The 72089-nt window shown below is 37.2% G+C and overlaps 1 protein-coding gene across 5 annotated transcripts; it reads right to left on the reverse strand.

The window, feature by feature from the left end:
* Positions 1–7976: 7976 nt before the first annotated feature.
* On the reverse strand, positions 7977–60221 carry phactr4a (phosphatase and actin regulator 4a). 5 transcript variants are annotated; one of them, XM_030147075.1, is made up of 15 exons: positions 59856–60221; positions 53385–53485; positions 48334–48378; positions 33967–34137; positions 32911–32991; positions 30873–32336; positions 27954–28343; positions 20920–21487; positions 20303–20538; positions 19158–19320; positions 18779–18834; positions 14048–14109; positions 13763–13900; positions 10386–10462; positions 7977–10187 (listed from the first exon to the last, which is right to left on the reverse strand). In XM_030147075.1, the coding sequence occupies exons 3-15, from the start codon at positions 48344–48346 to the stop codon at positions 10172–10174; spliced, it is 3435 nt and encodes a 1144-aa protein (XP_030002935.1). In that variant the 5' UTR covers positions 48347–48378; positions 53385–53485; positions 59856–60221; the 3' UTR covers positions 7977–10171. The 5 variants fall into 5 exon arrangements, with proteins under 5 accessions (XP_030002935.1, XP_030002936.1, XP_030002934.1 ...); XM_030147076.1 differs by lacking the exon at positions 59856–60221 and adding an exon at positions 58921–59083; XM_030147074.1 differs by lacking the exons at positions 48334–48378; positions 53385–53485; positions 59856–60221 and adding an exon at positions 47858–47989.
* Between the last annotated feature and the right edge of the window lie 11868 nt (positions 60222–72089).

Consider the following 72089-nt stretch of genomic DNA (forward strand, 5'->3'; position numbering starts at 1 on the left):
GCAGCATCTTTAAAAAATATTTTTTGTTAGTATTTTTTTTTTTTATCAATTACTAGAAATTTCAGGCGACCTCATTTGAATTCCAGGTGACCCCACATGGGGTCACAACCCCAAGGTTGAAAAACACTGGCTTAGGTCAGTATACAGGTGGGACCTGACTTTAACACTGAAGCAACACCAAAAAAAACTCACCCATATTTAACCCAACAAAGCAAAAATAATAATGAATGACTTTTTTTTTTTTTTAATTAAAATCTTTATTGAGTTTTAAGGACAACAATTATAACAATAGCCAAAAAAACAAAACAAAAAAGAACAAACAAACAAGAGAACAAATGAGTACAAAAGAAAACAATGTGCTCTGGTAGCAACAGTCAGTCTATTGATTTTGTGTAAATACAGCCCATTTATTCCACTTTTTATTATTTATTTATTTATTAGGGACAGCACATGTTAATGAACATCTACAACAACTGCAGCTGTAAATATGTCAGATTGTAGCAGCAGTGCTGATTTCCATCTGTAGTCCCTAGGCAGGTGACAAGAAAGACAACTGATAATAGGCCAATCATCCTAAAAACACACAGAACAACACAGTGATGGTCACAGGCTTGGTTTCCTTCATCCAATGTTGAAGTTACGATCTGAAGGAGGCATGTGACTGTGAGTCTCTTATGTTGAGTGGTAAACTGTTCCAGTATTCAGCCCCAGTATCCAGTTGTGGTTCTTGACGTCTCAGTCTGTGTGTTAATTTGGTTTGGAATGGTTCCCCTCCCCCAGTTCCTTGTCATAGGGTTTTTTGGCAGCTATTGAGAGTATTTTAACCAAATATCTGTTCTTTTTAAGAATGGTAGTGTCCTGAAAGTTACAAAGATATAAAACAACAGGAATTACCCCATACATGGTACAGTACGTCCCCAGTCATCTTCCAAAACACAGTAACATATGGACATGCCTAAAATACATATGAGTGGTCTATATCAGGGGTGTCAAACTCATTTTCTTTCAGAGGCCACATTCAGCCCAATTTAATCTGAAGTGGGCCGGACCAGTAAAATAATAGCATAATAGCCAATAAATAATTACAACTCCAAATTGTTTTAGTATAAATAATAACATTCAGTTATGCCAATATTTACATTTACAAACTATTCAAACAAAAAGGATGTGAATAACCTGAAAAAAGGAAATTTGTTAAGAAATCTAAGCACAATTTTATCGATATTATGCCTCGACTTATCATTTATATTTATATTTAGAATGAAAAAAGGTAAACGACACGCACATCCAAAAATAGGAGGTGTGCAGGATCCTAAAAAAACTAACCATAAAAAAATAAAGGAAGGTCCGCACAACCTGTGAGCTCCCACACCATTTATTCTGCTGCGTGACGTTTCAGGCCGAGGCCCTTCATCAGACTGAGGACAGACAAACTTATACAGGTGTTTTATATGCAGCATCTAATCACAACACGTGACCTGCGATATATGTCATTTTGGAGTGACAGAAAAAAGTCTGGTAACACTTCATTTGAAGGTCTAGTTTATAATGCATTAAGCGCACATTCACAAGACATTATAATGCATTTATAATGCATTATAAAAGTCATTACAACAGTTTATGATCATGTACAACAACTTATACCAAGGTTAATAAAGTATTATAAGTGTAGGCATAATGTATTATAAATTCAGCTTTCATTATGTTTTATACATCCATACCAAAGTGACAACAGTGTTTGTAGGAAGAATCTCCAGTCCTGGGTTACAGAACACATTCTAACCATCAGAACTCTAGCCAGTTATAAAGACACAGAGAACTGCTGTGACATGTAGTTTCTGAAACGGAATAATGCCTTAGAAACATCAAGTTACAGGATGACTTTAAGAGCTTTTAGTAAAGTGACAACACTGTATAAGGTTATTAGCAATTGTATGATATTATAACACAAGTATAATGACTTACGAGCAGTATCTGCTGGCTCTAAGTAAAGTGTAAATCAAAAATTATGCGTCCAAGTGTTCTGAATAACTCTTTATTTCGCAAAAACAAAACATTAAAAGAACAGAGTCAGTAAATAGAAGTGTTACACGTTGCGTTATACATAAATAAAAAAAATAATGTGGCAGCTCTAAATCTTTAATTCAATCACATGCTTTTTTTTTTTTTTTTTTTAATAAATATGAAATCCCTAAAATAGATGGGTATAGGGACCAGTGACAAAACCTAACAAAAGTTCTCCACCTAAAAAAATAAATTCCTTCACATTCCTTTGGTATGGATGTATAAAACATTATGAAAGCTGAATTTATAATACATTATGCCTACACTTATAATACTTTATTAACCTTGGTATAAGTTGTTTTACATGATCATAAACTGTTGTAATGACTTTTATAATGCATTATAAATGCATTATAATGTCTTATGAATGTGCGCTTGATGCATTATAAACTAGACCTTCAAATAAAGTGTTACCGAAACTCTTTTAAAACTTTTCAAACATATGATCAGTTATAAATGATCAAGAGTCAGACATTTCAAGTGTCCACAAATACAAATTACACAAGTGTTTTATATGCAGTGTCCGACCACAATAGCACGTGATATGCAATATACGCCATCTTAGAAGAGCAGAAAATAACTTATTTAACCTTATCATACATACAATCAATCATAAATCCTCAAATGTTTCGAATGTCTACAAATACACATAATTTTTACTGATTGGACTGCTTTGCACTCATATTTATAAACAGGTGTTAATCAAATTTCCACAGATTTCCACAAATTTCTATATTTATATACATGTGCATTACGGATCAGATCTACAAAGGCACAAAACATTTAGTAACAGGCAGAATACTGTTAAAATTACACTTAATTTTCTTTAGACATTTCAGGTTGTTCATATTTGTTCAGGTTATTCACATTTTATTGTTAAAGGATAGTTTGTAAATGTAAATATTTTCATAATTTAATGTTTTTTGCATTAAATCAAAGAGGGAAAAATTGGTGTTGTCATTATTTATAGGTTATTATGATATTATTTTGGAGTTCGATGCCCTAACTTGCATTTTGCAAATTCCTCCTGCGGGCCAGATCAGAACTTTTGGCGGGCAGGTTTTGGCCCCTGGGCCGCATGTTTGACACCTGTGGTCTACATCGACTTCACCATGTTCATGCCAACTCCTTTGGTGCATCTTCAGCTGTTTGCTTTTTAATTTTGGAGAAATAAAAAACCTTAACGGATTCTTCCAGGCGACGAATGCCTTTACATTAGCACTGCAGTGTGACGTTGCGGTTCCACTGTGCAGCCGCCTGCCACCAAAACTCCAAAAATGCATCAATTAGTCCTCAGAAGACAAATTGGACATAAAAATTTCATGGGCCCAGTGCAGCAGAGTCATAAATATTCAATGCTCATATTCAGGATAAAGTTGACTTGGGCTCGACAATTTCTTTTTTCTTCAGCAAAGACATAATTCACCAACAAACACAAGAACAGAGTCGCTGTCAAGGTTTGGAACTCATTCCAAATTACATATTCATGCAAAGCTGCTTCATGAGAGCAGAAGCACTTTTTTGATTTTGTTTTGCTGTGTTTTGTAATTTTGTTTTAGGTTGATTTGATGAACATTTGAAGAACATAATAAAGCAGCGTACACACAGATATTCTTCTTCTGTGGTTGTTGATACGCTGCAGGGCCAAGATGTCAGCAGCTTTAATTACTTCTGTGCAAAGCGTTTGACGATCTTAACAAATTAGAGGGGAACTCCTCTGATAATCTGTTGATAAGTATCCACAGGCGAAGGGTTAATGTAATGATGACATTTTAAAGGAGCCTCCACATCAAACCCACGGCTCGACTTAGTGCGCTTCAGTGGCCTCTGAATTTAAAGCACTGATAAATCTCATCACAGGTTACGTCCACAGTTCAATCATTCGAGCCGCAGCCTTCAAACTGAAGCCGAGCGATTCCAGTGGAGGACCTGTGAGATGAAGTGTGGAGCTGATGTAAAAGAAATTGAATCAAATGGGACCCCGTGGATTTGTGTTCCATCATTACTGCAGGTTTGACATTATTACTAATGATTACTGACAGTGGGAATCCAATATGTGCAGCTTGGTTTGATTTCTCATCCAGATCCTCAGCTCAGACTGAGACCGAGCTGTCGATGGCACCACGAAAACATAAATATGCAAACATTTCACTTTGTACTTAATCTGGCATATTTGTGTTATTTTAGTGGCAACATGTACACTGCACAAAATTAGAAATGTAACGCTTTTGTTACACTGGAAAAAATCTAAATCTTACCAAGTGTATTTTTCTCATTTCTAGTCCAAATATCTCATCCCACTTAAAATAAGACATAATCACCTAAAGAGTAACTTTTCAGTGAGATATAAGAACTGATTTTTAGACAACAGATCTGGAAAATCTAATTTCAACAAATGTTACCAAGATAATTTTCACTTCTTCCATTGGCAGATTTTTTTTTTTTTTTTTGCTTGAATTGAGCAAAAATAAATAAATAAATTAAAAAAAAATTTGAATCAAGAAAAAAATCTTGAATTAAGAAAAGAAAAAAAATTGAATGAAGCAAAAAAAAAATCTGAGTTAGTAGGCAAAAAGAAAAAATCTTGAATTTCACCAATCTTACCAAGATAATCTTTACTTGTTCCATTGGCAGATTTTTTTTTTAATTAATTCAAGATATTTTTTGCTTGATTCAAGATCTTGTTTACTTAATTCAAGCAAAAAAAAAAGCACATTTTTTTGCCTAATTCAAGATTTTTTTGCTTAATTCAAGCGGAAAAAGCAGATTTTTTTTTTTTTTTTTGCTTAATTCAAGCAAAAAAAGATGATTTTTTTTTTCCTAACTCAAGATTGTTTTTTGCTTGATTCAAGATTTTTTTTTTGCTTAATTCAAGAATTTTTTTTTTTTTTTTGGCTTAAGCAAAAAAAGCTTTTTTTTTTTTTTTTTTTTTTTGCTTAATTCAAGAATTTTTCTCTTGATTCAATTTTTTTTTTTTTTTTTTTTTTTTTTTTGCTTAATTATCGCAAAAGAAAATCTGCCAATGGAACAAGTAAAAATTATCTTGGTAAGATTTCTTGAAAAACGATTTTCAAGATCTATTGTCTAAAAATAAGTTCTTATATCTCAATGAAAAAGTTACTCTTTAGGTGATTATGTCTCATTCTAAGTGTGATGAGATATTTTGACTAGAAATGAGAAAAATACACTCGGTAAGATTTAGATTTTTGCAGGATTTTTGCTCAAATTCAACACTAGATCTTCATCAGCACAGTAATCAAGGGTACCAACATGAGAATGTGGTGGAAAAAAGTTTTTGGACACCCAAAGCATCTACTGATGTGAAGTGTCCATCAGGCAAGTGACTATTTCTGGTAATTTCCTCAGACATTAAATATGGGATCGATTCCGTGCCTCAGTGAGGTCCAGAAGCATGTTGGTTTTTATAACAGTATACATTTTATTTATTTATTTATTATTTATTTTATAATTCTATTTATTATTTTTCCTTCATTTTATCCACTGTCATTGATCCAACTCCATGGGTTTTACTGGTGAATTGATGTTGTAGAAGATGACGGTGTTTCCACGGTAACTACGGAGCCTCTGAACATTCAAACGGGCCATATCTGATGACCATGAAAAGATGACAAACTGTATTTTACACCAATTATTTACATGTATTAATAGAATTAGTGGATCAACGGATATTTAACAGTTTAGGTCAGTAGATGTTTTTTTGGTTTTTTGACGGTGGATGACTTTTTTTCTACTACTGAATATATACCTGTTTGTAATGGTGGGGGAAACTGGAGAGAAGTGCAGGGAGAACAGGTAAACACAACCTTGAACCTTCTTGCTGAAGCACAAATGCTAACACCACCACACCTCCCTGGTCATCTCCCTCCAATAAATTAAGAGAATAAATGAAGAGAATTTGACTCTCCATCCAGCTGGTCTGTCAGGAGCAGACCACGTGTATCGACACGAGTTCAGGACGTCCATATTCGGTGCCTCCACGGGGACGGCTGATGAAAGGCTGGGTTTGCAAAACCGAAGAGTCTGTGCAGTACTTGTCAGAATCTGTCTGAGGGAGGCTCATCTGCATGCTCGTCGTCCTCCCATCAACATCCCACAGACATTGAGGATGGAGTGGATGAAAATTCCACAGACCATAATAGTCAACCTCAGAAAGTCTGTGTGAAGGAGATGGGATGCACTAAATGAAACCGGTTAGTTTTCTGTAGATCTGTGATGTCCAATATTCAGTGCCTCCTAAATCAGGAGTGTCAAAGTCAGTCCAGTTCAGTGGCCACATACAGGACAGTTTGGTTACTTCTAAACTGTAACAGATTACAGATTACTTGTTACAGTTCTGTAGATTATAAAAGCCAAGTGGCCTCTGTGTGTGTGTGTGTGTGTGTGTGTGTGTTTGGGGATTCACACAAATTCAGAAAGAGCTGACTGCTGCAGTTGGCATACTTACGTACAACTGCGGAAAAAATTCTTAGACCATCAAAAGTCATCAAAAACAATAGTTATGTAATCACGTACTAACTCCTGTGTGTATCATGTGACTAAAACAGACAGAAAAGAAAACATGGAATGCCTAAAAGCGCTGTTTTTGCCATAGATATTGATGTAGGAATAAACTTATATACTTACTACAGCTTCAAAAAAACACAAAATGTGTCAGTGGACGGATGTGACATGGTTGTTACAGATCCCATCATACTGATGCTCGGCAGCCATGTCACCGTTTACACTAATGATCCCTGTGCAAAAACTAGGATCAGAATTATTTATTGTATAGTTTATCATCATACTAAAGAGGAAATAACAATATAGAATTATTTCTTTATAAAAATGCTTATTATTAGAAAACTGTTGATTTCAAAAGGGACGTGTGACATTCTTAATGTATGTATTGGCGTAACATAAGCAGGATGGATCAGCACCATACTCCATATTGAACCTGTAAAAATAACACATGTGATATGTAGGATAGAATCTGGTAAGAAAAACTGGGGAATCTAAAAGAATAGAATATTTGCTTTTCAGGTAAATTCAGTTCAAATATAATTTGGCCATTTATGACATGAAAATATAGCATTAATTGTGATGAAATTGGACATTTTTGAGCTGAAAACATAGTTCATATGACCATCAACATGTTGCAACAGAACTGAAATCCCGTCAATTTGCATAACTTGCATTTACCAACACAAAGTTCCTTTGGGGATTCACTTCTATTGATTTATTTTTATGCACAAAGACATAAATAAGACCTCTAAGCAAATTTTAGCTGAGTTATGTTAATACGAAAGAGACAGGAAATAACATGTGAACCCTGATTTTTTTGGTTGTAAAATAAAACTGAAAGAAGAAAAACTAGAGTTGAGAAGGCTTATCCAACTGTATGTTCTAAAAGTGAGGGGAAAACAATTTAACAAAATAATAATGCATCACAAGTCCTAATTAGCTTGTTTTGATCATGGTTTGACATTCAGTCGGTGTCTGCAGCAGCCGTTCGTGTTGACCATGTCGTCCAACGCACTGTGTTCTGTTAATTAGCACCACAGGGGAAGTAAAAAGGACAAACACTACAAGAGCTCAAGAGAAATGTTAGGTACACTTAGCCCGGAGCCAATTATTCCTACCATTAAACCGTACAGGTCGCAAATTCAGTGAAGAAAAAAAAAAAAAAAAAAGATTCTCATCAAGGGGGTTCTATATATGTAGGCATCAGGACGACAGGGACACGGTTTATATAACACTGCCCCCATCTGGTCACTTTAAGAGGCTTTACAAATCATCATTCACTTCGAGTCCCTGTTAAATATTAAAATCACTTTGTCCTGCAGATGGAAGAGCAGACTGGCTGCAAATCAAACACTTTTACACACAAAGATAACACCGTTTAGAAATGTAAATCACAGGTTATTAGGTTTAATTCTGAGCGGATTGTTCATTTATACAGTGTCGTTTGCAGAAAAATCTGTATCAAAAAAAAAAAAAAAAAAAAAAGGAAATATTTTGTACCATTACTACATCTTGGAAATATAATTTGACAAATACTTTACAATTAAAATATGTCAGCATTACAGTAGATGTACAATATAAAGTCAATCAAATCTACACAATTTGCAGCCAACTAATTGACCTGCAGTTATATAAAGTACCATAAAAGAGGCAGGAAAATAAAAGTATGTACAGTTTTCCAGCTTCAATTATTCATTTAACATACTGGAGAATTAGAGGTTCAATTTTTCTATACACCCAGTTAAGGAACATAAGGTGCCTTATTACAAAAAAAAAAAAAAAATTATAATAATAATAATCTAGTGATATGTGCTCCATGAGAATCAGTTCAAAGATCATCAACATACAGTAAAATGCACATGTTTAGGATAATCAGTGCTCCTATATGGACTTCATTTACTGCCAAAACTTACACAAAACATCTTGATTAACTCAGAGAACGAACACAACGAGCTCCTTAGATACTACCGAAAAAATATCTGGCATCGTGCGGTATCGTCTCACCGGCGTAATTCATCCTCCACAGCAGCGGGTGGCGATGTGCGTCAACTTAAAAGCACTGAATTACACGGGATATTTCTGAGAAAATCAACAACAACAAAAAAAATATGTTGGAAATCTTTACGGGAAATTCGTTTTATACTCCAAGACATGCTCAAAATCCTTCTATGGCACTGACTGGAAGCCGTCTAAATGTCTTGGGTCCAGATTTCACCAATGCGTCAGTGGATACAAATGCAAATACAGCCTCTTGTACATTAGATTTATTATTATTATGATGATATTATTTTAACAGCTAGCTTCACGTAGTGTACATAGGTTCAGAATATCAAAGAAGGAAGCTGAAAAATAAATCCTTTTGTCTTTTTGTTGAACCATTTTAACACGACGAGCTGCTTACATACTACCGAAAAAATATCTGGCATCGTGTGGTTACCGTCTCACCAGTGTAATTCATCCTCCACAGCAGCAGGTGGCGATGTGCGTCAATTTGAAAGCACTGAATTACTTGGATATTTAAGAGAAAATCAACAAAGAAGAACTGTCGGAAAATCTTCACAGGAAATACTTTTTATCCTCCAAGACATACTCAAAATCCTTCTATGGCACCGACTGGAAGCCTTCTAAACGTCTTGGGTCCAGATTTCACCGATGTGTCAGTGGATACAATGCAAATACAGCCTCTTGTACATTAGATTTATTATTATTATGGTATTATTTTAACAGCTAGCTTCACGTAGTGTCCATAGGTGCAGAATATCCTAGAAGGAAGCTGAAAAATAAATCTTTTAAGTGTTATAGATACATTCTGTATTTGCAAATTAGTTAGTGGACTGCGAGGCGTTTGTAAAATACGTTTTTTGTTAAGTTTTGGCAGGAAATTTCCTCCATACTCTATACACAGAGCTTTACTGCTGATTCAGAGACTTTCAGATAAAAATACACTCTGCTGTACCAACCTTTTTCACATTAAGTCTTAAATCGAAGTGTGTATTAGTAAGGCCGGTGCCACCTAGCACCTTTGTGAAGACGTGTAAGTACCGAACGTGCGCGCATAAACAGGTTTCTGGTACAAAAGTCGGGTTTACAGATGAGCGTAGTGGTACCGTTGACGGTGCTAACTGTTGGATTCTTCCTGTCCTGTGAGGAAGCCAGTGGTTAAAGTGAAGGCAGGTAAAGGCATGGGTGATAGCGCACACCCCCCCCCCCCCGCCCCATTAGGGACACGGTCTGGTTCATGCTTCAGTTCAAGCTAAGTGTTTCTCAGTTGCACTGCCCTCCAGTGTGGTGGTGGGTGGCGGCGGATGGGGGGTTCCTCCGTCTTTTAGTGTTGGCACAGGGCACCTCCGACACCGAATTCACCTGGATTTCTGAAAACAAAAACAAAAACAAAAAACACCGGCGGCTGAACTGTTTCCGAGGCTTCGTCAGCCTTCAGCGGCGTCAGCGTCTTTAGCTGGATTTTAGTGATCAGGCAGTCGATGAAACGGTCCAGTGGGCCACGTATTCGGTTCACGGCGGGAAGAGGAGCTCGTCCCTCATCCGTTTGCGTTGTTAATCACGGTTTAAGTGCTTTTCTCGACAGCTAAGGCCGATGGAACCTGGAGGAACGAGAAGGGAAAAGGTCAGGAGGTCTAAAGCGTCTTTGGGGTGAAAACAGGATATATCGGCTTCTTCAAAAAGAGAAAACACAACGAATAAAGAATTGATGCGCATGCTGAATGAACTCTGAGAACAGTCAAGGAGCAGAACACTGAATGTGAAATATTGATGCGGCCGTATACGGTGCGGAGCCTGACCGGGTATAGATCCTGCTTTCTTCGTGCACCTCCATCTCTGAACTCTTGAATTCGTTGAGCTCTTTGCGAATGGCAGCCTGAAACGAGACATGAAAGGAAAATGGCGCTTCAGCAGGACTGGCTTTATCCGTTTACAGCGAAGCACAAAAGAAGAAAGGGAAGCGTGTGATCAAAGCTACATGTGTGGATGATGTCTGACTGGGAATGTTCAGGACAAACTCGGCGCAGCATCTGTTCACTCTGGAGGACAAATTAAACACCGCCTTCGCTTTGTACCAACTGTGACTCGTGATCAGGGACATTAATGTGTATGACAGACAAAAAACTAGCTGTGACACCAACGAAGAATGAGCTCCTCAACATAAAGACTCAAATGAAATAAGACAATCCCTCTTGATTTGCACTGTGGTTACTTCACTGTATATGATATGAGAAAAAACAGACACGTTATATTAGAAAATCTAAAAGTCTTCCACAAGAGGACTCAAATATCTATGAGGAAAGAATTAGTATGAGCACAGAGTACCTGCAGGTTAGAGGACACCACATTTAGGACTTTTTAAGGCATTTTTCAAGGTGTCGATCAAATTTAAGACCTTACCTTCACATAAATTCCAGGACAACAATATAGTAATTGCCTTGATCCAGTCTGAGCCATGTTTCAATCAGGGTGTTTGCTCTTTATCTGAATAAAAATGCCAGATCTTTTCAAAACTGCAATTTTAACTTTATGTACTATTATACTTGTGTGTCTACTTTTTTGGCGTAGGTTCTACCTGTTGTGTGTAGTAAAAAAGTTCATTTTAATAAATATATGAATGAATGAATGCATAATTGGTTGTGAATTATGTTTTTCTTTCAAAACATATGAAAATCACAAAAGCGCACGGATATCACACAAACAAGTTTGTTTCCAGTACCGTCCAGTTAGTAAAATCATATCAAGTTCTTTATATGGTTATAAGTGTTTTAAGTTATACTTCCACCCACTCCTATTCAGATATGCAAATGAAGTCATATTTTGCTTTCATGTATATACACTCACAGTCAATGAAAACTTTGAGACCATATTTTTCGACATAATTTTTATTTTGAAACCCTAAACTGGAATTTTTTCATATGAATCATTTGTTTAGGATATTGGCATACAGAAACAAAAATCTAAAGTTTCAAGAATAATTTCAAAACAAAAAACTTAACAAAAGAAAATGGCACCTGGCAAACACAAAGTCACAACAGTAGCGGTCCTGGTCTGCAGTTGTCACTCTCTCTCCCTGGACACGGTCTATCATCACCAGAGCCTGTGGTGTTGTGGTGTTCAACCAGGTTTGTGATTGTGGGTTGGGAACAGCCCATACATATGCCTGGCTATATCACTGTAGCTCAAACCGGCCTCCACCATACCCAGCGCCCGGAGACGTTCACGTGATAGACGTGGCATGATGCCGTTCACTGGACTAACAATGGTGGCCTTTTTTGGGCCTTTATATAGGCCTTCAAAACCAGTCCTCAAATTGTGCAGATACCCACTGAGTATTGCTCAATGTGTATTTGATCCACTTTTGTAAAGAGACCAACCCATGTGCAATGACCCGTGACAACATGACAACTCATCATTATCTCAATTACCCGAGCACTAAGTCATCAATAAATCCACAATGAATAATTACAACCCCTCTACAAGTAGAAATATGCAGACATTTCTCCCTCAAAGTTTCTATTGACTGTCAGTATACTGTACATACACAAGTTTTTCATATTTTCCTGTAATCTGTTTGATTTCTAAGGACCGGAGTCTGATTACTTTGTTTTGTTACATATTTGAAATAAACTGAAACTAACTAACATGTTTCCTCATGTATTTCTTATCTTACAAGATGATGTGTCTTTGATCACACTCTAAAATTCGACTACAAGAAAAACTTTTTTTCCATACTTTACTCAGACTTCCCCACAAAATCCCAGACTTTTCAAGGTCTGGAAGACAGCGTTTCAAAATTCCATACTTTTCAAGATTTTCATGACCTACATAAGCGTAAGCACCTTGTTCAATCCATCTAACGTTACATTTACATTTCTCCATGACTTATGTTTCTTCTACTGACATTGAAGCTGCTGAAGCTCATACCTGAACCTCTACCCATGAATGACTGTCAGAGGCTCCACTCATTCCCATCTGTTATGATAAAATGCTTAATGCTAGTACAAATTCAACCAAATCTTTACAAAGATTTCCAAAGTAAATATAGGAATATCATTTATTTAGTTTGAGTGACAGATTTAAGGATTAATTCCTGATGTTATGGATAATCAAGCCCTTAATTAGGACTTTTTAATGATGGTTTCTCTGAAAGCTTTAATATCTACACTAGAAATGAAATACTGATGTTTTTAACTAGTGTAAATGCTGGATTTTACAAAGAAACAGCCCTGAAAACAGGATGAAGGACTCACGTTTATTTCAGACTTTTATTAGTGATTCTTTAGAGTCTGACAGCGTTAGAAGTGTTTAGTTCATCCACTTTAAACTTCAAGAGTTTGACACTGAGGTGGTTTTGATGATGAAGTTCACATCAGTGTGTTAATGTGCACAAATCTGACTCTTCCTACTGGTAATCTGTGTTTTACCCAGATGCTGTACTGATGCAACGATGCAAAATATGTTGATATTATGATTAGTGCGTAAATATTCTTGGTTCATCAGGAAAATTGAGGGATAATTTAGACCCTTCAGTTATTGATGGTAATGGGAAACACGACCACTCAGTAGGAAATCGTGCTCTATCATGATTTCATTTCTTTATTTATCAAAAAAGCTGTAGAATGATGTGACTTGTGCATAAGAAAATCACGGTGATGCTGCTGAATTCATATATTGTAAAGCTCTATGTCATGGTGTACAAGAATAAATAAACTTTGCACAATATGAGGTCTTTAGTAAACTTTTATAAGTCACATTTCAGGTCATGCACTCCATCATCCTACATTTTACAGGGGAAAAAAAAAAACAATTTAAGGCTCAAACTGAATAGAAACCTAGTTGACACATCTATGCAGTTGTGACCCTACACTAAAGCCGAACTGACCTGTATAACAGTAATAAATACTAACATGTCAAAACTGTGACACTCTGAAACATAGGATTTGCTTCAGTGGATCAGATAATTCATTGTGTGAAACTTCACAGGGTTAGACGGTGCTTGCATTGCATTTCTGGGATTCTTCCTGGAAACTGAACCTGCTTGGAATGCAAATCCTCTGTGGGTTGACCGTAGTGAAAGACAGTCTTAGGTTGTGTTTCGCTAAGATGCTCTAAGCCATAGGAGCCCCTCTGCTGCGAAGACAGGTGTGTGCAGTGTGTGTGTGTTTAGCTTTACCTTGTCAGCAGGAGTGAGCTTGGTCCACGGTTTATCTGCTCTGCGGTCGTAGTCGTGGGCGTGGGTGCACTCGACGTACTCGTGGAAGCGCAGGATTTTCCTGGCCTGGAGTTCGGCTACTGTGGGTCTCTGGGATAGCTGAAGACGCAGAAAAACAACCAATGAGGAAATCCTGATTCAGGAGTGATTCATGCTGTTACTGATGATAATCCGGACGTAGGTGTTTGTGCTGAGAGTAATGACTCTCCAGCAGAGTGTGTAAAGGCCGCGTAGTTGCATCCTGACCTTTCTCGTGAGCCTCCGTTTGATCTCGCATCGCTCTAATCGTCGGTCGGCTTCATTCTTGGCTGCGGAGAGAAAACACATTCCATGAGAGGGAGAAACACTGCGACCAGTCACAGGCCCGTTTCACCTGAGCCGCTGTCGACCCACTGTCGCAACACCGGGCTTTAATCAGTGCGTGTCTCTCGCACAATGTGCTGCATTATTGTAGCACGGCTGAAGGGTGGCGTCTGGGGCCGAGTCACCCGAGGACGACCAAAGGAAAAAAAAAAAAAAACCCGGATCAAAAAGTGTTGACAGATTCTGAGATGTTTTATGTTGATATGTGGTTCTGGAATCCGACTTGGCAACATATTGATGGCAAAGTCATGTTCCACCAAAGCAGGCTGGTTATCTGTACACTCAGTCACCACATGGGGGCTTTGGTTTGTACAAATAGGATCAGATGAAGTAACAAACACATGCTGCAGACTTTACAGGTTACAGGTGAGACTTGCATAGATTCATTTAAATATAATTTTGCAACTGCTACACTAGACAAATAGAGTAAAAATAAAGAAAAGAACCACTTTCACGGCTCATATATAGTCGTGGAAAAAAAATACTAGTCCATCAAAAGTCATCAAAAACAATGGTTATAATATTTAAATAACATTTTTACTGAAAAAATTCCTTGTAAATGTGAAGCCCTGTATTTAGGAACTATTTCATATGAGGACTGGATTCTGAAAGATAAAAAAACTGTTGTTAATGCTTTTGGCAGCGAGTAAAAAGACTATCACTAGAAAATGGTTAAAGCCTGAAGCACCCACAACGGAAGAATGGATCAACATCGTACAGGACATTTACATTCTGGAGAAGTTGACATGTTGTTTTAAGGGTCAAAAGGAATCTTTTTTCACTATTTCGTCAAAATGGACAAACTATGTTAAATTTGTAATGGATGTGAAATGAATACATCGGTGATGTGAATACATTTATATGATATACATTTCTGTTTAAGGTTAATGTAAATAATCACACCTTAATGCGTCTTATCTTGTTGATGAAGTAGTTGAGTAAGCCCTCTCCCCCAGCCCACTTTTCTTTCTTTCTTTATTTTATTTGTTCTATATTCAACTAAAATCTTGGATTAGCATCTTCTTTCAAATTGAAATGTACCCATAAGGGAAGTTTTGTAATAACTGTAAATAATTTAAAAAAAAACAAACAAACAATGGTTATGCAATCAAATACTAACTCCTATGTGTATCATGTGACTAAAACAGACAGAAAAGAAAACATGGAATGCCTAAAAGCACTGTTTTTGTCAGTACAATGCTATTGATGTAAGAGATTTAAGTGATTTTGGTTATTACCAAGAAAAACATGGAAAATGTCTAGATATCAGCTCTTAAATTAAACTCTTATGACCTACTTTTGTTGTTATCATTATATTTGTCCAAACAAATGTAACTTTAGTTGTACCGGGCATTAAAATGAACAAGAAATTGAAGAAAACAAGGGGTGGTCTAATAATCTAAAGTTACTGTGAATTTAGAGCCGTGCAATAAAACCTCATATCACCACATCAGTCATTTCATATTTATATTAAGTAATACTAATATAGTATATACAGATGTTAGTAACCTGAGGGGATGAATAGTTTCTATATATAATGTCTTCATGGAAAGGCCCATTTCATGTTACAGTTTAATGACGTGTTTTTCTGCAACGTTTTTTCTATTCACTGTGATTCCAAACATGTACATTGTCCACAAAGAAAACAGTAACCGACAGATTCACGGATGGAGGTAATTCATCTGAAAATAATTCCAGGAGGCCTGTTTAATTAATAGGTGTTAAAGGTTTAAGGTTGACCCACATACTCATTTGGATGATTCTATACAGGATCCTTGTGCATATATTCAATTAAGCATGGCAATAAAAAAATTAAAAAAAACTCTTATTATATAGACCACTTTTCAATTAAAAGCTCTGTTAATAATCCAGAATTCAACCCATACAGAGCAAATACTGGAAAGAGGTTTTAAATATGTGTAGGCTCTTTATACTGAAATAGAAGATAAAGTGTCTATATTTGTGTAACTCAACTGCTGACACAGGAAATGGCTCTAGCGTCTTGACAGTTCGGTTTATGAGAATTACTATGATTATTTATGATTTCCTGTCACCTGTGTCCTGACGAGCCCAAGAGATCGAACTAAACTAAACAAGAAGGAAATCATAAAACTAAGTGTTAAAAAAAAGTGCGTAGTCAGAGCTTAATGACCACGCATTCTCTCCCTCATGACTCTTGGTCACAATGTCAGCACAAAAGTAAAGCCCTGTGTGTTTTCCCTGTGATTCTAATAATCAGTGAACTACAGGTGGAGTGGGTAAAGACATACATTCAGCTGCAAATCGATGAGAATCACTATCTAGAGACAACGCCATGTATGTAGGTGTGGCATGGGTGTGTTAAGAGATATTGTATATTTAGTTCTAGTAAAACATCTATGATTGTTTAGTCATTTCAATAAACACCAGACAGTAGTCGCTTTTCCATTGACCCTCACATTGCGCGACTATAACTTGCACATAAAAATTTACCAAATGGAAAAACGACAATTTTGCCAAAACTCTTTGTTTTTTGATTAAATGTTTATGTGCTGGCATGAGGTGGTTTTTTGGGCATAGTGCAATTGGTATATCATGCAAAACTGCAATGGAAAGACCTTTTTCCACAACTAGAGTCAGGTGAATTAAAAAAACGGATGTTGAAGGACTTTACAACAAGCGAAGAAGAAGAAGAAACATGTCGCGCTATGTGTGGACACACCAGGAAACCCAATCATTTTTTAATTTAGTATGAGATAGAGGGGTAATATACAATAATAATAAATATATCTGTTAATCAACACCATATTTACATTTGTTGCCATGTTTATGAAATGACTTCTTGTGTCATCTCACAATAAAAAATAAACAAATAATCACATTTGTGATTTAATGGAAAAACAGACATTACGCACTTCTGTTTGTTCGACAATTACTAAATATCTGTAAAGTTTTGTGCAGATGTCCAATGGAAAAGCCACTAGTGACCGTTTCATCGTCTCTCATAACAACAGCGGTAAAAACCAAACTCACAGCCTTAAATTACTACATTTGGCTTGGCTTATCAAGGTCACACCATATTAGACATTTCATATTCGATTAATTAATCTGTGTCAAACTCATTTTAGTTCAGGGGCCACATTCAGCCTAGTATGATCTAAAGTGGGCCGGACCAGTAAAATAATACAAATAATAGGATAAGAAGTGATAAATAATGTCAACTCCAAAGCTTTTTTCTCTGTTTTTGAGTGAAAAAAGTCAAATTCCGTAATGAAAATGTTTACATCTACGAACCGTACTTGAACATAACATGAACAAATATGAAGTCTGTGGAATTGTACCAATATTCTGCCTCTTACTAAATGTTGTGTGTATTTGTAGATCCACTGTGATCTGTAAGTTGTGATGCATATGTATAAATGATAAAACTAAGGTGTAAAATTGTTCAAATTGCACTTATTTTTCTGAAGAACTTTCAGGTTATTCACATTTTTTGTAAAAGGCTAGTCTGTAAATGTAAACATTTTTGTGTAATTTTCCTTTTGTTTTTACACAACAAAGAGAAAAATTTGCAGTTTTCATTATTTATAGGTTATTCTGATAGTATTTTACAGGTCTGATCCACTTTAGATTGAACTGACCTAAAATGATTCAAATATCCTTGATTGTTAATATCTTCAGTGTAATTTCTGCATTTCACAAATTCATCCCAGGGGCCAAATTGGACCCTTTGGCGGGCTGGTTTTGTCCCCGGGCCGCATGTTTGACACCTGTGAATTAATCTTTTATTCTTTTTTTATTTGCTGAATTTTACATAACACTGATTAAAATCTGGCTCTCATCAGCTTATGTAAACCTGGTCTTGAACCACGTCCATGTGACAGAAATAGTCCCTCTTTTAGGTCTGAGCTCCACATTTCGTCTCAGTTGGTTTATTCTGCTGTTGACAGTTACCTCAGACTGTATCACATTCACTCTGCTTCAACCTTCATGATAATTTCCTTCCTGCATCCATGTGGAAGCAAAGGAAATATCATCCAAATGACAACAAATAGGGCTACAAACAGTTTAACTTGTGACGCAGTGAAATAAACTTTCATAACATTCATAATATGAATTGATGACTTCTTTCGATTGTCATTTTGCTTGACCTTGTTTGATTTTACATATAATTTTTCCATAGGTGGTTGCAGATGCACTGTTGTAACATGTTTATCGCTGATGTTGGAGCCCTACAAAGCTCACATAATTGTCTCTATTATGGTCAAAGTCAAACAGTCAAACTATCCATCTGTGGTGTGCATATATGAGCTGTAAACTATGTATAACCGTGTATTTGGTTGGATTGGAGTTGTAACATTACTCAAAAATGACAGTATGTTAATAAAGTGACTTCCTCACTAATATGATACAAAATGGTTCCATCTGCAGGGCGTTTAGGGATGATCAATAAGCCCGAGGCGAGAGGAAAAATGCACACGCTGTCAGTGGATGAATGACTAATGCCGACTATCGATTTGAACAGCGATGAGCAAAATGAAGAGTGGGCTCTCTGACCTTGTGCTGCAACTGAATCCAAACACAAAAAAAACACCTGAATGAAGAGGTAGTGAGGGGGATGAAGAAAAGTCTCACCTTGAAGGATGTTCCTCTGCTCCAGTTCCTCTGCTGTCGGCCTCTGACTCAGTCGTCTGATGACACAAAATAAGTCAAGTCAGTGTGATTTACAAAGGCCAATATCACAAATTATCCCTCAAGGGGCCTCATAGGCTGAACAGTATACTATTATACTATTCAGTCTCTGTTTTAAAAGGAACATGTGAAATGTGTGAGTGTGTTTTACCCTGAGGGTGGAGACACTGCCACTCAAATGTATGAAAGTACGAATTACTCTATACATCATCTCTGTAATAAGTCAAACTTCATGACAGTCTGTGTATCGCAGATAAATGTCAGGGTTTTTTTGTAAAGGCATACAGACGGCGTGGAGAGGCTGCCTTCAGGAGCTCTTTACCGTGTCAGTGTTGTTCCGATCTTATTCCTCACAGCCACCCACTGCTCCCTGCTGTGCCAGCTCATGTTGTCGTGGTTCTCCTGAGCCTCCCTCTCCTCTCTCTCTTGTCTTTCCAGCCTCAGCGCCAACGTGTCCTTCCTCTTCACACGGCTGGCCAACCCACCTGTGACACAAGAGAGATGTAAATAAAAAGAACCTGATGGATGAGCTGGATCTTCAATGAGAAGGGGAATGTTATCATAGATCGTATTCAGTACGATGCTAGACAGACTAAAGACTAACACCAGTCACGAGGAGATGAGGATGTTATGTGTTCATTATTGTATGGAAGCATGACAAAAATACAGGCTCTATTCTCTGTTTCCTAAAATCTAAAAAAAAAGATGGGGGACGTAATGTCGTTCATCTGGGCTATGGAAAGTGAAGTTATAACATTACTATTATTGAAGCTACCGTGTTGCTTCTGTGATGAGTCTGATGGAATCTAAGCTGTCATTGATCTGATCTTTGTCCCTGATATCTGTTAACCCCTGAAAAAACCCTCCATCAGGGGTTAGATTTTCTAAAACTTCTGAACAGTCAAGATGAGGTGAAGTCGAGTTTTCTCTTTAATGCTGTTTGACAGAAATAGAATAAGAATAAAAAACATAAAGGCCCAAATTCCTCAAATTAAAAATGATAATGATAAACACTGATAAACAAAACTGATTAAAAAAACTGATGAAAAGGGAGAAATGATGAATGGACAAACTCCTGGTGTCTGTCAATTTCACATTACATACACTTATGTACGCTGTTTATTGTTATTATTATTATTATTGATTTATTATTATTATTTTTACTCATTTTAAGTGTCATTTTCTAATTTCTGCCTCATGTGCATGTGTGTTAGTGCCACAGGTTGGAATTTATCACAATGTAATGCTAGAGGATATTTAATGTGAAGGATCTGACTGAATCTTAACAGTGCAAGCACATAATTTTTTGCTCTGGATGGATGTTTATTAAAATAAAAAGCATACTGAATTACTGAAATGCCCTGCATGTTAAATAAAAACCACTTAAACTTTAGTGTCACTTGAAGCTGGTGAATTTACCCACTCTGCCGTCACATTTCATTTCTCATTATCTAAAGTGCAACGTACTTGGAGGGCCCTCCTCATCTTCATCTTCTTCATCATCATCTCTGTACAGGATGGGTCCATCAGAGTCTGACTCGGACTCCTCACTGTCTCCAGGGCCTCCTTCGGGGATTACACTGACTCGGGGGTCTCCCACCAGCCCCCGGCGGCTACGGGGCTCCAGCTCCAGCTGCCGAGGCGGTCTCGGAGGGTGCAGCTTCCGCAGCTCCTCCTCCATGTCAAAGTCATCATCCTCTGGCCTGAAAAAGAGGGCAGCTGTGAGAACGCTGAAGAAACTCAAAGGCAAGTGTGAGAACAGACTCTTTCTAGACTGTCATGGTGTAGAAAAATAAAATGGTTTTATACCATTAAGAACCTTTAACAAATAATGTTTGTTTCATCCTACCTTTTGCAAAAAGCTCTAACACTTTATGCACTTGTAACCACACTTTGCAACATGAATCTAATTAACATTAAGTTTGTAAACATACTGTGTTTGAATACAAGAAAAAAAACATCAGTCTACATTATCCATGTGTGGTTCTATAGTGGCAAAGAACAGAGCAAAGGAAAGAAATGTGCTGTTGCAGTGGTAGTATTGACTGTGTTGCTAAGTCCTGTACAGTTTGTGGGTCACTTACAGCCTGAGAGGTTCAATGGTGATGGGCAGAGAGTAGCGGGAGCTCCCTCCTGCCTCTGCCATGATATCTGGAGGAGACTCAAAGAGCAGAGAGTGGGCCCTCTGGGAGCCGTCTGGGTTGGGCTGAGTGGGGCCGGGGCTGGCCAGAGCTCTCTGGATCAGGATGTGCAGCGGGATGGCTGGAGGCTGGCTGGGAGGCTCCGTGGTGGGGCTGGGGGGATCGGTTTGCACCGTGGGCACAGGACCAGTGGAGGAGGAGGAGCTGGCTGGCGGGTTCAGTGACTGCACCCTGGGAGGAGACGGTGGAATGTGGGACGGCGGTGAAGGCAGAGGCTCAAAAGAGATCTGTTGCGGTGCTGCTGCACTTGTCTTGTCCTCAGTGGGAACAGCAGGGGGCGCCAGAACAGGTGCAGAGGCTGGGTCATTAGTAGGAGACTCTGGTTGGACCTGGCCAGGAGCAGAGGGGTCCACAGAGTGGCGCTTGGTGACAGGTGTGGTCCTCTTTGGTGGGGTCGGAGGGGAGCGTTTATGTGCTGGGACTACGATGATACCAGGCTGCGAGAGTTCAGCTACAGATGAACAACAATCATAAAGTTAGTACCTTAATAAAGGAAACAGCTCCTTCAGATCCTGTACAGTATGTGAACTGCAGTGGGAACACACTATGCACATTCAATCTGTAGAGTGAAGTTAGAGTATGGAGCTAATTTACAGCCAAAAACCTAACAAAACAAAAGTTTTACAAATGATTCACAGAGGGCACCATCTGCAACAAACACATGCCCAACATATGGTTAATAAATCATGCTTCACAAACAACACCACCACATTTTCAAGTACAAATTGAAATGAAACCAGAAGATAATTATTTGGCAGTGCTGATTTTGGCAGAACCTAGCAAAAAACAGGTGCTCACCTGTTGTTGTAGATGAAAGTTATTAAATGAATAAAGAGTGTACAGATTGTGCCAAAAGTTTTTATTTTTACCCATCCATATTTCTCTACCAACTACAGGGACATGCTGTAGTTCTTACTGAAGCATCATGTATTAAATACAGTATATGTTGTGTATTTGTGCAACAACTACAAATGCCTTCGCAAAACAAAATGCAACACATATTGAATAAATTGCAGACAAATATTTTGTTTGTATGTTAACTTTTGGCAGAAAAGTGGCTCCACATTAGTGTTATCAACCAAACAAAAACAGAAAAAAAAAAAAAAACAAAGTATGGAGGACTACCTGAGTATGAGAGGAAAACTGGTGAACCGCTCATTCACTGAGTGTCACACACAACATGAGCAGGTGTGAATCACTTTGCAACTTATCAAGACATTTGTTTATGTTTTTCCACTTGGACACAGTCTTTAGTAAACATCCACAGGCATGATCACACACACATTCAATACGCTGTTAACATCCATGCAATGTCCTCTTGGCGGTGTTTAGAATAAGTTAGCGGCGATGAAACCAGCTCTTTAGGCTGCGGTATCCATGCAGTGCAGTGTTGATGTTAAAATGGAGGTGAGGCATTTCATGTGCTATCGAGGTGGTGAATCTATACCACCGGTGTGCACACTCTACTCGGATGCACTGAAACCTGGCGCCCCTGCAGGTACCTGAGCAGATCTGGCCAGCCCTGTGGCGCAGATACACAGGAAGAGAGAGGTAGAGGCCCAGCTCGCTCTGGCGTCTCCAGCTGGTCCAGTAACAAGGCTGCCTGACCCTAGAGCCCCTGTTCAATGAGGAAGCTGGCAAAAATGAGTGGACAAGTCAGGGACTGGGACTGTTTACATTCCAATGCTGGAATGAGAGAAAAACAACAGGGTACTGGATGCTTTTTCTTAGCTCTATATTGGCCAGAGGCAAAGCAGTCGTTTTATGTAGAGACATTTGGAGAATGTGAAAATTCTCGTCTCCTCAGCAGATTGTGGTGTTCACTATTGACACATAGTCCCATTATGATGCTCTGGCTCCCTGCTCATTCCATATGGCAGAACAGCCTGCTTTCTGGGAAACAATAAATGTATCCTCCTTTGGAGCATGTTTATAGTGTACTCCACCTCACCAATAACACTACGTTGTGTACAGTTTGTATGAACGCTGACTACAGTTGCTGCAGCTGATCGATAAACTTAGCAACTGATTAACATTTTAACATCACTTTTTCTTTGGGTTAAGGTTGCACTGGAAACTGAAGTGGAATGTCAAAATGTACTTATTAGACTTAATCTGAAAGGTTCTCATGCTAGTGTCTGCATTAGCACATAGCAAAAATAGCACAGATATGACTCAAATGAAACCATAACTCTTACCTTTTGCTTGCATGGATTAAACATTTAGGTGATTATTTTGCCCACTTTCTGCAGATGTTGTTTTTAGGTTTTGTACCATTTGATGAACAAAAATCCCCATAAAAATGTCCCCCTGGGCTTAAGACTGATCAAATGTCAGTCCAATGGTCACAAACAGTCTGCCCAGGCTTCCCATCTTATGCTCCAAAAGGTTGAATAAATCAATGTTTTCTAGGTTACTTTCTTAAAATCTATAACCTTAAATCTCTCATTCCTTTATTGTATTTTGACAACGTTATCAATAATTATATGATTAATTATACCAGTATTCCATTCAATTCTACACATCTAGATTTCAAAATAAAAACATCGAATAATTAACAACCTCCACAGGTGTTCATGTTGCTTCTGTACCTTTTTTAAAAAATAAAACTTAACGCTGAAATCATGCCTACTTGCGCTGGTGGATTCTTTCACTCATTTCTTGGCATCAGAGTAAAAAAGTTCATTTCATACAGGCTAGTAAGGACAAGTCTTCTTTAATGGAAAATGCAGTTGATGACTCATGTTAAAGATTATGAGCTTTTTTTCCCCATGTTCTGTTATAATGTAAAAAAATCAATTGAATAAATAATAATAAAAATAATGAGCATTTACAGTCCTTTTTCTGACTATATGTATATAATATTAGCTTTGTATTCAAGTGATTTTGTCCATTGAAGACTTGGTGTATTAGACTATTATAAATGTGTTTTTGTGTGTATGAAAACACATAGCCTACTGTACACAGACAGGTCATTACCAGTATAATGCCAGTAGGCCAATAAAACACAACTGTACCACACATCACCCACGGGAAGTGAACTGCAGTAACATGTGTAGAAACCTGATCTAACAAATAGTAGTGGAATGTGTCAGCGCCACAGACACTGTGCATTTTTCACTGCGACAGTACTGGGATAGGCTGTAAACAAGAGCAGCTGTGGCATGCTGGGACAAAGGATATGAACTACTAAAAGCCAATCGGTTTCTATCTGGTCTCTAGAGAAGTGCTGGCGAAGCATAAACGCTGCAAAGACAAGCCAGTGCGTGTCCCCTCCCCAGACGCACACAGTGAAACTACACTCTAGCAACATATTGGAAAATACACCACACAAGCCCCAACATCATTGCAATACTCATGAAATCGAAGGATTACAGCCAACACATCATAATGCTTTTAAAGAATGTTTTGTGTAGATGAAGATAAAGTCAAAGGAAAAACAGCAACTAGCAAGAGTGTGTCAATGTCTGTTTCACTAAACAACTATTTTACATTGCAGTGAGTGGTGTATCTCAGCGTGTAACTAGAATCACCGCCCACAGTTATACGCTTTCACCAGCTACTCAAGTGTCAGTTTACATCATGTCTGTCCAGATTCAGATACTATATGTAGCCAAGACATTCACTAGTAGAAGAAGTTCTGACTCTACTGGTACATATGATTCTGGTGAGAAACATACACCTCCAGACTGTCTATGTGGACAGAACACAACTTTAATGGAACATAATGTCACAATGAAAATGACCTTGGATATAAAGTATCGTCTAGGGTTGTCTGACATTTACCAAACTTGCATGACTGTATTCAGTAAAACATCAGGATGGACAATCACATCTCCAACGTCACAAAACTCCTCTGAAAAACTATGTAGAGCACAGTAGTTGCTGCTGCTTCAATCTACTCATTTGTTTTTGTCGTTATGCCACTTTGATGTTTTAACATGTTAGTTCAGATCGGACGAGAAGCCAACTCTAAATGACAAGTGATGAGAAGCGACGGACCGAAGTGCCATATGGTGCCGCCAGCTAAAATTGCTCAGGCAATATAAATCAATTTCATATCAATCAAACACTGACAAAGATGAAAACAAACGGAATTTTATCCATAATTTTTTAATACGCTTTAGTTAGTTTTGAAAGCACACAACACAGTTTGTTACTTATTTTTTTCTTTAATTACAGTTTTTATTTCTTTCAGTTAATGAAAATGTTTTTTCAATTCTAGTTTTCATCAGTTTTTGTTAACGGTAATAACCTTGCTGTGGACAAAATGTGTGAGTGTTTTTGCATGGCTACATCAGCATGGCATGTTGATGTTGTGTTAGCAACTGCAAAAATACGGCAAGAGTAGGGATGTGAGCGTCTTTGTTGAGGGACAAATTGTAATGGTTAACTCTTTCAGTGCCATGGGCCGATTAAATCGGCTTTACGAATACAACCTTTGAAGTGCCACGGGCCAATCAGATCGGCTTTGGAGAACACGCCATATTTGTGTACAAACAAGCCATCCACCCCCATTTCTTTCGCACATTTCGATGACGTTCTTTCTGTGTCCCCCTTTTGAGACCAATCAGACGGGAATTTGAGGTCACGCGACCGAATAATATTTTTATATCTTTTTAATGTTTCTTATTCTCCGGTGTTTCATCAGAGGGAGCCCTCCATGCCGGGGGGCGGCTGTGGACTCCGGGGGCTGTGGCGCCTTCTCTCACTGGGGTCCGCTCCTTTCTGGTGGGTGGGGGTCCCAGTTGGCCCTCTCCCACTAGTTGGGATGCGGGGCTGTGTTGCTGGTGCCTGGTCGCCGGGGTCGGCGGCTGCCTCCTGGTGCGGATGGCTCCCTGAGACAGCGCCTCCTAAATTGATGTTTTACTTTTACTTGTACATTTTTGTTCTGGTCTACCCGTACTCAGTCAGTCTTCTTAAGTATGTGTGAGCTTGTGGGTTTGCATGTATATGTGTGTGTGTGTGTGTGTGCGGGTGAGTGCGTGGGTGTGGGTGGGGGGCGGTACTGATTTTTAAACTGATATGTAAAGTACTTTGTGCTACAGTTTTTAATGTATGAAAAGTGCTATATAAATAAAGATGATTATTATTATTATTATTATTATTATTATTATTATTATTATAAATTATGCAAATTACAATCAATAATGAATCGGCTGCGTCCGGTGCGTTTTGAATCTAATCAGCAATCGGTCGGATGTTACCGAGCGGTTTCCTGCAGGATTCTTCAAATATTATAAAAACGACGCGAAATACTGAAAAACGGCGAAATTCTGTGGCACTTTTAAGGCTTATTAGCCCCTTAACTGTCTGGCACCGAAACAGTTAAATCACTGGGTCAGAGCATCTCCAGATCTTGTTGTTCATTCCCACTGTAAAGTGTTTAGTACCGACCAAATGTATCTAAAAAACAACCAGATCTCAACTGATTGAGCATCTATGAAAGAAGAACATTATTACCACCACTGTGTAGGTTCCCCTTTTTCTACAAAAACAGCTCTGACCCAAGGCCTAGACTCCACCAGACCTCTGGAGGTGTGTTGTGGTATCTGGACCAGGACGTTAGCAGCAGATTCCTGAAGTCCTGGAAGTAGAGACCTCCATGGATTAGATTTATTTGTCCAACACCTCCCACAGATGATCAATCATCCTGAGACTGGGATGTTCTCCTTAGTCCATTTTTGGTCAGTACTAACCTCTGTAGACCAGGAACACCCAACAAGACCTACAGTTGTGGAGATGCTCTGACCCGGTCATCACTGTTATAATATGGACCTGGTCAAAGTCACTCAGTTCCTTATGTTGCTCATTTTGCTGCTTCCAACAAATCAGCTTCAAATACTAAATGTTCCCTTGCTGCCTAATATATCCAACCCAGTGAAAGGTCCCACTGTAATGAAATATTCAATATCATTACCACTTCTCCTGTCAGTATCATAATGTTACGGATGATTGGTGCATTTCTATGTCCAAGCAGCTTATGAACCAATCACAGCAATGTAGTGACAACAAAAACCAAAACACAACAGAGTGTTACTCCTGTTGATTCATCTAACACAAGATCATTATTTTTTCTCTGTATACATCCACAAAACCAACAGCAGCAAATACCCATTTAACACCCCAATGATTCCTGGATTACAGTCTAAAACAGCAGAAAACTGAATTTGATGGAAACACAACAGCAAAAAATATAGAGAAAAAATATGATTATCAATACCAGTGATGAGAAAAATGGAAAGAAATAATAGTTGTATTATTTTTCCATCAACTACTTCATCTGACTCTCTGCACTGACAATATTACAGTACTGTGCCACTAAAATCTTGAACCACATTAAATGTCTTTCTTTCTGTTTGAGCTCAACCATGAACCACATCACAGGGCCATCTGTCACATATACACAGTATACACAATACCATGTCTATCACAAATGACAACCGCAACAGAGCGAGAGAAAACAACTGCAGCTGTGAAATAGGTGTGACTACAAAACCCTGCACACCCAACATACCATGCAAAGACCAGTCTTAACCGACAACTCACGAATAAAACAAAAGCCTCTGATGTCAAATTGATTTAAAAGGCTACAACGATACTGCCAGAAGAAGCCTAGCAGCTTCAATTTTTAATGTGCAAGAAAGACTGCAGCAGGGTTTTTCACATTTATGGCTGTTAAAGTGGTCATTGGTCAAGCTTTAGAGTTAAGGAATGCATACTTTGGCCTTTTTCCAGAAAGGATTTTAAATGCCTTAAGTAGGGAAAATATAAAGTAAAAAAAAAGGGAAAACAGGAGCACTTTAGAGGTTGTAGGGCTAATAAAAGAAAACAAAGACCAAAGGGAATTGTATATATTGAGCAATTAGTTGTGTGTGTGCAGCAAAAGAAGCAGAAGCAGATGCAGACTAACTCACCCAGCACTGCAGGGTTGCTGTTGCGGTTGGTGGGTTTGGGTGGAGGGACAGGAGGCTGCTTGGCGTGGGGTGGGACGGGGGGTGGCGTGTCAGAGTCAGCTGGGGAGGGAGCAGCAGCGGAGGCAGGGCGAGGCGGGTCGTCGCTTATGAGCGAGACCGTCCTTGGTGGCCTGGCCACTGCTATGGCAGCAGAGCCTGAAGATGAGGAAGAGGAAGAGGAGGAGGAAGAGGACGAAGAGCAGGAAGGGGGAGTGGAGCTCCTGCCGGGTTCAGGGGTGGAGGAAGCAGTGAGAAATTTAGGGGGGAGCAGGGCTTGTTTGGCTGGGGGAGGGTCCTGCTGGGAGTCTTTTGGTGGACGAGAGTCGGGGGCGAAGCGGACACCTGCAGACTCTACAAAGTGCACAAACAAACACAAAGACATGAACACAGAGCTCACAAACACAGCTTCTACTGCTCCACTTTACAGCACTTTAAAGTCTCTGGAAATTCAGTCTGAAATAGTAAAAATGCAAAGTGGATCCAAGTCCAGTGTCAAAGATTTAGGGGGATTTAGCATCATCTGTTACATAATGTAATACAGTATTCATAATAATGTTTTCATTAGGGTATAATGTTGCAAAATTAAGAATTCCCATGTTCTAGTTACCTTAGAACAAGTAAATCACAAAAAAACACTTAAGGAAAACCTCATGTTAGTCAACCTTGTGAAAATAAGCAGGTCTTTCCAGAGATTACCCAGGGGGCAACAGTGATCAAGGCTCAGCACTTATTATGGGATGAGAAGTACATGAATCATATGATCTATAGTTTGCAGTAGATGGTGAGAAAGATCAAAGATGCACCTAATGACGTGTCTTTAATGTTCTCTCTTTTCATGTTTAATCAAAACAAAATAAAAACTGATATTTATCCTCTGGCTGTTACGGCTTTAGGGGTTTAAGGTGAGCCTCTCAGGTCCACAGTTCAATCATTTCCCAGAATGCCTCTGGAGCACCATCAGCAGGCTTTAGTTTGCACACGTGTTGTTATTTCATCATCATATGAGGGGTCATTAAGAACTTGGTTTGAAGTGGCGAAAACACAGCACTTCTAACATCTCAGCTTGCAAATACAAGTGCAAACTAAACACAGCTGAAGCTGAAAGCGTTCATACCTTAAATGAATGCATTTAACAATTATAATATTATAGTTATAGTTCACATCAGCAAAACCACTTCTGATTATGAGAAATTTCCAAATAACAGTAGAAAGAAGCAGAGCTCCTTGAAAAATATGAGTAATTCTAATACATCTTGTTCATTTTTGGATAAAAGGTGAAAACAATTTAGAGGTACCACAGGCAGCTTAGAGCAAAGTGGATTTCTGAGCAGTACAATGACTCTAAGCAGAACTCCAGAATGGTACAGTCACTGGTCAAGGCCAAAAGAGTAATCAGTCTGGAGTGGCCATTACAAAGTCCTGACTTTAAACCAACAGGACATTTTTGAATTGACTGAAAAGGCTGACGTGCCTCAGTGTCACAAGTTCAGCTTGAGAGCTATGCTGAAGAAATGCCACCAAATACAGTGTATGTAATAGTCTTACGTGAGTCGACCTTTAACCAGTGGGTCCTGCAGGTTGGTTGAGCAAAGCAGATGTGACTTCATTATAAACTACAAAAGCACTTGGAGAGCACAGACCTCTGCCAAGGCAGATCAGTGCCCCCCCCCCAATCACCACCAAAATTTAATCATTTGTTCCTTGTGCCAGTATCAACATTTCCTGAAATTTTCATCCAAATCCAACGATAACTTTTTGAGTTGTCTTGCACACAGACAGACAAACCAACGCAAGCAAAAACATAACCTCCTTGGCAGAGGTAATAACCTTCAGCAGGGGTGTCCAATCCTGGTCCTCGAGGGCCAGTATCCTGCATGTTTTAGATGTAGCCCTCTTCCAATACACCTGATTCAAATGATAAGCCTATCATCCAGTTCTGTAGAAGGCTGATAAGGGCCGCCAGGTGTGCTACAAGAGGGAAATATCTAAGACATGCAGGACACCAGCCCTGGAGGACCGGAGTTGGACATCCCTGACCTACAGGAACTTAAATTTTACTTCCAACTTCTCTTCCCTTGTATCTGTCATTTTTGTGCAGTGAAGGTTCAGGCCTAAGATATATCTTGCATTTCTCTGTACCCTCACAGACTACAACAGTCTGTTCACCTCAGGACATTGCTTACTGTATATTTTTCTTGTTGGGTGAGGTGGACTGGCTCTCACAGACGGCTGGATGGGTGTGAGAAAAAAATATATCTATACTTGACTTGCTCAACACTTGTATGTAAACTTTAAATACCTCTGAGAAGACAATGAAATTAATAAAAGATGTGATTAAAAAAAATTACTGACTCTTACTGAAATTTAAGATAAAAATCCATCAGCTAAATGAACTACACCAGCTAAGGTGTATGAAAACTTTCATATGCACAGGTATAGATTAACTCCACAAAGGGAAATCCTTCTAATGCATCCCAAGAAAATGACCCCAAACCAAATTATAAATAAAATAAAACAAGCTCTGATCTTGACTGTATATATATTTCATTAGGTAAAACAAGTAGAATAACTTAACATGGGAATAAAGATAGAGGTCGTCTCATAGTTATTCCACATCCTTCCCACAGGAACGTACACCACACTGTGCATAACACATACTAGTGTCGAGTAAACAACTGAATAGGACATTCTGAAATAACACTTGGAGATCTCTAGGCATCCACAGAAACACAGATGAACACTGCGGAGCTGGAATGTAAAATAACTCCTGGATGTTTCTTGAGTTGGTTAAGTTTCTGACTGCTAATGAGATGAAGAACAACTCCAGCTGCTCATATTGGTAACATAACAGTGAACTTGTAAAACTCTGTGGGCTCTTACCTGAGCGTTCTCTGAACTCCGCAGACGGCATATACCTGGGTAGGGTACTCCTGCGGTCGGCCTCTGACGCTGGACGAATCTTTTTGTTATCCTCTGAGGAGCTCTTCTGAAGGACAGGCCTCAGGTCCGACTCAGAAACAGGTCTGACCACTGGCCTGGTGTCCTCCACATACCGCGGCTGGGCTTCCGGCCGGTCTCTCCTTTCCTTTTCGTCCCTCCTGTCCCGGTCGTCTCTGCGATCCCGTTCATTTCTCTTGGCCCAGTCGTCCCACTTGTCTCGGTCCTCTCTCTCTCCTCGGACGTCTTTTCTGTCCCTGTCCTCTCTTTCTCTGTCATCTCTGGTGTCTCTCCGGTCCCTCTCGGGCCGCCGGTCCCTGTCGTCTCTTCTGTCCCTGTCGTCCCTCCTGTCTCTATCGTCTCGCTCTCTCTCGTCCCTGTCTCTTCGTTCCCTGTCCTCCCAATCCTTCCTTTCCCTCTCGTCACGGTCTCTTCTTTCTCTCTCATCTCTACCCCTTCTTTCTCTTTCGTCCCGCTCTCTCCTTTCTCTCTCATCCCGCTCTCTCCTTTCTCTCTCGTCCCTGTCCCTTCTCTCCCTTTCATCTCGGTCTCTCCTTTCTCTATCATCCCTATCTCTTCTTTCTTTCTCATCCCTGTCTCTTCTGTCCTTTTCATCCCTGTCTCTTCTTTCTCTCTCATCCCTGTCTCTTCTGTCTTTCTCATCCCTGTCTCTTCTTTCTTTCTCATCCCTGTCTCTTCTTTCTTTCTCATCCCTGTCTCTTCTTTCTTTCTCATCCCTGTCTCTTCTGTCTTTCTCATCCCTATCTCTTCTGTCTTTCTCATCTCTTCTTTCGTCTCGATCTTTTCTTTCTCTATCATCCCGATCTCTTCTTTCTCTCTCATCCCTATCTCGTCTTTCTCTCTCATCCCTCTCCCTCCTGTCTCTCTCGTCCCTCTCCCTCCTGTCTCTGTTGTCTCTGTCCCCTCTATCATCTCTCCATTCTCGTCTTTCTCTGAAGTCTTCCCTCCGGTCAGGACCCCCATCCCTTTCCCTGTCATCTCTCCAGTCCCTTCTTTCCAGGTCGTCCCTGTCCCTTCTTCCTCTGTCATCCCTGTCTTCTTTGCCATCCCGTCTCTCGTCTCTGCGGTATCTTTCATCTTGTGGAGGTCCTCGGGGTAAAGACGCCCCTCTCTTATCATCCGACGGCAGACGGCTTCGGCGATCTACGTCCACAGTAAGCCGAGTGTGAGAGTCCACATCCAGTGGGGCCCGGTTGTTTCGGGAGGCGTCGGACGGGGCTCTGCTTCGACGCTCATCTACCTGGGGAGGCCTGAGGGTGTTCACCTTAATATCGGACTCCCCCCGGGACACCCGTGCCCCTGCTTCTGACACCCTGTCTACGTCTATTGGCAAAGGGTGCCCATTCTTCACTGGAGGGGCTTTAGAGTGGTTCACATTATTGCTCTCTGGAATCAAAGAAACATAAAGAATATTCTCCCGTTACCAGTAGCTAAGAATGTGATTTCATTTCATATTTCTGTCAAATATCAGTATTGACTCATATTTTTCTTTTTAACTATGTGCAAATGAGATGACATTTACTGGCAGCTGCAGATGTTTATCTGTTGCTGTCTGAAAGGCTCCATATTGGATTATAGCTCACACAGCATCTGACTGTAGCTACAAAGCATTCAGGTCTGTTTCAGTAGGGTCCTGATGACACCGCTACCAAGAAGTGGTTAAAGCATCTTGCTTAAAGTATCCAGTAGCCTATGTTGTGTGTTTAAGTCTGTGCATCACTGACTCTGTGTGGAACAGTCAAGATAATGGATATAAAATGCGAGTTTAACATGCTACAAGTGAAGCTGCTTTCGGCTAGCATGTCAGGCATAACTGAAATAGTAACATTACCACAAACATAACACAAACAATAAAATAAAAGCATTTGTATAACATTATTTTCAACACTGGTACTGGAATTTAACAAACTGTGCATCTCTAACTATAGCCTATTCACATATACTGCTAAATTGTACATACCATTCTCTGGGATTTCCTTTAGAACTCCTCTGGCAATCAGCTCTTGGCGGCTTTTTCTAACAGAAATCTTTCTTTCCAAGGCTGAAAAAAGCAAAAAAAAAAAAGCATTTTAAAATACAGCTCTAAGTGCAAATCTAATGATCCACACAGAAGTTATTTAATTACTGAAGACCATATACTTGAAGATACTGCATTATGACCAGGTAAAGTAAGGCAGAGCAGGGGATATGAACACTTGACCTTGAGGCAAATTGCTAATCACAGGAAGACATATTTCACAGCATGTTTAGACACAAAAGATACTCAAGACTAAGGAGGTTTTGACATTAGGCTTAAATAATGAGGTACCTTTTCACTTTACATCTTTGATATTAGGGTTAAGTGGAAGTCATGTGTTGCCAAGAGAAGATAACTCACAAACTGCAACACTAGATATGGATTTATCACACTTCCTCTAAAGATGGGGTAAGTAATGAAAGACGATTTGTACAGATACAGATGTTAAAATGATTTTCATGGATAGAAACGATATGTGATAAACTTCTGAAATGACAAAAGTTGAGGCAAAATTTTGTCTTCTATCAATAAATGTGCAAAAAACACTTCAGTTCTGTAACATATACTGGTGACTTTTGTCTTGTCAACGGTTTGACTTTTAAAAGTGAAATGTGAAAAAAAAAAATAAAAATAAATAAATTTTTTTTTGCATTACACCCACTTCAACCACCACCAAAAATGCTGCCATCATCGACCATGGCAGTAGCTCTTGTAAGTTTAGTGAGAACTCCTGAACATGTCATAAATTTCAAGTTGAAATCTCATTGTGCTCACGACTTACTGACATATTGACATTTCTTTAACAATTAAGATCAGCAAAGTCTGTGGAAGCCCCTGACTCATTTTTGTGACAATTCATCTGGCAGCTTATGACAAGTTGTCAAAAAAAGTAGGAGGAAGAACAGAAGAAGCAGAAAAGGAACAAAGAAGGAGAAAGACAAGAAAACAACAGGGCAGTGGTGTTGTCTTGACATTAAACAAACTAATGACAAAACATACCTATGGATGTTGCGGTGAATTTCTCACTTGGCTTCTTCTTCCTCCATTTCCAAGGTTTGAAGATCCGTCCCATTTTGGAGAACTTGCCTTTGCGTTTGGCTGGGGGTGTTCCCCCGCTGGAGTTTCCTTCCTCCCCTCCCGTTGTGCCGTGTTGCAAGTCGACCTCATCATCTGCAGGAACATGACAGAGACAGACAATACAACTTATAAAACATGCGTTTCATCTGATTTCTATCCAAATGCATCACATTTTTTAAGCAAATTTTCAGAGATGTGGAAGTAGAAAATACAGATTTATGCAGGCTTCTCTTCACTACTTTTACAAAGTACAGTAACAGTATCATTTATTTGCCTATTTGAGTGGAAATGTCACAGCTAAGACTGAAAAATTAATTATTACAAGCCTCCTGTCCTTCAATGGTAGATTCATCCTTACTTGCTCGTAAAAATGTAAAACATTAAAAGAAATATACTATTCAAGACATACAGTCATTTTGAAGTAGATTTTTTGTTAAATACATGGCACAGTTTCATTGCAGCATGTATCAGTTCTTTAACATTTCTGTCTCCACATTGGTCCAAACATGCCACTTATTCACTGAATATGTTTCCATTGAAATTATTCACGTTTAGCTGCTGTTGACACACAAGTGATGTATTCCCACTTATTTGTCAATTTTTCAGCATTTTTATACAATAGTGTCTAATATGAATAAAAACATAACATTGTACTCATATTCCAGTGTATATTTAGTGACAATAAAATATTTCTCACAATGACTAAAACCTAAATAGTTTTAAGGAGAAACTTTGCTTAAACATTGAAAGTAACCCTCCAAACAAGCATACAACTATAAATAAAAATAAAAAACAATATATGCATACATGTTCTGAGAGTCTGATAACACCTAGAGTTTGTCTTTCTGGACTCACAAGTTTCATGATTAGATATTCATGTCCATACATAGGGCCAAGCCTGAGTTCAAAGCTGCAGCTTTAATTATGTGGCACGAGAAAAGGGCCAGACCTTTAACAATAAGGTTGGTCCAAATTCCACTCATACTGTCGGCTTAGCTGACAGCCAGACAGGAACAGTGTTTCCATTAACCTGCTTTGTATGCAATTTGAAGTTACAAGCTAAAAGTCTAGGTTAGTTGCCTTTGGGTGAGTCATGCACTCCAATATGTCATGTAGTACTGCATTTCATCTCAGGAAAAATGCCATGCTCTATGTGAATGGGCAGGGCATTTATTTTCAAGAAATGACACTGATACTAGACAGCAATAGCAATAGCAATAGCAACATCAGTTAATACAGCTGAAATTGTACAACTGCCTTCACAATTTTATTGGATTGAATGTCACTTCTATTATTACTTCCGCCAAAGAGAGAAAAGTGTTTATAGTTTGATTGTTCAGATTGTTTGTCAGCAGGGTTATGCAAAACCTATTGCACCAATTTTCATGAAATGTAGAAGAACAGACCGATTTAAAAAGCTAAATTTTTCCATTTCAATTTACAGGGTTTGGTTGCATTAATGGATTTGGTGGAGTTATTCACCCTTGGAGAGCAATTTACAGGCTGGTGTGAAACAAGAAACTAATAAGCCCCAAGAGGCCATGATTTGCAATGATTTTACAATGAATAAATGATGTTATCAAGTTCAACATGTAGAGGAATGGTAGCTAAGAAACACACAGAATCAAGAATGCAGCAGACAACATGCTTTAACATGAGCACATACTTGACCAAATTTAAACCAAACAAGACTGGGCAAATTCTTAACATTTACCAAGATATCATTACTAATTTGCATTTTAGCATTTGCTGATATAGCATGCAACCTGTTAGTAATGGCCTGTTTGACTTTGGGAAGGTGTTTTGATCATGTGAAAATATACTGTTCCACCATCTTCTCTCCTTTAGGATATAATTACAGAGGTATTCGTATAGACTATCATAACCACTTAGAATACATAATCACTTTTGCGATGTCTGTGCCTCCAGGAATGTCAGAGTTTTTGTACAGTTCTCTGCAAGCAGGTCTGAATGGATCACATGGCCTCACATTTTGACTTTTCCAGTTCTTCAGTTTTCCTCTCCGTAACACCAGCAGGTCTCTTATGTTTCAATCTCTGTCTTCTATCCATCTGTTTCCTCTGCTCAGCTGCACCAAGCCCTCTGAATATATAAAAACATCATGACTACAATAATTTGCCCACCACAGTACTACTAATGTAGACATAGGTGTGTGTTTATAGAGTATTTTACCACAGCTTCAAAGGCGACTCAGCCAATCGTGACATTTTGTTCTATGACTGTGGTATGTATAGGAGCTTGTAACATCATAAACCAGAAGAATGTGATGAAATTGCAAGAAAAAAAACCAAAAAAAAAAACAGATACTTAAACAGAAACCGTGACTGACAAGTTCCGCACTTGCCTAATTGAACCAGAAATCCAAGGACAGAATAACAAGGCGTGAAATCGTTATTATAATTCTTAGGTCATGACTCGTTTTACAGCAGTTGCACAATGCTGTGGTGAATGGCAGCAGGCCTGTGGTTTTAGTGGAGTGAGGAGGGACTAACAACTGTTTAACATATATATAGGCAGACAGTCAGTTGTTACACTGAACATTATATGACAGTGTCAAGTTTCCGAGCTTGATGGAGAGACTGACAGTTTTATTAACTTTTTTTTTGTTTTTCATTTGTCGTCTGACAATTTTCCTGGCTGTATTGTGAAACTGGAAGTGCAAACATTTACTTTTACTCTAGGAACAGTAGTTGTCGATATTGTTGTGAATAATCTACAATATACTCAACTACTCAATGCAGTTTTGACTTATTTTGTGAGGTTTACATAGTCCTTGCTAAGTGTCACTGAATCCAGATATAATCTATAATATATAAAACATACAACCCTTCTGAGTTACAGTATAGTAAGAACTGGCGAAGGGTTGAAATGCAAAGTCACTTACTGTAATTACACCAAAAAACACTTCTTATATCATGTCAGTGAGGACAATGAATGTAACATTAAAAGTAGTAGGGAAGAAATCAGTTGTGTTTATGACATTTATGCAATGTGTAAAACATAAGTATGCAATTTGATAAAATTTATAAAGCATATCCAAAAAATATTTAGACAACTAAAAGCAAGCTGTATATAAATTTCTCCACTTACTCTTTAGAGGTGAGCTAATGTGTCACTTTAACTTATACGACAGTTTACATTACGAGGAAGGTAATGCTAGTTTGGGGACTGAGGGAAACAGTAGCTCACTACATCCCAGTGTAGATAAAGTCTGTGCATGCCCAGAAAAAAAAAGAAAAAAAGTTCAGTCAGATGCATTTACTATTCTTATATCATAATCTGTTCATGCAGTTTTCTAAATTACTACAGGGTTCCCACTCTTTCTCTGACATTATTTTCCAGGACATTTACCCAGATTGTTTACTACTCAGACATTTGATGTGTAGTCTATGGCTATAATTTATCTATGAAAAATAATTATGACAAATGTATCATAGAATAATACAAACACACACCTACAGATTACAGTGTAGCACTTCATTAGCCTGACAAACTGGAGTTACAATGCTAAATTGGGCAATTCCCCACTCAACTTTCTCTTCTCTCTTACTTTCTCTCGTGCTCTTCCTCTAAAAACATTTGTAGATTTTCAATAACTCACTGAAAAACAATTTCCTTTGTTTCATCTCAGTTTGGGCACACAAGGTCACAAGGCAGAATAATTGTCCAGGATAACTTAACCATTTCCAGGACATTTTACCTTTTTTCTTATTTGCCATATGTTTTCCATAACTGGAAAATTGGTCAATCATTTTCAAGATTTTCCAGGACATGTGGGAACCCTGCATTACCCTCGAAATGTGTCAAGTCCAGGTGATTGTCTGAAACACTTACAAAATGGTTAATTTTTTTGTTTGTTTTAATCACTACAATTATTGAACCTCTGCCTCAAAAATTATGACATTTTCTGTTATGTGGCAACTGTTTGTCAAGTTACAACTATAAAGATTTACCGTGATAATTATCAATAGACTAATAAACATTTTGGTTATTTCACCTAGGCCTAAATAATTCATGTGAACAAAGCTGCATAAAACAGACTTAAGAGCAAAGTGGTTAAACATTGAATTAAACTAAATTGGTGTGAATAACCCTTAACATTGATAACCAACTATACTCTTTATACCTTTTCAAAGATGCAACAGAATTTTTAGTTGGCACCTTTTTTCAACAAGCAGCTAAATTGCACACATTGATTATTCCACTTAAATAGCATATTTTGTGGATAGATTCCATGTCCTTCCACAAAACTGAAACTGGACAAACCTTGTTGTCAGTATGTATACCTATATAAATAAAGTTAAATCACATTTATTCTACATTACACTACTTCAAAAGAGACTGCAGTCAACACATTAGCAACAAAATGGTGAATGAAATTAAAGAATGTAAACACTGATGGAAACAGGTCGAACAAAAAGAAAACACAAGGTCTTTTCCTTTTTACTGCGCCCCAACAGCCTCATGCCACTGTTAGAAAAACTGTACTGTGTCCTACAGGATTCTCAAGCATATGCTGATGGATTAAAAGTCCATTGCTACCGCTCATAACCACCCCAAAAGCCATGTTCAAAGAATGAGATTGTTTCAGGTTGAGGATAAACATTGCTAGTATTATGAATAAGACCAAAAAAATGCGGAACCTTTGGTAAAAAACAAAAAAACAGCCTCACTGTTTACAGAACATAAGTGTTCATGACTAATGGATGAGCCTTTATTCCCCTGTAAAAATATTTGATCAATCAAGAATATGTGATCTGACAACGCACAGTTTGTGACAAATTATCTGTGCCCCACTGTGGTTCAGTTTTATTCATGTGGGATATAAGCCATATGCTGTGGATAATCAACGTTGCATTTTACACCTGTCAGACAGAAGAGCCCACTGAAAGCAGTCCATTACCACCCTTCATTATATTTAATATAACACCACGATAAACGTATATATCAGATATGACGTCTGTGCTGTGATACTGTTTCATGCATCACATTAGGAAAGATGAGTATTCACAGTCTATACAAAAAACAGACTGAACCATCATGATCATAAATTGGTTTGTGGCCTAGTTTTCATTTTGTCCAATGTTTTTTCAGAGCTATAGGTGCCCATATCCGGATAAGAGGGTGTATCTTGGGAAGAGCGGGATCGGAAACTCACCAAGCTAAAAGTACTGGAAACACTGACCACACCGACTAACACTATTATTCTAAACACCACTAAATAATCTCAGCTATGTGACAGATATTAACACATACTTGTGTATTGGACAACAGTAATGTCGACATCTCATAATGCATTAACACACTAATTAGACTATAAAATCTCAGGTTAAACCAATTATCAGCTATGACCAATTATCACATCCGGTTTTTGCATTTCTACGGTTAGCCTATCTGTATTTTCTAAGAAATCATCATGAGTATAACCAATAAATCAAAGAAATGAATAAAGCTTTATTATATATTTTTCAGTAAGTTAAAAGGCATTTCCTCACGTTTGTGTTGGGAGTTATGAAACTTAACACCAAGATTTTAATGTTTACAGTTTGACTAATTGCAAAAAACTGGTATCAACCCAAGAAAAAAACGATCATTAGTACCAATTAATGCCACCAACAGATATTATAGGTAAGACACACCATTAGGCCGGGAGTTATTATAATGCAGCGCTAGTAAACTTTGTGAAACCTTTCCATGTCAGAAACCTTTGAAATTGTCTTGTTAGTGTAATTTCTTAACCACTACCACCAAAAATACAGGTTTTATTCAATAACCCAACTTAACTGTAATATACATAAACAGTTGGAAAATTAGGTAGAGAGGCACTGTTTATTTATTTATTTTTTACTAGGCTGTAAAACCAGGCAACAGCTGTAACACTGTTTAATTTCTTTCTTTTGTTGGCACGCAGAGAAGTTAACCATGACTGTCATGTAACATTAGCAACAGCATGTCACTGGTGTTCAGTAAAGTATGTCTGTCTCTTCCAGCTAAGATATATTCCGTTCTTTTCCATCCCATGTTTACATTATTTAGTCTGCACACTGTATGGGGTGTAGCAGCCTGTGTGGAGCATGTGTGAAATCTCATGCTGAAATGCAGGCATACAAAGGTCAGTGAACTCTGTGCAGTGCACGGGCCCTCACGGCTATTTCTGACACATAACGCCGACACCAGTGGGTGTTAAAATGAGAAGGGTGGGGTGGCAGTGAACTGGGAGAACACTGATGTGGTTCAACTGAGCAGAATTAAAGTGTGATGTGGTGACCTTGTGTTAGAGCATATCGTGACAATTTTGAGGAGGCGGTTTTTCACCCAGCAACAAGACAATAAAAGGCAACGACGTCTGACAGATGAGGATTGAGGTGGTCAAGGCTAAAAGGTTACGCTACTCAGAGTAAATGTCAACACAGAGGCCACGGCCCCACATTTATGAACTGTCTCCGACCAGAACTTTTCCCCACAATCTAGTAGAAAACAATATAAACTTCTACAAAAGTTAAGCCATTCCAATTCAGTGACTAACAAAAGCAGAAACTGTGGTCACCAGAGTGGTACTAAAGCAGTATCCTGTAGCCCTGTGGTATTGCATGTCCATATGACTCATGCCAATCACATGACATGCTGACACCAACTACATAGCATAGCACATGAGATAAAAATACATTTAGCTTGGAGAGCAAATATTTATCAAACAGGATGTTGCTTGGAGGATGTTTGATTTCTTCATCAGTGCAGGATCAAAGTAAGTACTTCCAGAATGCCTAGAGCAAGCACAAAAAGTTACAAGCTAATAAAAATGGTAGAATATATTTAATTGAATTCTTTCCTCCAGTTGATGAGAGTAGCCTAATAGCTAAGGAGAAAGATATCTGACTTCTTTCTCACCTCTGCTGAGAGTTGCACATGCAGAGACGATTGGGTAAACAAAAGTGGTGGCAGGTTTATTTGTTTATTAGGATCCCCATTAGCTACAATACTGCTGCAGTCATTCAGATAAAGATGCTTATGAGCTGAATTGCAAGCAAGCATTTCAATTATCCCAGAATAATCCCAACATTGGAGGAAGCGTGTGAAAGTCCAACTCTGCTTTCAGCTAGAAACAAGTTTTATAGTAAAGCAAATAAAAACATTGTTTTTTTCCAAAGGCGTATTTATGTAGGACTAGAGGTGCCACAACAAGAAAACATCTTGGTTTTTGTCATTTAATAACTGTTAGTAAATGAAACAGTTTGTATCTGGGCTAGCAGAATTCTCACCCCCTTGTTTAGCTGGACAAAAAAAAAAAAAAAACTTTAACCTTGTTGCATTGAAAAATATTCCTCAAGTGAACACAAGTCGCAATAAGGCAAATATTCATGTATTAGCTACTTTAGATGGGTTAGATAGGTTCTAGATTAAGGGCCAAATAACAGTATGAGACAGAGAACAGGACTGACGATAGGGTTGTGGTACATAGATGTCAAACTGAACCAGCTGAAACTGTAAGATTACGATAAACTGTGCAAATACTGCTTGAAAGTGGATCCTTACTTAAACAGCATGAACAGGTTCTGAAAGTTTGCACTATTATTAACATTAACCAGAGACACAAGGACTTTATAGCTCTCTGTATAGCTAACCAATGCTAAATGACTTGAGTGAAGCAGTACATAGGTTCAACAAACAAATCCACAAGGAGAGAAATGGTGTCAGCTAGTGCCTTGTACCCCCAGATCTCGTTTTACTGCAATGCTTCCACAGGGAGATGGAGAGCAGAGTAAAGACAGAGAGAAGTTTGTGTGGTTTGTACATTTCACAATCACCACATTCCATCTGCATGCATTCTTCTACACCTGTCTGTGCCTGCCGCCATCCAGTTTCTTGCTGGTCTAAAAACACCTGCTCATATCCAGCACGTAGAGCAAATATTGTCTTTTCAGTCTTTACAAACAGCAAAAGCTTATTTCTCCGCCTCAGATGAAGTATGTTCGCTCCTGAACCTCTTGCCTTACACTCACCCGTGTTATGTTGGCCTGGTTGCTGGGTCACTGTCTCACTGCTAGCACTGTGTCCCATGCTACGGCTCCTGTCCCAGCTGGCCTGCCGGGCCCTGCCTCTCCTGAGGCCCCAGCAGGAAAGGAAAACCTAAAGCCACTTCGCTTTTCTCCAACCAGACATAGAGCTCCTGTAACTCAAGAACTATCGTAGCTGCTCACTTACGTCGTTTAGTCTGTCTTGTCTCTACAGTCTTGCCCTCCTCCTCCCTAAAGTCCTGTGATTTGGTTCTTCCCTCCCTCTTTAAAACTCAAACACACTCGCTTGTTTCTTAAGTCCCTCCCTTCCTGGAGCTGACTTCATAAATAAGGTACGCCAATAAGGTAATCCAACAGTCTGCAGATGCCTTTCATTCCTGAGAGCAGATTTTTTGGGGGCAAAGTTCATCGTAGTCGAGCTTTGAGGTCTGGCCGGTCCAGCCGTCAAAAGCCTTGAGGGATTTGCGATGCAGTCAGCCCCCCCTCGAGCAGCGTTTCACACAGACTGGCAAAACACTACTCCCTGAAGGGTGAGGGGCGGGTTCTGCACGCCGAGGTAATTTGAGAAGTGGAAGGTGAGCCCAGCCAAGGTGGAGCTCAGTGCCAGAGAAGAGGAAGTGACACCACAGAGGTGTCCAATAACACTCCAGGGATTGTCCTTTTAAACTATGAAACGCAAGCTCAAAGTGATACTGCTTCTATCAGATATTAACATAACAACATAATGTTATAGCAACAACACTGACAGTTCTTCCAGATTTGGTTGAGTGTGTAGCTCAATACTTTTACAACCCAATTTGATATATTAAACCATGACAATAGAAGCGACACAGAAAAGTGACTTACATAAAACTGAGAAAATACTAGGTCAAAACCTTCTAAAAGACTTAATCTCACCAACATCCCAAACATACAAGACAGAACGAGGACAGCCTGTGTCTGAGCATTTCTATCAAAACACTGAGTCATGAGGTAATCAGTGAGTGGGAGTTAAATAGGTCCTCCTTACAAGAAAGAGACTAAGTTACAAAGAAGAACAGCATTTGTACACAGAGTGATCCAAGCCTTATTAAGGACAAAGCAGTTAAATGTCAAGGAATTATCCTCCAATACACAAAATGAAAGCGTAAATAAGAACATTACAACAAAGCAACAGAGTCTGAGCTCAGATTAATCCTAAAATGCACTATTAGTCTATGTTTCTTTTACTGTCTATCAACTCTGTCTTTTTTTGGTGAGAAGTTGAGGAACCAACTATCATGTTGTTTTCGGACAGTCCGGTTATTAAAAGTCTACAGATACACCAGCTTCAATTTTCTTGACCGATTCAAATGTAATATTTTTATCTGCTAATTCTGGTTCTGGACATTCAGTTTTCTTTCTATGTGCACTGCACAGAGCTTTTTGTACATATAAAAACCAAAAAATGAACTGCAATATATTCCACATAAATGAAGATGAAGGTAATGTGATCGATCATGCCGGTCCGTCAAACAGGGATCATGCCAAAACAAAAGGATGACCCATTTTCTGCCATAGGAGGAGTTATGAACAGAAACTTGTTTTCACTTCATTCTGGGTTTGACTGAATTACTGAACTGGCACAGCTTTAGACTACCCTTCTACGCACAACTGTTATGGTGTTTAAACAGCAGATGTGCTCATTTTACTTGGGAAGTCAAAATATGTTCATTGTGTCTTCCTAAGAGACAATGAACCGTATATGAGGTTGTGATAGTCTGCATCACTCCACATATAACATTAACTGTCACATAGTTCATACATGGTTCTGGTTATATCTTCCACTAATGGCCCAGACACCAGTTAGGACGGATCTATCAGCAAACCCAGTGTTTCTATTCACCAACCAATCAATCAGTAGCCTACATTTCCAATAAACACTTGGTGTACACTAATCCATGTCCCACTTGTGGATTTAACAGTAGGAAAGAGTCTGTGCTGCACCCAAAACATACAAAACTTAAGCACACTTCTTGTAATACCACTTCAATACCAACTTCAATTTTGGGCCAAGAACGTCCCTCAATCCACCATGTCCCTACGCAGTAGGGTGATATGATTATGTGTCATGTGATACACCGGTACAGACTGTTCATACAGCTCCAACTACAGAATCTTGTGTGATTTTGCAGTATCACTAAATCAGATGTCAAGCAACGTAATGTATAATACTGGTCTCATCTGTATTGAATCTGGACTTTCCAAAGTACCAGACATTTGTACACCACATTTTGTTTTAACTAAGCTTCATCTTTATTTCAGATAATCAAGCTCCGGGTTTACTTTTCTGTGTTTTCTTCTTAACTCAGTTTTTGTCTATTATAAAGCAGTTGGTTAATTCATTCATTCATCTTCTGAACCATTATAGCCTCAAGAGGGTCGCTGGATGTTGGAGACAGTTCATTGCAGGGCTGATAACCAGTCATTTTAACATTTACACACCTATGGGCAATTTAGCTTAACAAATTAATTTATTAACTAGTTGGTTGGTATGTACAGATATTCCAGAAAAAAAACAATGAAATTTAATTTACAAAAAAACAGTTTACTGTTATAAACCATTAGCATAATATAACACCATATATACTATAACTGACTAAGCAATGTGTGAAGTGATCCAAGTCATTACATGCATTATAAGTTGCTACTAATAAAAAAGGACAAGAATAGGAAAAAAAGAAAATCTACAGAATTGAGAAGGACTTTTCACGAAAAAAACACTGTGCAAGGCATTTAGTACTAAATAGGTGTGAAATAATATTTGGATCAATTAGCAGAAAGACCACTAATTAATGCTCATCTTACAGCACAAATTTCCAGTGGCTTATGCTTCACGTAGAATCATCTTAAGTCAACTGGCTGTTGTCATCGCAAGCAACATTTTGGATGGTTGCTTGTAAATAGTCCAGTGAGATCTGGCAAAACTCTACATACATACAGTCTCAATGTCTGCTTAGACACCAATGGGAATTCACAGAAAACCATCATACAACCGGATACCTGACAATTTTTGTAAAACAAAGTGTGAGTGTTGGACATGCCATTTGGAATTTGTTTCCTGTTGCTCCCTCTGCAGTCCAATTAAAGCTACGACACATTTCTGACATAGGAATGTGTGGAATCTGAGACCACATGTTGAACTTTGGTATAGGGATGACAACTCAACAAACAATGGTGAAACCCACTGGTAAATGACACCGAGGTGTGTCATTCTGTGACTTATGACTCAGAACAACACACTAAAGTCCCTGCATTCTTTCCAAACAGTAGCAGCAGATGGAGACAAACACATATTCAGGTTTCTAAATGGACTACTCTTCATGAGAACATCAAGCTCTGGCTCAACAAGAAAAGTCTCCTTGATGACTCACAAAAAAAAATATTGCTCCAAAGTCATCATGACAATCTAAACACACACAAACACTGGTGTAACCCAACAGGAGGCCCTGGGCTAGAGGACTGCACCCTTTGGGATCAAAGTACAGACATGTGAGGCATTCCAGCCTCCATGTCAGGAACAACGTTTGCAGAATACAGCCGAGGAGGAAGTGTGGGTTGATTTACTTCAGGCCACAGGTCTGGACATGGGTCAGGAGATCAGCACACCTTAATCTGTCCCTGCCATGGCCCAGTTGTGAACAAGCTTCCCCTGGGCCCATGCCATGACCTAAACTGGCAATTCACTGGACCCAAGAGATAAACACAAATTAGTCTCAATGGAGGTGGGGAATCCTTTTATGACACCAAACAAGCTGCTTACATATTGTTAAATGTGAAATAATAACTTGTCTTTTAGCACCAAATTTTTATACCTGAGGATATCATCATCAACATCAATGCTGCCGAGTCAATAATCACTGACACTTAATCATCAACTGATAATGCTGACAATTATCTATCGCCCACTGATTACACCGGTCTACAATCTCTATTTAAAAATAAATATCTATTCAGATAAAAGAGAAACTACTTTTCAGATACGACACATTTTTATATTATTTTTATACAAAAATCTGCCTGTAAAACGGTAAAAAGGACACAAAAATTATGCACTACTACTTTTCTAATATCTTTTTATTCTCTCACAGGTACATTTTGGGAATCGACCTAATTTCACAAAAATGGCCACTGTTGCCAAATCATGTAACGCCAGTGGACACGATGGGTTACTCACAAAACCTGGAAAAGTGGATGTTTTGTAATGTGCAGACTGTTTTCAAGTAGATCTGGGGTTTTTTTTGGTTTTTTTTAACCAGGTAAGATAGGTTAAGAAAACATTCTTATTTATAACTGTGGCCAGGTATGTAACTCTGACAGAATATTTGATCAGTAGTAAAAATGTTATAAAATATTTGATCAGGTACCTGTGTGGGCAGCACTTTAAGTTCAATAAATGTTAAAAGAGTAAATATGTGTACGTGCATTAATAATTTCATTTATATTGCCGGATAAAAATCTTAATTATCCAAGTGTTTCAATTGTATTTTACAGTCAATGTGCTTTAAAAATAAATAAACAAAAAATCATCCTTAAATATCTGCCTCAAAAATTAGCTGTAGATATCGGCCATCGGCTGACCAAATTTAAAAAAAAAAAAAATCAGCATCGGCTTTAGAAAAACCCATATCGGTCGACCTCTACAGTGTTACCTCGATGACATAGTCTAATGCTAATTTTTCAGGTGGTGGGTTTAGATCCGTAGGTGGATCTGAATGGGCCACACAATCTGATGTCGAATATTTATTTTGACAGACATGTGAAACAGTTGTATGACATTTCATTGAGAGATGACATGACAGGTTAAGTTTGTAATGTCCACTGTAGAAATAAGTCCCTGAATACGTTAAATATGGATTTATGTATAGCAATGATTAAAAGAAATGAAATCCACAGAGCTCACAGAAGAGAACATGAAACTATCAAAACTCAAACCTCATTTAGAATCGCATCAGCTGTTACAGTAAATGAGGTAGTTTTAATGTTTATGTTGTATAATGGTTTTCTGTTGCCATGGTGTTGAAACATGAAACTAAAGACTTTAAACAGACTAGGTAAATTAAACGACAATATGTTAAATAATGAGCCTCCAGAGGATTAAGTGATTGTGAAGAATGTACAAAAAGATTCAACATGTTACAAAGGCCTGGTGACATTTACTAAAAATAAAATCTCAGGTAATTTTAGGCATTATGGATGATTCACACTATTCAAGTGTTTTTGTTTTTTTTTTTCTGTCAAAAGGAACTCAAGACAAAACATGACTCAAAACTAATTTTCCGATTAAATTCGTCATACGTGTGTACTGACAAAATACCCACTGTAAATACTAGTACTACTATCATTATTATTATTATTATTTTAGTAGTAGGGAAACAGGTTCTGAGTTTGAGTTGCGCAAGAAAGGTCTCAAGAGGAAGCACTATGCTTGACTTTACAATTCAGACACCTTTCATCAATTAAAAAGCAAAAACCTGATTAATTAAATTAAGTCAACATACAGCCCAACCTCATATTTTTTATGTGATGAATGTCCTTTGAGAATATAGAAAAAGCACACACGCTACAAAGCAAAACTAAGAATTAAAACGGATCTTCTAAAACTGGTATTGACAAAATTTTGGTTCAGAATCAGTGTCAGTACTGAAACTGTAGATGAAACCACACCCTATGTCTGTCTTATTGACAGACATTCATTAGTCAATATTTTAGTAAAGGTTTACATCGCAAAATACACACTAATCATCAAATGTACTCACACATGTATTCAGACTGTACAGCCATTCCTGGTGTTCTCCCACCGTTGTCACAAACACAATGCAACAGAGTAGAGAAAGAGCCTGTGTGAACCGGTTGGTGTATATGTGATCCGTTCAGTGATCGAGGTCAGCCGTGAAACAGACACAAGGCCATGTGTGGCAGCGTAAGAACCCATGAGCTCTAAAACACAGGTGTGTCCTCTGGCTGGCAGCCAATCAGATAGCAGCAGTGTCAACATGGCACTGCGTCACAGGTCCAGCCCCTTAACGGACAGCTCCACGGTGTAACGTGGGGTTTGTTGACTCAACCCTTTCAGCCATCATGATACTATGATTAAGATCTCACTCTCACCACAGCGAACCTTAAATCAAGCTTTTAAAAACATCGCATTGGTGGACAGCAGGCTTTCCAGGGTTTAGGAGCATAATGTGAAGATTTGAGCAGATTTATCAAGAGAAAAGAGAGTTTTTCTTACCAGGATTTTCCATTACAGTCTCTAAAATTCAGCAGCCAGCAGCGTCTGAATCAAATGGAGAAAGAAAACCATTGTTAAACTATCCATACATTTCCTTTTTTTGCTTATTTTGACGTTCCCTCTGTAAAGCCAACAGAATTTTTAGCTTGTCTCAGTAAAATCTGATCTGTGCTCCAAGAGGAAATGTTAGTGACTTTTTAAGAGGAGAAAATATGTTAGATTTATCACTCCAGGCTAATTCACAACACTTCTTTGCAAAAAGCGGCAATTATGGAGGTACATTCTTCATTATATGAGACTCCTAGGAGTTTTCCTTATTGTTTAGTAAATCAATGAATGACTCCCTCTACAGCTCAGTAAATGAGTTGTTCTCTGCAGCTAATGAGGGTCATTCTGAAGCCAAACAAAAGTTCTGTTGTGTTACCTAAAACATAAAGTGTATTAATTAGCTCACACACCAAGTTAAAATCTATTCTGAAGCCTAATACACCAAAAGGCCTAATTTACTTATCTAATAGAGGATTTTCCTTTAATGTGAGTTGAAAAGACTGCCACAATTATAAAGTTCAACCAATTGCAAAACACATTTAAGTCTTATTAGTATGCAGGCCTACAGAGGCAAAAGATCTCTCATTATCCAAAGCACTTTGTTTGAAATAACGTTCTGTTTATGAATTAATTAAATCTTTTTCCCCGTAACAGATGATGAATGGTAACTTTCAGGATTATGAAAAACACCCAATATTAAACAGACTCCATTTGGAAACTAAAACCCAATACATAAATAAATATGTACAATACATAAATACATATACACCAATACATAAATAACTACAGAGCTGTCAAGAATGTGGACCAGTAACAAACTGCCTTTTTTACTTCAATAGCTAATGATCCTTTTGTAAAAATGGAGATGAGAAGACATCACTGACCTATTTTTATTGGGTCACCAATTGGCCGAGTAAAACACATAACAATGCTATGGTTTGGGAATTAATTAGTTCATTACTTCTTTGTAGCTTAGATGTGTGTAGCACTCTGTCTCTCTCTTTTCAAAAACGTGGATCTGAAAACACGCCTTCTGGCTGAAGTACTGTTGACTGCAGTTTCAGTTATTCCTTTCAGAGCTGGGCAATATGGCTACAAAACTTCTCATTATTCTTAAATCTCCAGTGGGGAAGGTTTACAGTAATTTACAAGGATCTAATTATAGAAATTTAAGTGGAACACAATTGAGTATAATAATCACAATTGTATTTTTTATTAATGTACAACAAACATGGGTGATCTGAACAAAAGATCATAAGCCGATACTTACGGTACTATCAAGATCCGTGGTCTGACTCACGATTTTTTTTCATCTTATAAAATGTAGCCAAGTTACATCCAAATTAGGTTTTTCTGTAGTCTTCTGTGGTTTCTGGGGCATTGGTCTGCAAGGGATGGCTTCTTCTATTATTTGGTGAGAAACATCACCATTTCGGTGTTGACAAAACTGTGGTGCTTCCATTAACTATGTATGATGTGGCATCCTATTTTGTCCCACTGGAGTTTCACAGTGAATGGTTTCGCACCAGAATAGCAGGGCTCAAAATTAACTTTTTGACCTAGGAGCACTGTGCTCCTAACCCTAAAAAGTTAGGAGCACAGGCTAAAATCTAGGCGCACCACTATTATATAAAAAATTTGGAGAACAAGCAAAACTCTTGGCCATACCAAGTAATATTCCTATATGTATTTAAGCAATGTTAACAACCTAGAATAAAGTATTTGAATAGAGTATGAAAGAAAAAGCTTACATTGACACAGGTGCAAAACAATTGTCAATGTGTGGTATATACTTTAGTTGGTTCTTGGAGAAGAAAGACGAATCACACCATTATTTGCAACAACCAACTTTTTTATTTCATGGCCTAAAGGCCCTTAGTCACTGTGGTCTACACCACGCCTGAAGTCAAGTCAAACTTTTGACGAATCATGTACACGTCTGGATACCGCTTGTTGTTTATTCATTAGCCCCTCGATTCGCTGGTTACGGTCAGCTGATCGTGTAGCAAGTTGATTCGCGCAACATGATCATCTGACTTGCAGGATACATTACGTCATGGGAAAATACTTGGAACAACGCCAGCGCTACTAACCGGGTTTGGCGGGAGATTGTTTCAAACGTCGGTGGAGTTATTTGATCCCTTTGTTTATGCCGCCTGCGCACGCGAGGGGGCGGGGACTAGTTTTTCCGCTTCAGTCAGCGGGGCGTGGAGCTTGTTTATTTTCAGCTGACGAGTTACTTCTGCAGCCATTATTCTAGGCGCACGTATTAATTTTCGCTCATTTTTTTATTGGCGCACCGTGCGATCGTAATCTCAAAAACAGTCGCACTACCGAAATTCTCAGGCGCATGCGACCGTAATTCAGTCGCAGTCACGAGCCCTGAATAGCAATAAAGTATCGGTGTAAATCATACTCAATGCACGTTAGAGTTTTGACGTTGGATCTGCAGCTGACGGACTCAAGGTAACTCTTAATCATTCCTTCAGCAGCAACAAAACAACATATTGCATAAAGTCCACAAGTTAATGCGAAAACGGAACACTTTAGTGAGTACAGTAAAACATCTGTTGGACAGACTGAGATGTAACGATTAGACGATTTTGGTGCTACGATTATCATCAGAGAAATAATCACAGTTTCACAATTACTACGATTATTTTGCGGGGGGTTTATACCTGGGGGTACAGCACGGACTGCACCCCCATGGAAATGAAAGTGAAACTTAACATGCATTACTAATTCCTCTATGTCTCCTGCGCTTGCGAAGCATCGGACTATTTTATACAGTTCACCTTGTGATCAAACAGAGCGCGTTTACTGCATCAATTCACAAGTTAACCCTCCCGAACCTTGTATGACAGTCTGAACTGCTGGAGAAGAATGGCCTTACTGTACATAAGCTATGCAACCAGATTGTTGTGAATAGGTCGTGCAATGGTAGCCTGAAGCTGCGTAGATGACTGTAGTGAAAGCAAACTGTATGGAAACGAAAGTGAACCCATATCAAAAATATATGTATATACGGTCTGAATTTCTGAATTTCTTTTCAGCTTGGTCCTTCTCTGTCATTTTCACTCGTGGAATGTTGAATGCAGTGCTTCTGTTAAGCTGCTTTCCTTCCATGGGGGAAGCGCATATTGGCGTGTCTTTGGTTCCGCTCTTAATCTACTGTACTTTATGAGACAGTTTTTGGTAGCCTTGACGATTAATTAACTGTGATGTTTAAAATTGCGATTAATTGTGACACCATGACATCCTTACAACCCTAGACTGAACTAAACTCAACCTCATACACTGTGATATTGTGACACTGAGGTTAGTGTAGCATCCTATGTAAAATAAATTACACTGATAAACATTCCATTTCAAAATAATGTTAGCTGAGCAAGAAAGTTTTGACAACACGGTTATTTATTTAATTTTGAAGGCATGATATGTATGATCCATCTGAAAATAAGGTCATATGATGAATCATGACCCGTGATGATCTAATGTCCTCAGCTCTGGTGTATAATCACCCAGAAATAAGAATCTGTGCATTTATATTTGTACCTGCAATTCATCTTTCACAGACTCTGGAAAGTTCCACTGCTATTTTTCTACAGTTCATAACAACTTCTTCATATCTTTTTTCTTTCAATGGCACGTTGCACCCAGCATTAAGGTACAACCAGAAAATACAAAAGACTGGCTTTAATGAAAGATTTCCGGATTTTTTTAGTGTTCACTGTATATCGAGGTGAGGCCAGGACAGAATAGTACAATTTGCACTTTTACCACTAGATGCCAATAATACCATACAGTGAACCTTTAGGAGAAAAGGTGACACACAATGACAATGACAACAACATAGCATGTAAATAGTACATGCCAAAGATAAATGGATGTTGTCATTATTATTATTATTAGCCATCAATTCACCTAATGTGAAAAAGACCATTTCAAAGCTGAGAACCCCAAAGCGAGCAGAACTAGAAGTTTCTTACTGAGGTGCAGACACTAGGACAGTGTACATGTTTCTCTTGCAGGCAAATCAAATCAAGGAGTCTGTGTAAAAAAATGCAAACCACCTTTAGGTATCATTCAACAGCACAGTGATACAAGGATCCCTTCAGCTATTTTAACTCCTTTTTCCGCAGAACAATGTGGTCATTTTCAAACCCAAACAATGATTTGCAACTTTTCAGAGCTGAGGAATGAATCATCAAAAAGCAGGAATGCAATCTAAAGAGAGATTCTGAGTAGCGAGGGCAAGACAAGTAACACTTCTAACTATGATTTGGTTAGAAATTGACACGTGATTTTGAAATTTTCATACATTTGTACAACGGTGTCACGGTCAGATAAACATTTCACAATGACATCCATAAACACAACCTTGCATAGACCTTCTCACTGAACGTCACAGTAATGATTCAAAAAGAAAGCCCGGCGTGTAATTGGTCCAGATCAGAGGTGTGGTTTTGACCATGATGCTCGCGGTGGGCTGGTCCATGCAGAGGTTGCACTTTGGAATGTCAGAGTCCTTTGACAAACAGCTGAAGCCCAGTACAGTAACGGGAGACAAGTATCTTATCAGGCCACCTACTAATGTGTTTGATAAAGTACCGCAGCTTTTGTAATTTATTTTTTATAGTGTTTTTTTCTGGCCTAGGTGCTGCACTTGCAGTCATGGTGATGGAGTTTTTGTTTTACTAACTAAAACCTGTGTGTTCTTCATAACTTTTGATTTCGTCATTATAGTATTTCTACAGAACACGCGGGTTGTAATTTTCACAGTATACTTTAACACTAGCAATCATTTGTGTTTTTATCTGGCACCAACTATAACAAACATGAAATAATATTGTAGAGCTATACTGAAGGAATCTGAACCGCAATTTAGTGCAACTACAAAATAAAGGTGATGTGTGAATGCTCCAACGGTAGGGAAATCCCTACAGTAATTACTACCAGCTTTAGTATCGATGGACAAACACTGCCTCATTTCCGAGGCTTACCTGTAGTGAAGATCATTGATGTCTGAGCAGTCTTTTCCCAGTGATTTCGTCCTCGGTTTAACAGTGATTTCAGGTTCCAGTGGGATAACTTAGCAGCACTCCTGGAAAATATACAAACATGCACAAACAGAAAGACATAAAGTCAATTTCCTTCTTCAGGCTTGGCATCTTCAGACAATTACTAGTGAAACTGTTGTGTAAGCTCAGTTTAATTAGTCAAGAGTCAACCCAGTGGCATTTTCAGCCCAGACATATCCTTATATCAGTTCCAAACATCATCTCTGTCCTTCAACTTGTTTAGCACGTCTTGAACTTTAATGTATGATCAGCACATTCAGCTCTACAGTTGCAGGCAGATTATACAGCTGGATACCAAACTTCCACTGGTGCCTTGAGCGTTGAGAAATTATCATCTACAGAGCAGTGACAATACAAGTTCTCTCTGTTACACTGTTTAATGTCTGCTGAGATTGTTTTTTTTTTTAAACAAACTGTTGAAGAATCAAAGAATAATAATAAATTCTCATGTGTTCCTGGTCATACAACAACTTTTTATAATGTACCACAGCCCAACAGAGCTAACAGATGACTGGACAACCATCATCAGATAGTAAGACATTAGTAACTGAAGGGTGGTGGAAAAGAAAGCAACGTAAAATACTAACATTACTACTATTTCTGAGTACTGCTGTAAGATACTGTTAGATAAATTTTGGAGCAGATGACGGCAACATCATTTGCACTTACACATGCCAAACTGTGGTAGAAAAACAGTGAACACCCATGGCACAATATTGGCAAGATCCCTGGAATTAGGAATAAATTGTTTTTGTGCCATTGAAAGACAAAGTAGAAATACAAATACATTACATTCACTACAATTCAAAATCATTGTTGAAGACATATTTTGAAGCTAAATACTCACATTTATAGATGCAAGCCATTTAACATACAACCTGGATTGATGAGGTCTATTCAATAAAGAGGGTTTAACAAACTGACCCTAACTCTCAACTCAGAACTGATTAATCCTTGAACATAATATAAACCTGTGGCTATCAGCAGCATGTAATGTACAATTAAACATACTTGGTGAGAAGGCAACACAGTCATACTTAACACAGTGCACATCCTTAGAAAGATGTCATGACCAAAGAATCATTTTCAGAGTCAATACTGTCTGAAATATAATTTTACTAAATTTACTTACTTTCTTTCCCACTGAGACCAAGATTCACAGATTCACTGCCTTAATGTGCATGAGATGATATTTGTTTTTTTGGGTTTTTTTTAAACCACTTGAGAAAGCACAAGTGAGAATGTATTGATTTTACTCTAAGATGAGTGTAATGTGTGAATATGATGGCAAAGACCGCAGATCAGATGAATCAGTACAAGTACATCATTAGAGCAAAATGTCTATTAAGTTGGGAAACGAGTAAATATGCCACAAATAGGCTATAAAACCCCATTTCCCTTATCTCAGGGTTATCAAACAAAGGCAAACTCAATGATCTATTTAACAGCAATAAACTTGTAACAGCACCAACTACAAAGCTGCATTATCAGCAAGCTATTTCATACTGGTAAACACCATTGACCAGCTTTAGCTACATCAGCATGTATGCAGAAACATGTGGGCAAAACAAGCCCAACTGTTTATGTACAGTTTAGCTCTAAAAATCACACAGTATCCATTACAGTATTTAATGACTAAGGCCAATAGCATAGTGTGACAGTTAATTTGGAGCGCTATAAATAATAATTTGAAAACTGTGATAGTGAAATGCATTTTCTGCCTCTTCCTTTGTGGATCATTATGTAGCCTAGAGACTGTGAATGAACAGTTGTTTTGCTGATATCAAGTCTCTTGGCAAAACTTCTTTCAGTGTATCCCTCTTTGTTGAGGCACCAAAAGGTTTGCCCCTCATCATACAATTTTCTTCTCTTTGTCAAGTTATTTGGGATTCTCAAAACCTGAAGTTATACATAGCAGCTGCAAAAGACAATGGGGTCGAGTGTAAAAATTGTAAAATTAATTACTCCCATATGCTGTGGTTTTATACATAATACATTGAATGGTTTTATTATTATATGACGTTATTATGCCTATTATAATTTGTTGTGCATTATTTAACCACTGTGATGGATTTCAAACACAGTTATCTCTACTGAAGAGTTCAGTAGAAAAATAAAATAAAACAAATATCACAGGCTGTTTGTTACTAAGGCTATAGACCACAGGTGTCAAACATACGGCCCGGGGGCCAAAACCGGCCCACCAAAGGGTCCAATCCAGCCCGTAGGATGAATTTGTGAAATGCAAAAATGACACTCAAGATATTTACAGTCAATCCTTTTACTTTAGGGCCCATATAAAGCCCTACTTTAGTCTCAAGTGGGTCAGATCAGTAAAATACTACCATACAAACCTACAAATAATGACAATTCCAAAGTTTCCCTCTTTTTTAGTGCAAAAAATTGAAATTACATGAAAATGTGTACATTTACAAACTAGCCTTTCACAAAAAATATGAAAAACTAGAAATTTCCTAAAAGAAGTAAGTGTAATATTACCAATATTCTGTCAGTTACTAAAATATTTTGTGTATTTTGCAGATCCATTGTGATCTGTAAGTTGTAATGCACATTTACAAATGATAAACAGAGACACAATAGAGTTAAAATTGCACTTATTTTTCTTAATAAATTTCAGTTTTTTCATGGTTGTTCATGTTATTCACATTTTTAAAAGGACAGTTTATAGATGTAAACGTTTCCAAAATGTAATTTTACTTTTTTCACTATAAAACACATTGAAATGTTTGGAGTTGGCATTATTTATATATTATTATGCTATTAATTTACTGGTCTGGCCCACTTCAGATCATACTGGGAGGATATGGCCCCTGAACTAAAATGAGTTTGACAGCCCTGCTATAGACTATGACTCAGAACAAACCTTGTCACACGGTGACAACACATCATTATCACTTTAACACTGGTGGGACATTCACTTTCTGCTACTCGTTAGATTTACAAAAAAGTACCTAAAATTGTCTAAATGCTGCATACACACAAGTAAAGTCAATAGATCACTGCTTCTTAAGTAGATGATTTTGGTGGTTTTTGAGGGTTCATGCAATTGATCATTCTGATACAAAGAATCTCAAATCTCAGCTGAATCAGGATTTTACTTTTTGTTTCCTTTGTGGTAAAAACAAGACATTAATGTATTATTCACTCTCTCCAACGTGTCTGTATCAAGAGAGAAGCTGATATGCACTTAAACTCACAAATAATTCACTAGACAAAGTTCAGCACCACTGCAACTCAACTCTGTTCTCAAATATCCTCCTGTGCACAGGGTCTGGACTCACTCTGAGGAGGAGCTCATGGCGGGTGAAGGCTGGCAACAAAGCAAACACACAGGTGAGTTCATGTGCGCCACTTTGTGTGAATACACACAAGCAGCTAACCAGAGCAGCTGAGTCCCTGCATTGTGGTGGGGAAGCCCTCAGGGCACCATGTGAACATGTTCAAACACACAGGAGCACACCCAGTCCTGTCATTATTTTACACAGCACCCAAAAGTTTGCGAGGTGAGAGCCTGGCTTCCGCCTTCACTTCTGTCTGATGTCATTGGTTGTCTTTACATATTGAGGCACACACTGACTTTCTCTGCATTCACTAAACACTGAACAACAGTGAGCGAACACGCAGCCAGAATTTCCGGTTTGGAAACATGATCTAACAGCAGTACTTCAGCACATTCAGAAGTGAACACTTTGTGGATTTCTATGGATGAAAGGACTTGTACCTGTTAGGGCCACGGAATTCACTCAAACACATATTGAGATTTTTACCAATTGTGATAAACAGATCATATTAGACATCTACTTGAATGGTTATCAAGGTTCAGAATATCACCACACACTCAGAAATTGATATTACAAATTGGAGAACTGAAAATAATATCATCTAAGAGATTAAAAAAAAAAAAAATTTAAAAAGCATAAATGTTGGTATCTTTATTTTCCTGAAATCCATTGCTATTCGCATAACAAGTCATAGCCTTTTTTTAATCTGCAAATAAATACACTTTAAATATTATTGATCTACATTTTATATTGTTTGACAGCATTAAGGCACTTCAGAGTTTAGAGTTAGTTAATAAAGTTTCTTTTCTTTTTTTTGGCAAATTATGGGTGCCAAATGATGACCATCTGTCCCTTCGATTGTTCATAACTGGTATCAGCCCTGAAAGCAACATATCAGTTGATCTCTAACCGATATAATGTCAAACAATGCATTGATAAACCAAACACTGGCAAATCACAGAAACCACAGTGTCACAGTTAGGTAAGTTAACTGTCATAAAGAAGAAAAAAAAGTCTTTCTAACAAAGATAGGCCTTCACAAAAGACTGGTTGAAATTAATGTAGGATCAAACCCCCAAATCAACTAATCAGTACATCTATGGGCGATCCAAATTACAGTACATTTATAGAGTGTCAGTCTAGGTCACCCCACCAAAATAAGATTAAATATCCACATGTCACATTCTACTTTCTACTCTTAACACAATTCAGTTGAAAAGTCACTGTTTAAAATGAGCTGTGCTGGTTTGTACATTGCGCTAGTTCATAAAGAGAATTCATCCCTGTGTGTTTCATGGTAAGCTCCCAATTAGCCCATTAAAAACACCCAGTTGACTGGATAAAAGGACAGAGCTGTGCAGAGCTCAGAGGAATACAATCAGCCTTTGTGCCAAGTTCATTCTGCAGACCTGGCAATCACTAAATGAAGAGCCAAACTGGAGTTTGTTTGGGAGCAAGCAACGGGGATGTGAATACACAACTACCGAGAACTAGTCGATAATACATCGATTATATAAATGCTGTCATACCTATAGAAAACACAGATGCCCAGTGCTCTAAAAACATCAGCAGAAGACTTCATTTTCAACACTTTCCCATTTTAATGACTACTGTGACTTGTTTTTCCAAACTTCAGCTATACTGTTTGAGTCGTTTCAAGCACCAAAAGGCACTGAAAGCACATTCATACTCAGGACATATAAGAGTATTTCTTCTGTACAAAATAACAAAATGTTCCAGCATGCATTTTTTCTGCGCCCAGACCCTGAGTTTGAAACAAATATGCCACAGTGTGTTATGAAGTACAACACTGCAAACACATTAAATTAACTTGCTTACTGAATTATTAAAATAGTGAATCATCCATAACCCTGACAAATAAATAGCACATTAACATTCAACAGAAGAAAAAAAAAATGAGCAAAAATTCTGTTCAAACTCAAACAATTTTGTGTTCAAATATATTAATGGTTACCAGACCGAAAACAATCATAATCTGTCCACAAAGTTGCCTGGGCTATGAAGGGGACAATTAGAAGCAAAGATAGGCGTGCATTCCCTCACAATTTGTTGAAGCTTGTTGGCAAACTCAACATCAATCCAATGCAAATGTCACTTAACACCATCTAGAAAGCTAAAACCACAATGCTACCCACCTTAAGTATGGAGATGGTGCTGGTGAAACACTTCCTTCTACTTGATAAAACTTTAATCAGATGCAACAATCCTTAACTATGTATACAAAGCACAATAAAATCACTGACCTGATTACAAGGGTCCCTATCTAGAACAAATACAATAAGCTGCAGTTGCTTTTGTCTTTCCTGTTTCTAGTGTTATAGGGCGTATTAGTGCTCTCAGTCAGTGCTAAAAGCTCCGGCTGCCTGTTGGAACAAGTAGACGGGCATGTGAAAGGAATGTACAGGAATGTTTGACAGAGAGGGAAACTAGATCAAATTATTTACACCTGAACTTTGATGCAACATTGTGTGCACACACTTACACCAATGTAAAAGTGCATCAATTCAGAGGTTGACCATGATGGAAAGTGGTATTTAGTGATAACAAATTAGATTGGAAGGAAATAAAAATGTAAATAAAAATGTCTACTGTGATTCAGGCGCTGGTGTACATCAAATCAACAGCTGTGTCCAACCTTTAAAGTCATTATTTCTTATATCTTAGAAGTATGTCATATACAGATATTGTTTACCAAATGTCACGTACACCAACTAGCTATAGTCAGCAAACAGGTACAGTACAGGTAGCAGATAATATAACAGAGACAGCACCGGGTAAGGTATACCAAGCTGCTGTTGTTCACAATAAGTGTCGCCTATTGTAATTTGCGTTATTTCAGTTGTCGTTTTAAACACCCAAAGTAGGATTAAGTTTCGTTAAACATGAAAACGCTCCAAAATGTAGCTTACTGGCATTATGCTAATCTCTAGCTGCTAATAGCTAGCTAAAGTGCGAGGTAGCAACAGGTGGCTAACTGTCCTTTAACATTAGCTTTGTTAGCTCCGTCTTTTGTGAGTTAGACAAGAGACTTTAAGCTCAAAGGGGTGTATGATACTTCAAGGAGACTCACCGTTCCCAGTGTCCGGTTATTCAGTGCGAAAATATTAAATCCACAGGGCGGGAGGTGTGTGTTTACTGTAGTGCGATGAGCCCTGATTACTTTTGACACTTGTCGCTGCTGTCCATCACAGAGAGAAAGCAAGGCGGAACTAGCTGCACTCACCAACTTTTCACCCAAACAAAGTCACAAAATTTACTTTCTCAAGCGGCCAAAGCCTCCTGTGCACACGAGTTCCGCTTAATATCCCCACCAAACGCCACGAAAGGCCTTTAAAGCTGTGGCTGAAACTTTTTTTGTTCACACTTCGTGCTAAAAAGGTGTAGCGTTACTTAGCACGTTAACTCGGTAGGAAGATTAAACACTGTTGCGCATGCGTACTTCTGAGCGGACTGGTCTGGGATGGCTCCCCCACCTGAGACCTTCAGGGAACCACGTGACCAAATAAGCTCAGCCAAGACAGAGCGGTTAAGTAAGTACATAGGGTTAAAAAAGATTATTAATAGATGGTGCTTTAATAATACTCTCTGTTATATTTATTTACGGTACAATATAATGAAGAAAGACCCTGTAATTAGTACCAGGTTATCTTGTTATAATGACTTTTTATCTGAAAATAATGGGAATACTTTTCAACATAAATATATAGCATCTCAAAACAACTAGAAATAATAAAATACTACTTCATGACTTAACATATAACAGCTAAAATTTGCTTAGAGGTCTTATTTCTGTCTTTGTGCATAAGAAATCAATATAAGTGAATCCCCAAAGGAACTTTGTGTTGGTAAATGCAAGTTATGCGAATTTACAGGATTTTAGTTCTGTTGCAACATGTTGATGGTCATATGAACTATGTTTTCAGCTCAAAAATGTCCAATTTCATCCCAATTAATGCTAGATTTTCATGTCACAAATGGCCAAGTTATATTTGCACTGAATTTACCTGAAAAACAAATATTCTATTCTTTTAGATTCCCCAATTTTTTACATACTACATGTTTTATTTTTACAGGTTCAATATGGAGTATGGTGCTGATCCATCCTGCTTATGTTACGCCAATACATACATGAAGAATGTCACACATCACTTTTTAAATCAACAGTTTTCTAATAATAAGCATTTTTATAAAGAAATAACAATTCTATATTGTTATTTACTCTTTAGTATGATGATAAACTATACAATAAATAATTCTGATCCTAGTTTTTGCACAGGGATCATTAGTGTAAACGGTGACATGGCTGCCGAGTATGATGGGATCCGTAACAACCATGTCACATCCGTCCACTGACACATTTTGTGTTTTTGTGTCAGCTGTTATTGTTTTAGATCCACAATACTAACATTTACAAATAAGAGGAGAATTAGCAATAGTAAGTATATAAGTTTATTACTTATAAAGTACTGGTACTGACCAGATCATCATGGGTAATGTCACGTCCGTCCACCAGCAAAAGTTTTCACATACACGTGCTATTCAAAATCCAATATTTCTGAAAATAGAGCTTCCACTGTCAAATAATATCAGTAGTCTGTGCACAAATGTATTAGCATTATTTCAACACAGTTCTATGCATTTCTTATAACTTTTTTTTTTTTTTGACAAAAATGGCCACTCATTTGACCCCCTAAGTAAATTTTAGCCAATTTATGATACAATATAATTTAAAAAGACCCTTTAAGTAGCACTGGGTTATCTTATTATAATGACTTATTATCTGAAAATAATGGGAATACTTTTCAAAATAAACATGTAGCATCTCAAAACAACTAGAAATAATAAAATACTACTTAATGACTTAACATATAAGAAAAATATGACATGCACTTATCAATCTAAATCCCTGTAGGTAAGATTTAAGCCAATTCAAGATATGGCAAGTTTATTTGTATAGCACCATTCATACACAAGGCAGTTTAAAGGCATGCAAATACATTAAGTCACAGGTGTCAGACATGCGGCCCGGGGGCCAAATCCGGCCCGCCAAAGGGTCCATTCCGGCCTGCAGGATGAATTTGTGAAATGCAAAAATTACACTGAAGATATTAACAATCAATGGTGTCAAAATATTTTTTTTTCAGGTTCCTCCACATACAGTCCAGTTAGATTTCAAGTGGATCAGACCAGTAAAATATTATCATAATAACCTATAAATAATGACAACCCCAAGTTCTCTCTTTGTTTTCTGGAGTAAAAAAGTTAAATTACATGAAAATGTTTACATTACCAAATTATACTTAAAAAAAAAACCGGGAATAATCTGAACAAATATAAACAAAAGGAAAAGTCTTAAGAAAAGTAAATGCAATTTTACCAATATTCTACCTGTTACTAATTGTTTTGTGCGATTTTAATGAACATGTGTAAATGATAAACTGATAAACCGAGGCAGAATATTGTTAAAACTGCACTTGTTTTTCTTAAGGCAATTCAAGTTGTTCATGTTGTAAAGATTTTTAAGGAAACTTTGTAGATGTAAAGCTGATCATAACATAATTTTACTCTTTTCACTGTAATTATTTTACTGGTCTGGCCCACTTAAGATCAATTTGGGCTGAATGTGGCCCCTGAACTAAAATGAGTTTAACACCCCTGCATTAAGTCAAGAAAAACTGCATTAAAATCATAGATTTAGGACAAAATAGATACAAAAAATAGGACAATAAAAGAGCATTTAAAGATAAAACATATTTAAATCACTGAAACAGAACCTATTAGGTGAATAAAAGAAGTGCATTAAGAAAAAAAGGATGAAGAAGTCTGAGCAGATCTCAGATATTCAGCAAATTTGTTCCACAAGTGAGGGTTTTAACCAGCGCCCTGCCGAATAACAGTCATTGTGTGGATTCATATAGCCTACTCAAAACATACATATCTTCATGTAGTTGACATTATCTTTATTCTAGAATCAAAAACTACGAAGAAGTAAGAAGTGTTCTATAAACAAGTTATACCTTCATTGCTTGAATGTGGTGAAGAGGAAAGAACAACAGAGCCTGATGCTGCATCACTGGACTGGTCTGAAGTGGACAGGATGCTGCAGGGTACAGGAAAGCATCTGCAGGTCAACCAAGATTCACAGAGTCGGTCATGTAAGGTTTCAAAAGTGCATCTGAAAACTGAGCTCCAAGATGTTTCATTGTGTTTGTCAAGAATTATACTTATAAAACAGAAGAATTTTAAACAGTTTAGATAAGTTACTGAAGTTGTAATAAATGAAAAGTTTTTATTTTTTTATTATTATTATTTTTTTGTCTATGCTCAAAGCTTGATTGAATACAAAATCTTGTACATTTGACTCAATATGTTTGTTGTAATTTTGAGATGATAAGATATTATTACTAGTTTTATTTTATTTTTATAGGACCCTTTATCCCACCACAATGGCAAACAAATGGACTTCTGCAGAATTACAACATATTTTGAAATAAAATTAGAGTTGTCTATTAAAATGATAATGAAAATCAAAAGGTTAATCCACAATATCATTATATTTTACCACCTAAGCATCTGTTATTTCAGTTAAGAAATGTAACAATGTAATCTGTATCTTCGCATTAGTATTTGTCACATTTATTATGGTCACAGAATGTGACCATAATAAATGCAAATGTAAAATGTTTTTACTATAATAATGCTGTATAATAAAATATGATATTACAAGGCAAATTTTCAAACATTAACTCAAATTTTAACCCATAAAGATCAAAACAGCCACTGACAACCTAAAGCATCTAGTGATCTAAACTGTTTAATTCCTTTTGATCCACAAATCCTATCAATACATGTAAATAATTGGTGTAAAATACAGTTTCTCATCTTTTCATGGTCATCAGATATGACCCATTTGGACGTTTAGAGGCTCCGTAGTTACTGTGGAAACGCCGTCATCTTCTACAACATTGATTCACCAGTAAAACCCATGGAGTTGGATCAATGACAGTGGATGGACACACTTTGTTTATGTTCAGTTAATGACAGATTTTGCTGAAAAAGTCACTTTTTCTTCAGTTTTCTCTGTTTTTGTTCTAATAACCCTCATCTTTAATCTGAGATTTTATGAACATCTATATGTTTGGTAAATTATTATCGGAAAATACATGATGTTCACTGAAAAAAACACAAAAAACACGGGAGTATATCATAATAAATTGTGATAAATCATTTAAGAAAAGTTAAATATAGAGAAAAAAAAATATTTTCAAACAGCCACAAAAGTAACACTGGGTGTTTATGGGTTCATTCATTCATTCATTCATTTGTTTGTTTATTTCGAGCATTTATAGAATACTAACAAATTCACAGTTCCCCCCCAAAAAAACAAAAAATCATTCATTTATACTTGAATGGATGGAGACACTTGGTTTATCTTTAGTTAGTGATATATTTTGCTAAAAAAAAAAGTCTTCTTTTTTTTTTGAGTTTTCTCTGTTTCTGATGTAATTTCCCTCAACTTTAATTCAAACTTTTATGAACATCTACATGGTCTGTAAATTAAATATGTAAAAAATACCATGATTTGTACTGTAAAACACAAAATACAGAGGATAATATTATAATAAATGGTGATTAATCACTTAAGAAAACTTAAATATAGAGAAAAAACTATTTTGGAACTGCCACTTAGGTAGCACGGGGTCTTTATGAGCTAAAAGTGAGCAATGTGATTTTATTTTCACTAGTAATTCACTTGATAGCAATAATTATGGGGATAATGAAGGAAAATGTTCATATTATTTAGTCACCTCAGTGTAGACATCTGTTCCAGGTAGTTTTTTACAATCTCTAACTCATACAGATCAGTGTTAAAGGGTCGATGCTTAACATGTGTAGATGCCAGTGTAACTACATGACATTTGTGTTGGAGTCTGTTCTGTACCAGTAATGACCATCTGTGCTCCATGATAACCACCACTGCACTGATTTCTATGTAGAGGTTTCTGCTTGTTCCTTTCTGCACAGATCCTTCCTCTGACTCCCAGTGTCTTCAGTGGCTCTCCTCTGCTCCTCTACAGCTGCATCACACTATTCAGTCACCATTTACAATTCAGGAATAATACAGGCACAAACACACATCAGCATCAATGAAGCAGCAAAGAAAACAGATATAATTTACTGGCCTGATGTCTGTTTCAAGTAACATCCCATTAAAATTCACACTGAAATTCATCTTATTTACCTTTCTAACAGTATATTACATTAAAACATCACATTATGTAGGAGCTTAATCAAATTTTCACGTCATCCAGTATAACACTTGTATTTTTTGTGAATCTGCTGCTTTTTTTTTTTTTTTTAATCTGTTTATTGACTTTTTTTTTTGTTGTTGAACACATATAAATCACAAATTCACTAAATGCACACAGTAGATCCCCTCATTCCCACCCCCACCTCATGATCCCCGATCCTCTAAAGGAAAAGAGAACACAAAATACAAAAGAGTGTTGTGATAAAGAAGGAATAACAGAACAAAGAACAATATCCAGGTTGAATGATAGTAATGGAAATAAATAAATAGGTAAATAAATAAAATTAAATTTACATAAATAAACAAATTTAAACAAGGGAAAAAAGTGGGAAATGAAATACATTAACACGGCATTATTTAATTTGCCAGTCTTCACCTAAATATGTAGAAATATACAAATATACTCTACTAGTCCCAGTTTATCACATCAGTAATGTTGTCGAAATAGAATCTGTTGCATTTTTTAAAATTAAAAGCAGAGCACAATAATTTCGCCCTCTGAGAATTCTACTTGTTTTCTAATAAAAATGCAATAATACAGTATATTTGTGCACATTACACCCAAGTTATAACAATCATAGGAAATTAAACTTAGTCTAAATAGGCAAATAAGCAGTAGTATGATCAGCTTTTTGTCATGCTGCGTCTTTTTTATAGCCATTAAGTCTGATTAGTGTCATCTCTGGTGGTCATTTGCAGAACTGCAGTACATTATATGACTGAAGTCCACTGTTGTAGATTGTCCTCTTTCGGTGTGTTACATGTGTTTTTCTGCCATCTACTGGGCTGATAAATGCTTTGTCACTGAGCCTTTAACTAAAAATATGAGTAGACTTTGAAAACAATGGCTCAGTCTACAAAGCATGCAAACGCTTACAGACAATACAAGTAATTAAAGTCACATTTTTCAACTCTTTTTATCAGACTGAAGTGAAAATTGTGGAAAAAAAAACAAAAACAAAAACAGGAACGGTTCTAATAATTCCAGTTTTTAGATACTCCTCTTGTATTTGCGATATTCATGTAATTTATTATTATTATTTAACCCATAAAGACCCAGTGTTACTTTTGTGGCAGTTCCAAAATATCTTTTTCTCTATATTTAACTTTTCTTAAGTGATTTATCACAATCTATTCTGACATAATCCTGTGTATTTTGTATTTTTTCAGTGAACATCATGTATTTTACGATAATAATTTACCAATCATATAGATGTTCATAAAATCTCAGATTAAAGATGAGGGCTATTAGAACAAAAACAGGGAAAACTGAAGAAGTGACTTTTTCAGCAAAATGTATCATTAACTAAACATAAACCAAGCATCTCCATCCACTGTCGTTGATTCAACTCCATGGGTTTTAGTGATAAATCAATGTTGTAGAAGATGACGGTGTTTCTATGGTAACTATGGAGCCTCTAAACGTCCAAATGGGTCATATCTGATGACCCTGAAAAGATGACAAACTGTATTTTACACCAATTATTTACATGTATTGATAGAATTAATGGATCAAAAGGAATTAAACAGTTTAGATCATTAGATGCTTTAGATTATCAGTGGCTGTTTTGATCTTTATGGGTTAAAATTTGAGTCAATATTTGAAAATTGGCCTTTTGTAGAGTAATATATTTTATTATACTGCATTTTAGATTTGCATTTATTACGGTCACATTCTGTGACCACAATAAATGTGACAAATACTAATGTGAAAATGCAGATTGCATTGTTACTTTTCTTAACTGAAATAACAGATGCTTAGATGGTAAAATATAATGATATTGTGGATTAACCTTTTTATTTTCATTATCATTTTATCATTTTCAATTATTTACATGTTTTGATAGGATTAATGGATCAGAAGTTATTAACCCTTTCATGCATGAATTATGAAAACCTGAATCAAGATTTTTTCCTGAGTGTTTTTATTCCTCTTTAGGCATGAAAAAAAAAAAACACACCAATTGAAATTTTTTTATGAACCATTTTTCATGGAATCGCAAAAATATCCACACAGCTGGACACCTTGAGTTAAATTTTTGAAGCAAGAAACATGTATTTACTAATATTCTGAGTGAAAACTATGAAATACATTTTTTAATGCAGCTAATCTGATGTTTTGTCACATTTTAACATAGTCTAATATTAGTTATTACTCACTTTATGGAGATAATACGTAAAAAAAAAAAAAAAAAAAAACTTTTTGTTTAAAAAAAAAAAAAAGTTAATTACAGTCTAATAACAATAACAAGGAATTGACTTATACTCAAACATGTTACTGCAGATCAGGTTTATCAAGAACAGCAAAGTTACAGCAATGGTACGTCCACTTTATTGGCTGATATGGAACTAAAACGATAAAATCCATGAATATATAAGATAACTGCTTTGAATAGCTGTTCACTGTAGTGACCAGTATGCATGAAAGGGTTAAACATTTTAGATCAGTAGATGGTTTTGGTCGTCGGTGGTTGTTTGGGTCTTAATAATAATAATAATAATAATAATAATAATAATAATAATAATAATACGTTATTTGTATAGCGCTTTTTGTGGTACTCAAAGACACTTTACATACAGCAGATAAAAACATTATCCAAACACACTGAAAACAGATAAAAAGCAGGTGCAAAACGCAAGTATATGAATGTAAAACAGTTAAACATTAAAAGCAATCTGAAATTGATGAGTTTTTAAAAGGGATCTGAAGTTGTTGAGGTTGGAACAGTGTTGGGTGGGGTTCCAGAGGGTTGGAGCAGCATTAGAAAAGGTTCTGTCCCCCCAGGTTCTGCGCTTGGTTTTTGGTGTTTATGGGTCAAATCACTGATGCCAGAGCTGATACAGTGAAGCAGTTGAATTCATGTTAGTGTAATTAAATTTGTGTGTCCTTTGTATGGCAGCATGTGGAAGTAAACACACCATGCAGCGCTGCCTGCTGTGAGAAAAGCAGTGGCAGCCCTTCCCAGTCTTAGTGCTTGTCCCCCACTGTTCTACTCACCAGAGGATTGTAAGGAAAAGTCAGACAAAAGCAAGCCTGCCCATGACCCTGAGGTGGACCCGGTCTAGTCTAGACAGGGTTTTCCACACTCTGACTTTATTTACTTACTTCCAGTATGCTTTCGTTAATTGATCCGACAGGGTCTTTGCTGGGTCATGGAGGTTTTCTGACAATAAGACACAGCTCAGACTAATAAATACACAGTAGAAACATTAGTGTATATGTAGTGATTGTATTATAGTGATTGACTGTTACTTTTATCCATTGCTTGTTTATATAAACCTTCAATTATGGCAAATATATCAGGGTTTTTCCCAGGTTTATAGTGCTTTTAGGTGCTGTCTGGGCTCCACTGTTTTGGAACTTTGAAATAATTGACAGTTTCAGTACCTAAGATCTAAGATGCTTGTGTGCTTATGTGAAGTTTGTGTTCAAATCTGTCTGTTTCGTGCTTGAAGCCAGTTGTTTGTTGACGTAGCCGACTCCATCTCTAAGCTAATGTGCATACTTTTGAGGAAATCAAGAGTAAACATAAAGATTTATGCAGGAAAAACAAGAGGCACCAAACTACCGACCGCCACAAGAGGGCGCTCCAACCAGATGAATAGAATAGAATAGAATAGAATAGAATAGAATAGAATAGAATAGAATAGAAGTTCACAGTATTACACAGACTCCAACATAAACATCATACAAACACATGAACATGTCCAACTTTCACATGTCCAACATTTAATGTCAGTCTCCATGAAACAAATATCATAAAATACTACGTAAAGAAGCTGTTTCCCAAGCATTTTTCCTTTTACATGTTGAAATATATTGATACATAAATACATTTAAAGGCAAGAAAGGATTTATAACCATAACATAACCTAGCATAACATAACATAACATAGCATAGCATAACATAACATAACATAACATAGCATAACATAACATAACATAACATAACATAACATAACACAGCATAGCACAAAATAACTCATAATGTCATAACATAACACATAATAATACAACATACCAAATCATAATATAATATATCATATAACATAACACATACTATCATAACATAACACATAATAACATAATATAACATAACACGTAATAATACAATATAACAAAACATAATATAACATAACATATCATATAACATAACATAACATAACACATAATAACACAACATAGCACATTTTAACTCATAATATCATAACATAACACATAATAACATAACATATCATATAACATAACATATAATAGCACAGCATAACAAAACATAATATAATATATCATATAACATAACACATAATAACACAACATAGCATAATATAACACTTAATATCATAACATAACACATAATAATACAACATAACAAAACATAATATAACAGCATATCATGTAACATAACATATAATAAAACAACATAGCATAATATAACTCATAATATCATAACATAACACATAATAACATACCATATAATAACATAACATAACATATCATATAACATAACACATAATAGCACAGCATAACAAAACATAATATAATATATCATATAACATAACACAACACATAATAACACAACATAGCATAATATAGCTCATAATATCATACCATAACACATAATAACATAATAACATAACATAACATAACATAACATAACATAACATGACATGACATGACATGACATGACAATTCAGCACATGTGAATCTAATTAAGTTTTGTGAGTTTTAAAATAGGCTTTTGCGGTACCAATATGCTAAATGGTTGTTATTTTCATTAAGCTTAAGGAGCTCTTCAGGAACACTTATGTTCAGTGCTTACTTAAATGCATTCGACTCATTCTGGCAGAGAAACATTGCATCTATATTTAAAAAAAACCTTTAAATATCTTCAAAGCGCTTCCCTTTTAGCAAGTTCTTTCCTCTTCTTGGGAGCAGTATTTTGGCAATAATATTGTAACTCAAGGCCAGCTTATTATCTGGAGCTTTCAGCTGCAGCATTCATTCAGCTGTGATGACAAGTGCATCAAGTTCAATAAAAACTACCAGCAAACTCAGACAAACGCTACACATGAAAGTTTAATATTTTTTTATATTGTTTTTGTATTAAAATATAGTTTGTTTCATGTACGTTCAGTCGTCTGTATATTTCCACAGCTCATCCGTCAGCATTAGGATCATGCATGGAAAAACTTCATATTAAACTTAGAAACAGTTAACAAACAGAGGAAATTCATGCCACTGAACTCTGAAAAGGCTTTGCTATAAATAAAAAGCAGACAGTCCAACAATTTTATGGTGAATAGACTGTGGACAATGCATTTGTGGTTTCATTAGTTACACCCATGTCTTCAAATCTATAGTTGGTCAGCAGAATTATATAATGACTGAAGCCATGTGTCTTTTGGACATTTCCTTTAACATTCAAAGCTTTTATCATAAATTCAATAGATGAATGGGCTGATATATATAGAACCACTCATTTCAAGTTGACCTATTATCCGATATATGAAAAGAAAGACTGTGACACTAATCGTACGTCATTAGTTTTATATGATAGACATACAGTCACTGAAAAAAATGATTAGACCATCCCCTGTTTTCTTCAATTTCTTGTTCATTTTAATGCCTGGTACAACTAAAGGTACATATGTTTGGACAAATATAATGATAACAACAAAAATAGCTCATAGGAGTTTCATTTCAGAGCTGATATCTATCCATTTTCCATGTTTTCTTGATAATAACCAAAATCACTTCACTTCTTACATCAATATCTATGTCATTGTACTGACAAAAACAGTGCTTTTAGGCATTCCATGTTTTCTTTTCTGTCTGTTTTAGTCAATAATACACACAGGAGTTAATATTTGATCGCATAACTGTTGTTTTTGATGAATTTTAATGGTCTAATAATTTTTGTCTAATAATGTATGTTTGTAATATTATTGCTGAAAACAAGACTGATCAGAGACTTTGTGTGGCAAAATATGTGTACATGTACTGTTGCCCATAAAGTTGAAATAATATTGTTTCGAGACATTGTCCTCATTTTATTCCTAATTACAGTGACAGAAAAAATTCTTAGACCATCAAAAGTCACCAGAAACAATGGTTATGCAATCAAGTACTAACTCCTGTGTGTATCATGTGACTAAAACAGACAGAAAAGAAAATATGGAATGCCTAAAAGCACTGTTTTTGTCAGTACAATGACATAGATATTGATGTAAGAACTGAAGTGATTTTGGTTATTATCAAGAAAACCACAAAAAATGACTAGATATCAGCTCTGAAATGAAACTCTTATGAGCTATTTTTGTTGTTATCATTATATTTGTCCAAACAAATGTACCTTTAGTTGTACCAGGCATTAAAATGAACAAGAAATTGAAGAAAACAAGGGTGGTCTAATAATTTTTTCTGCAGCCTTATACCCATCAGTATCACCTTTGATCTGGTACAATGATTACATACTGAGTCCGAGTTATTATTTATCTATCAAGAATAAATCACTTAGTCATAATCATTTCATCAGAAGAGGTAAAAATATTTTATTCCAACTTTATGGGCAACAGCAAATGTATTTTTAATATCTCATCTTTTATTGTTGAAACACTTTTTGTTTTTGTCTTGATTTACAACATAAAAAATAATGAACTGCCTTTGTGTATGAAATGTGCTCAAGTTTTGACATCTTCAAGCTGAAAAAAATCTATCTCATGTCTCTTTCGGACCCAGACTTACAGTTTTACACAATAAATTACTGTGTCTTTTTAATGACTCTTCCACCATCAACACAATGTGTCTGAAAGTCTCTTTATGTCTTTTCCAGACACAGATTTACACATTTACATGATGAATGGCTATAATGTCTTTTGTAATGACTCTTTTTATGTCATTCTCCTTTTTGCCATGTTGTTTTATTTTCATTTTGTTTCATCTTTTATGTCATAATCATCTTGTTGAGCCTCTTAGGGGATTTTTGTCTTGTT

The sequence above is a fragment of the Sphaeramia orbicularis genome, chromosome 11, assembly GCF_902148855.1.
Source record: "Sphaeramia orbicularis chromosome 11, fSphaOr1.1, whole genome shotgun sequence".
In the NCBI taxonomy this organism is placed as follows: Eukaryota; Metazoa; Chordata; class Actinopteri; order Kurtiformes; family Apogonidae; genus Sphaeramia; species Sphaeramia orbicularis.

Coding starts and splice junctions, on each gene's coding strand:
- phactr4a (XM_030147073.1), bottom strand. CDS start 42,123: ATGGGACACAGTGCTAGCAGTGAGACAGTGACCCAGCAACCAGGCCAA. Junction 34,138..42,065: donor ACCAGGCCAACATAACACGG/GTGAGTGTAAGG, acceptor ATGTTCCTGCAG/ATGATGAGGTCGACTTGCAA. Junction 13,901..14,047: donor AACGGAGGCTCACGAGAAAG/GTCAGGATGCAA, acceptor CTGCGTCTTCAG/CTATCCCAGAGACCCACAGT.